This window comes from Callospermophilus lateralis, chromosome 3, assembly GCF_048772815.1.
Source record: "Callospermophilus lateralis isolate mCalLat2 chromosome 3, mCalLat2.hap1, whole genome shotgun sequence".
Classification (NCBI taxonomy): Eukaryota; Metazoa; Chordata; class Mammalia; order Rodentia; family Sciuridae; genus Callospermophilus; species Callospermophilus lateralis.
The window spans coordinates 79,425,198-79,497,286 of record NC_135307.1 but is presented as its reverse complement, the minus strand read 5'-3'; the positions used below and the strand labels follow the sequence as shown (position 1 = coordinate 79,497,286).

The 72,089-nt window shown below is 35.4% G+C and overlaps 2 protein-coding genes and 7 pseudogenes across 2 annotated transcripts; all 9 read right to left on the bottom strand.

Moving 5' to 3' along the window:
* Positions 1–408: 408 nt before the first annotated feature.
* LOC143394702 (olfactory receptor 4K13-like) lies at positions 409–1,867 on the bottom strand. Its single transcript, XM_076849358.2, has 2 exons — positions 958–1,867; positions 409–494 (listed from the first exon to the last, which is right to left on the bottom strand). The coding sequence occupies exons 1-2, from the start codon at positions 1,865–1,867 to the stop codon at positions 409–411; spliced, it is 996 nt and encodes a 331-aa protein (XP_076705473.2).
* Positions 1,868–11,308: 9,441 nt separating this feature from the next.
* Positions 11,309–12,167, bottom strand: LOC143394701 (olfactory receptor 4K3-like; annotated as a pseudogene).
* Positions 12,168–15,298: 3,131 nt separating this feature from the next.
* LOC143394699 (olfactory receptor 4K17-like) lies at positions 15,299–16,347 on the bottom strand (annotated as a pseudogene).
* A 9,098-nt stretch (positions 16,348–25,445) lies between these two features.
* Positions 25,446–26,387, bottom strand: LOC143394698 (olfactory receptor 4K13-like). Its single transcript, XM_076849357.2, has one exon. The coding sequence runs from the start codon at positions 26,385–26,387 to the stop codon at positions 25,446–25,448; it is 942 nt and encodes a 313-aa protein (XP_076705472.2).
* A 6,642-nt stretch (positions 26,388–33,029) lies between these two features.
* Positions 33,030–33,951, bottom strand: LOC143393931 (olfactory receptor 4N5-like; annotated as a pseudogene).
* A 6,073-nt stretch (positions 33,952–40,024) lies between these two features.
* Positions 40,025–41,471, bottom strand: LOC143394697 (aldo-keto reductase family 1 member B10 pseudogene; annotated as a pseudogene).
* A 5,092-nt stretch (positions 41,472–46,563) lies between these two features.
* LOC143393930 (olfactory receptor 4K3-like) lies at positions 46,564–54,420 on the bottom strand (annotated as a pseudogene).
* A 6,297-nt stretch (positions 54,421–60,717) lies between these two features.
* On the bottom strand, positions 60,718–61,646 carry LOC143393929 (olfactory receptor 4L1-like; annotated as a pseudogene).
* A 2,240-nt stretch (positions 61,647–63,886) lies between these two features.
* On the bottom strand, positions 63,887–66,196 carry LOC143641521 (oxysterol-binding protein-related protein 9 pseudogene; annotated as a pseudogene).
* Between the last annotated feature and the right edge of the window lie 5,893 nt (positions 66,197–72,089).

The following is a 72,089-nucleotide window of genomic DNA, read 5'->3' as shown; positions in this document are numbered from 1 at the left end:
ACTATACTTAACTTACAGGTAACTCTGTTAGGTCATTGTCCACAGGGTAAGACCAGAAATATATCATTAACAGTTTATCTATTGCTTAGAAAACAGTGTGGTACATAGTAAATATTTAAAAGCAAAATGTTTCAAAATTGAATTGAATTTTTTAAAAAAAGTCATGTTTTTTGGTAGAACATGAAATGGTAAAGAGACATCATTTTAAATTTTAATTGATATGGATATTCTTAGAGAATTATTTGTGAAATCAAGCAAACTTTTCATTTTTTTTTCCCCTTAGGGCCTCTCTAAATTACTGAATCTTGTTTTGAAATTCCGATTTGCCTACCTCCTGAGCCACTGGGATTACAGGTGTGTTCCCCAACAATGAGCAAACATTTGAAATATTAATTTCTAAATAAGTTCTTATGTTTTATAAGAATGGATAGTTATTGGAACCAGAGAATAAAAAAAAATTTCACTAATTTCAATCCTGAACTTTACCAAATAACCTCCAAAAAGTTAACATAGAGTGATAAAAATCTTTCTAAACATTGCACAAGTTAAAAAAAAAAAACATGATTTAAAAAAAAATAGATGCCAAAAACTGTCTTCTGTGTTATATTAAAAGTGTGCCAGTTTTACATATTAATACATTGAAATATCATACAATTTTAACATAGAGACATTATGTTTATATATTGTAAACATTTTAAGACAAGCAGGTACATGAAAAATACATTCATATCTAGGCATTATGTCTGTATTATGAACATTTCCATTTAAATCTTAAAGAAAAATATCTTAAAAATTCCAGTAATTTGGAGAGAATAATATTGATAATATTTTACACTGTAATTTTAATTATTTGAACAAGTATACAATAATGAAGACCTAAAAATAACAGAAGAAATACATAAAAATTAGAGATCACAAGCAATATTTACCTGTCCAGACAGAAAACACTATTCTGACTGCATAGTCTCTTAATGGCTCCTTTCATTTCCTGATTCCTCAGAGTATAAATCATTGGATTAAGAAAGGGGGTAATTATAGTGTAAAACACAGACAGAAACTTATCTACAGAATAACTATTGAATGGAAAAGAATAGATGAAGATAGCGGGGCCAAAGAAGAGGATCACTACAGTGATGTGAGCAGAGAGTGTGGACACAGCCTTGGAGGAGGCCCTGGAGGAGCGCTGCCAGAGGGTGACGAACATGATGATGTAGGATATGACCAAGAGGATGAAGCACACCAGGGACAAGAGCCCACTGTCTGCAATCACCAGGAGCTCCAGGATATAGGTGTCAGTGCAGGCCAGCTTGATGACCAGAGGGAGGTCACAGAAGATGCTGTCCACAACATTGGGACCACAGAAAGGTAAACCCACCATGAAAACTATTTGGCTTGTGGTATGAATGAATCCAACTGCCCATGACAGCACCAGAAACCCAATGAGCATCCTGCGGTTCATGATGATCTGGTAGTGCAAGGGCTTGCATATGGCCACATACCTGTCAATGGCCATAGCTATCAAGAGAGACATCTCACCACCCCCAAAGAAGTGCATAAAGTACATCTGGACCATGCAGCCCCACAATGAGATGGTTTTGCGTTTTCTGAGGAAGTCTGCAATCACTTTGGGAGTTGCAGCAGAGGAAAAACATAGGTCAAAAAATGATAGATTTGCCAGAAGGAAGTACATGGGTGAGTGAAGATGGTTATCAAATATTACAGAGATTACAATGAGGAGGTTCCCCACTACAATGGCTACATAGACAAGTATGAAGATGCCAAGAAAAAGTAACTGAAGTTCTTGAGAACTGGAAAGTCCCAGCAGAATGAATTCAGAAATACTTGAATTTCTGTTTATGATAGCCATTTATCAATTTTCATGAGTTTCTTAGATGTCATCTGGAAGGTGGAAAAAAACATAAAAAATGACAGGGACTAACAAGACACCAAGCCTAATCTTTACTTAAACATCTTATTTGTTATTTAGGGAGCCAACCCGATTGGTAAGGTGACTACTTTGTAGGTGTTCCTTGGTATTTTGTAGTCTGAGATATTTCACAGGGCAGAAAGTGAGTAGAAAATGTGGTGGATACCAATCCACATATATCAAATTTGTCATTTGGTTAATATGAGGCAAAGTCAGTAGAACATGCTTAAACCTTATCTGTTTTCATGTTCAGTTCCAAGCAGACTGTGAATGAATGCTTAGTATAAAATGATACAGGAGGCGTTTCAGAAGAATCAGAGGAATACATTTTTATATATGAAATCCTAAATGTTGATAGAGTTACAGTAAATTGAAATCAAACCATATTGCTCTGAAAGATTAAGTTCTTAGACTGAAACACTCTGATTCTTAAAAGTAAATTAGCTTATCCCACATATTCCTAGCTCTTTAGTTTGTGTTTCCAGTAAAGTAAGTGTATGTTGTCTGTTCTTCTTATGCAATTGTTGTAAAATTGAATTAAAGACCATTTGTATCTGATATCCCTGTTTAACACGTTTTTCCATGTCGTGTTTGCATAGAAAAAACAAAATCATGGTCATTAAGACTAGAATTTAGTGAAGTTGACTCCAATAGTCCTGTCAACTTTACTCCAACAAGGAAGTTAAAGAGTGAGACAAATCATTAAACTGCTAAATTTAACCAAAACCAGAAATAAAGTATATGATGTGTAGTTTCACCTATGTGATATCTGTTGGTACTTGTCCTTTTTGTACCGAATATTAGCACAATGATTTTATTTTAACTTTCTTAAGATTTTAACATTTTCTGGCTTGGATATAAATAATAAACATTGTGTTACTAACTGAGGAGGACTCAGCTAAGCTAAATGAATTTAAAAAAATATGAACACTTACATTTAAGAGACCAGGTCAATGAACAATCTATATCAGTCCAATTAGTTCAGCGCATTCCTCTTTTGGCCCCTGGTTGCTCTGTTTTCCGAGTCTCATTCTTATTGTTGCTCAGCTGTATACCTTTATTTTGTCAGGGTCTAGACACAAACCTAATGAAATATCATAAAAATTTAATCAAATGCATGTTTGCTTTTAGACATTTTAACCTTTAAAACACAGTTTAGATTTTTAGAGTATCATATTTTTTGCTACTGAAATGAACATTTAACCATGTATATTTTTCCATGATAGTTAATATCATGAGGCAAATATTGTATCATTAAAAATGACCTGCATTCTAACCATTTTTAAACCATGTTTGTGAAACCACCCTTTAAAGTAGCTTGAGAACTTCTAAAGTAATAGAATTTGAAAACAGAAAGCTTTCAATAGTTCTTTCTCACAGCTGAGAATTTTTACTCTGCTTTGTGCTCTCATAGTAAGACAATTGTGTTCTTTGAATTATACCTTCTGCAGTTTTTTTTTTTATAATTAAGTATGCAAGTAAGTTAATTTGCAGGTGCAAATGTATCTGGCAAAGATCAAGTCCTAGACTTGATCTTTCGTCATATTCTTGGCAGCTTAATAGGTTTTTCAAAAATATATTTTTAGTTGTAGGTGGACAAAATATCTTAATTTTTTTAATTTCCTTTTTTGGGTGGGGCTGAGGATCAAACTCTGTCTTACACATGCTAGGCATGTGCTCTACCACTTAGCTACAACCCCAGCCCATTAACAGGGTTTTAAATGTTGGGCATTTTTAGATTGTTGTCATAGGAAAATTAAAGTTCCTCATGTATTCCTCTCTATCATTTTTTTTTAATTTTGAAAAATCTGTGCATTGTAATTACACATAACATTGGGATTCGTTATACCATAGAAATACATATATATAACACAGTTTAATAAATGTAATGATAGCATCAATATTTTATGTATGGTAATATACTATGATTTTTTAAGCTATGGATCAGTCATTGTATCTTTGTGGTTTTATTATTTATCTCTCTTGAAATGACATCATCCCTAAAGACAACAAAGTTATTTTCTCTATATCATATAATTATCCAAAGAATAAAATAATTCAATATAATCAGTATTGCTGAATAAGTCAAACATACATAGATCTCTCATCTCTAAAAGCAAGACTTATTTGGTCTGAATTGATAATTTCTCAATTCGCATACACATTGTTATTATGATTTTCATATTTTACCCTGATTTTAGCAAGATAAAATTCATTTCATTTGAATTTCCTCATTTCATCTCTTCTATAAGTCCTGATTTCAGCATTTTAATCTTTCTTATTTATGGACATATTTAACACTGCACATAGTGTGATAGATGTAGTAAGCAGGTTGAGTCACATAGATGAGGATTTTGTAACTTACCAGTTTGAAGTTGGACTTCAAAGGAGAATCATTATGAAATCCTGGATGCTCAATCTTAATCTTCTTTATTTTCTACTCTGGACTTGCAAAAGGCAACAGTATATAAATGTATCCCTGGATAGAAGGCATGAAGGAGGAATCTCATTTGATTGCTATTAGATTCCTCAGAGAATGGCAGTAAGAAAGCAATGGGGATTTTTAAAATAGACCATTTGACATTACAGAGAATGAGACACCATTTCTCCCCTATCAAATTGGTAATTCACTAAAGGCAAAAATCAATACTCAGGGGGTGTTGGAAAAGTATCACTTGAGGCAAATAATAAGATTTTGTATGGTGGCTATTATTTTCTTTTATTTTTTACAATAAGTATCAATAATTGTTAAACTAATACAAGATAAATGATTTATTCTAGATTATTTTCATTCTAAATTTTATCAAAAGTGAATTTTTCACATTTAATCTAATTTTTCTGAAATTTATAAATAAATAACTTATAAATTAATGAGTTATCTTTTCATTATTTTAATTGATTCCTCTAAATTATGTAATATTTACTTTATAATTTTTTAAATTTACTGATAGACAAGGATCTTCTTTGAGTTTTTCAATTTTCTTCTATTTTTTGGTCTATTTCTTTCTTTCTTTCTTTTCTTTTTTTTTTTTTAAATAAACTACCATGAATTTCATTCTTAGTCATTGTATTTTATAGCAAATGTCAACATCAGGAAACTTTAATGCTCACATATTGATCTAGTCATTTAAATTTTTCTTGTATATCTCAGTATTTCTTAATGAATAAAGTTATTTTTATATGTCATTTCTTAAGATTTTCAATCGTTATAGCATTAGACTTACAATAAGTGAAGGGAAAATGAACAACTAAAAAATTGAGTTTTTTATCCAGAAAACATTTTATTGGTCTATAAATACTTATCTTCTTTATACTTCATAGAAGTTTTATCATTATAGTTTTATCATAAATAAAATTTGGTATATTTATTATTCTGTTGTTATATTTAATGCTATTCCTTAACATAATTTATGTTATCTACAAATGTAATTATTCATATATTTAAGGGTTAAGTAGAAAAATTATAAAAATCTCTCTCTCCTTCTCTGTGGGGTGGGCATGAGTTCTTACTATTTTGCCCTGGATGCTCTCCAACTTCTGAGCTCAAGTGATCCTCTTGCCTATATAGTGACTAGAATTTCAGGCATATGCTACCTACGATGTGACTCAGTCTTGAGCACATTTTGTCCAATGGGTCATTGTGTTTTTAAGTTAAATATCAAGCAATCTACAAATATTAAAATAGCTTTCATTTTATTTTCTCATTGCTTTATTCAATTAACTGGAAGTTTTAGAAAGAAAATTGAATAACTCTGATGATTAATTCTCTATGGCAGAAATTGCTAGTTTTCCAATCATGATTTGTCCTTCTTCCTTGATAATTTAAACCAATTTCTTTGGAATCAATTAACTATATACTTTGGTAGAGTCTCAAACCCTGTCCCCAAAGAGCCAGATATCCAGTTAGACCAATCACAGCACTTCCATTTTCTCACAAGAGACCAGGTTAGCAATGCACATGGACCATGTGTCAGAGTTATACTGCTGAGTGCCTCCTTGCCACTCTCCCCTACTAACAGACATCTGAATTCTTTTAGAACATATTTTACCATCTTCCTTGCAAATAAAAATGGCGGATTACATGAAAGCAATATTTTTGAGTGGCTATTTAGTGAAACTTCAGTATAGGGCCGGGCTTGGTAGAGACTCACAGAGACTTTATCTCCCTCCAGCTCCACAATTCTCTGAGAGCTACTTAGTGAAAGCAAAATCACTGCACATATTTAAAATGAAAAAATCTTGTTACTAAACTGACAAAATGAGGTTATAAAGAGGGTATGTACAGGGTATCCAAATTTACCATCTGATAGCCCCTCCATTTCTAAATTGGAGTGGAAAGAGAAGTAGCTTTACCATAACCTCCTTCTGAAGACATGTGATTACATGTGTACTATTCCAGGATAATTTCCTTAAATCAAAGTTGTAAGTGATTGGGTCAGTTGACATCACCTGCTATGATTATAACAGCCATAGTGGCAGAAAGAGAAGATATGCATAATCCCTACTCACCATGATTTATATTGCTTTTGGCCCAACAAGCATTCAACTGATTACCAGCAAACACCAACCCACACCACCTGTATAGAAGCATTCCTTGAAGAGCCTGACAAGCCACCAAAAAATAAGCAGGTTATATTGGCCCATTGAATTTTAGTTGAGTCAATGATTTATCTTCACAGAAATCAGGGTATGATTTGCTATGTTTCTCTTTCATGTCCATAGTCTTTTTTGTTATAAACAATATCTAAGGGCATATGATAAAGGAGAGTCCTTCTAGTACCACCAAATCAAAGCAGCCTATTTGCAGAAAGGAAATGCAACAATTGGTCAGTTATCATGAATGTACTTTCCTTTCACTTTCTATATAACAGAATATACTGAGTTAACAGCACATGAGAATAGTCATTTATAAACAGAGGTAAAATATCATGTTTTACACAATATCCTATATTGGAATGAAATCATCAAGGACTGGGTGTAGACTCAGTCAGTGATAGTTATATATTACTGTATTCTCAATAAGAAGATTCTTTTGGCTCTGGGAAAAGCCCAGTTATTATCACTCTCTATAATCCATTAATGCTTGATCTATTTGTGCCTCTCTCCTATGGCATATAAATTCTACTTCTCATGCTTTCTCTAGCAGACATAGTAAGTGGTGTATAAACTTCAAATTATTGCTTACAATTAATGTTTTCTATTATATATGTGCATATTTTCACATGCACACACACACACACACACACACACACACACACACACAAGACCACAAAAGAGGAAAAACAGTATTACTCTACTTGAAAGTTAGAGTGCAGGAGTGAAGTAGGGATATGAGAGAGATTCCACAGAGTGGCATGCATGGAGAACTAGCATGGACTTATGAAGAAGGTAATGAAGCACATGGTATCTACCATCCCATTCTTCTCAATTAAGATTAACCATGCTGGGAGCCATCTGTGAACATTTCATGAACCAAATCGGCATAGAAGCCAATGGATGTGAAAGTCTAGTATCTGTGAAGTTCAAGCAGCAATCCTGCTGGTTTGAGACTGCCCACTACATGGGACTGCCTACCCAGCTCTGTCAGGTTCAACACAGTACCTGAAATGGGGTGACCTGCTGGAGCCACACAGCCACATAGCCTCTCAGAGATGGGTGTGGCTTTCAAGATGACAATCAGCCTGTTTGGTGCAAGACCCTTTCCACATGGAGAAACAAGACTTCTCCTGCTGAAACCTTATCCCTGCCTTTGATGTACTCACCCTTAAATAAAGAACCGGAGCCATTTTCTGGTTATTCAGTTCCAGCTCCTATGTGGACTGGAGGATCTATCAGGCACTCTGCTTCCTCTTTGATCTAATTTATGGCTGAGTCTTAATCTTTATTAATTATTTCAAACTCTTTTTAGCAGGTGTCTTACACCTTCTGAGCAAGAAACTACCCTGGCTGGGTGCTGGCTGCCCTGCAATACAACCATAAACGAGAAGGCCATCACATGGCAAGGAAAATATAAGCAAGAGTTCCCCAGCAATTCCCACTATTTCCCTGGACAAATAAAGAATTTACCATGGAAAACGTTGTGACCCTTACAACACTGAGCCCAGTTTTGGAATCTACTGCATTAACCCATGAAAGATCCCAGTTCACATGGTGCCACCCCATCCAGTATTCTGCTACATGGTGCCATCCTGAGACCACACTAACCTGAAGAATTTGCTAAGTAAACCCACCCATCTTTCTCTGCCTCCTATTAAACAGCTGAAGATCTTACCCACCAACTCACATCTTCAGGAAGCATCTGGACAGCCTACCATGAATGGATTGAGCTGCTGAGTATCATGAAGTCTCTGTACAGGCCTCAGACACAGATGGATACTCCACCTGAGTACATTCATGCAGCTCAGTCATTGCATAGCCATCACATACTGACAAGTGCCCCATCCCCACTGTTGGGACCACTGAACTATGTGTACTTGGACGACCTTATCATACGCACCCCCATGCAAACCTTGAAATCTGAGAAATGCATTGCCTCTATTATTATACCAGTTGTTCCTTGTCTGCTGGGGCCTAAGGAAGTGGACATCACACGACATGAACCTGGAAAATTGTTGAGTGTCCCCTACCCACAACCATCTCATACAACACACAGAGAGGAATCCATTTTGTATAAGAAATCCACATCTCTCCCTAGACCAGATGCTCAATGTTATCACCAACATTGATTACAAAAGGAGAACTACATGAAAATCACAGTTCTGTTAACACTTTGAACCAAAGTTTCTATTGCTTCCCAATTGACCTTATAGAATGCATCACCAGCCTAAAGTGTTTTACTACAAAAGTAACTCTATAACTTAGTAAAGGCAAATATCAATATAGATAAACAAGAAGCATGAAAAAGTAAGATAAGGTGATACCTGATAATAGTCTAGTTATAGACCCAAAAGCAAAAGGAATTAGTGAATTGCTTACTACTGGAAAATATTCATTTTAAGAAAAATCAATGAAATACAGGAGAATATGGAGAGATAATTCCAAGAAATTAGAAAAATAATTAATGATTTATAAAAGCTACTGATCATAAAAAAGAACCCCAAACCCTTGGAGCTAAAGAATAAATAAAATAAAATAAAATAAAAAATAGGGTTGGGAACCTTAACAAAAGACTACGTCAAACAGAATAAAGAATTTCTAAGCTTAAAGAGAGGAGTTTTTTTTTTAAAAAAATAATCTAGTTAGATTAAAAAAAAAAACCTAGGAGACAAAAAATTAATTAGAAGAAAGAAAAAGAGAACTAAAATAACAACAAGAAAATATCTTTATTTAACGCTTATTTAAAGAATTTTTAAAAATCTCTTGAACATTCGTAGTGAGTATTATCTTCTTTCAGCAACCTAAAGATGTCACCCCATCTCTGGCTTTCATGTTCCTGTTGTGGATAAAGGAGTCAATTTTGCTGTTGCTTCTTTGTGTTTCCTCATCTAAGTTTTTCCTGATATTTTTCCTTTATTTTTGATTTTTATGTGTCTTACATTAATATGTCTGGATCTCTCTTTTTTGTTGTTTATTATGTTTTTTTGTTTTGCATTTTTTTAAATCTGGGTTGATGGTTTTGCCAATTTGTCAAAATTATTGGTGATTATCTTTTCAGATATTGTTCTTTCTCATACTCCCTTTTACCTATTTATTAGGACTTCAATTACACATAGAATTCAAACATATTGTTTTTCTAGAAATGTTTATTAAATCATAAATATAGTTTATTAAAAATTATTAATTATATGTGCCCCAGTTTATGCTGCACTCCCCAGAAAAGGTTTATTCATCTCACTATGAGATCAATATACTGGAAGTAAATAACCTAATGCTATGTTTCTCATTCAGGAAAATGTTCCCTTTACAGAACATTTGGAGATATGCAGAGATAATTTTTGTTGTTACAGTGATTAAGATACTACAAGTACCTTACAGTAAGTAGACATCAAGGAACTGCAAAAGAATTTACAGATCACATGAAATTATGTGGCGCTAAATGAGAATAGAGTCAAACTGGCAAACTCTGCCTTACTCTAAACAGAGAGGTTTGGTGGTTTAAAGCTGGTATTTAGCCTTCATAAGATTTAGTCTACATTGGATTTATCTATTAAGTTCCAGGATTTATGTCTTTTGGACTTTCAAGGAGCCTGATATTTTCATGATTCATACATGTTGTAGTATACATCAGTATCTGACTATTTATATGCCAAACAACATCTCTTTGTATGGATACATCACATTTTATTTATTCATTCACCAGGTAATAAGTAGTTTGTGCTGTTTTTACTTCCAAGCATTTATGATTAAAGTTTCTATTATTCACAGGCAATTTTGAGTGTGAGCATTGGATTTCATTTGGGGGAGGAATATATAATTGGAAATTTAGGGAAAAATATTTTAGTATGTATATGAAACATTCCTCAAAGACTCTTGTGTTGAAAGCTTGGTCACCAATGCAAAGCTGTTAAAAGTAGGGTTTTTAAGGAAGGTGATTAGATCTTGATGGCGTTTTGGTTGGGTGGTAATGTACTTTAAAAAATTATAAGGTTGATTAAAGGGAAAAAAAAGAATTAACATGCCAAGACATGGTCACTCTCCTCAGGGATATTATATATTAGGATTCTAGGCCAATGGTAAATAATAATTGAAATAATATATATTTAGTCCTTATGATTGAAAGACTGAAAAGATAACAGAATAATTTTTATTTATTAATTTAAAATTTATTATTTAATTTTATTTCACTTGAGCTAATGAAAACCAAACCATAGTAACGTCTAATGTTATAATTGTTATTCAATTTTGTTTCCTTCTTTCTTCATTTTTCTCTGTTCTGTTTTCCCTGGCAGAATATTGCTACAAAAATAATAATAAAGTTACATTTTCACAAAGAGTAAAATGAAAGAATGGCAGGGGAATGTTAAAATACCAGATAAAGTATTTTAATGGAATTAAGACAATACTCAAAAGACAAATTCATTAAAATTATTCATTAGGATGAACGCATGAGTGTTCATATTTTAGGTTCTTCTCACATCATTAACGGAATAAGAAGAATGACAAGCTATTTTTCCCATAATGAAGAATCATTCTTGTTTGGGTTTTAAGGAAATAATTCACAACATTAAGCTTTGTGGTGTGCAAATGTAAAAAAAAGAAAAATCCATGAATCGTCTTAAATGTATACTTGTGTCTAGAGAATGGAACAATTTGTAGTTCTTCACTAAATTATCTCATTTTCAAACTGTACTATAAGGTCAGTGTATTTTCAATTTGAAGTACATGCAATGAGTTTCTACAAAAGTCTTTTCCTTAGAACACATGTAATAGCTCCTGAATCTCTCAGAGCCTTTTCATCTCTTTATTTCTTAGTGTATAAATGGCTGGATTGAGAAGAGGTGTAAAAACAGAATAAAACACAGCAAGAAATTTACTCAACCTGGTGATGTTGAGGGGCCACACGTAGATGAACACACAAGGCACAAAAAAGATCACCACCACTGTGACACGTGGGCACCGCATGTGGACAGGACCTTTGATGCACCAGTTTTAGATCTCTGGCAAACACTGTGAAGAATATATGTTTAGGACACCAGCAAGAGGAAAAAACAGTTACAGCCACAGTCACACATTTAACAATCATTGATATTCCCAAGTCCGGAGAATCCATGCAGGCCAACTAGATCACCAGTGGCATATCACAGAAGAAGCTACCTATTTCCCTGGGGCCACAGAAAGGCTACACAATCACAGCCAGGTACTCACAGCATGCTCAAAGTCAGTATGTAGTCCAGGAAAAAACCACTATTCCAGTGCACCTTTGCAAGTTCATAATGGTGGAGTAGTGGAGTTGTTTACAGATGGCCACCACATAGCGGTCATAGGCCATGGACACCAGGAGCACCATCTGAACTGCTGCAATGAAATGGACGAAGAAGATTGGGCACATTCAACCTGCAAAGGAAATGGTCTTCTTCTCCCTGAGAAAGTTGGTGATTAAATTAGGAGTGGTGATTGAGGACAGCCACATATCAACAAAGAACAGTTTGGCCAAAAAGAAATACATGGGGGGATGAAGATGAGGGTCAGTGCTGATTAAGGTCACAGTTACAATATTTCCAGATACAATGATCAGGTAAAGTAACAAAAATATCATGAAGAGTAAGACCTGCATACTCCATGAGTGGCCAAGTTCCACAAGTATAAATTATGACATTGTGGACTATTTTCCTTCATCCATTTTATTCAGTGTGTTCCCTGAAATAACCTAGAGAAAGTAGATTAGCAGTTAGTGGGAGGAGAAAAAAGACTTAATTTTGAGAATTTAATATTCACATTGAAATTCTGTTCTGTTCTAACACATTCTAATAGAAATTCTATTCTAACATTAAAAGGCGGAATACAAAGAGAAATCTTGGTTATTTATGAATGGCATTATGTTCCCAAAAGAAGCTAATTGACTTTACTGGACATTAGATAGAAATGTTATGCAAATGATTTGCTGAGCAAGTGCTCTGATAAGAAAGGAGTGAGGAAAGCAGAGAAGCAAGGTGAAAGGTTAAACAATGATTATGGTTTCACCAGGAATGTAGGTTATATGCACTAGTAAATGAAAAAAAATCTGAGTGTGAAACTCCTGATCATTCCATTTTATAACAAAAATTAAATAATGTACTTCATATGATGGTGACTGATACTGCAGTGACAGGATCCTATCATTTCTTGGTCCTATGTGTAATAAATCCTTCAAGTCTTGTTGGAACATCTTGTTAAGATATCGTAAAATTAAAGTTTTAATTTATCCCTGTAAAATAAAAATTGAGCCAACCTTCTAATACATTTGCTATGATGCATGCAAAACCAGGAACATAATTTACCATCAATTTCAACATATAAGAGAATGTATTTAATAGAGTAAACAGATTAGTAAGTAATAATAATCAATGTACAGTCACATAGACGTGGATTAACCAAAGTGTATACCAGTTCAAACTTAGATTAAAATACAACGAGCTCTGAAAGTTTCATATAACAAAGTTATATGAAAACATTTGCCTTAAAATTTTTCAGTAGGTGCTGTAAAATACATAGACTTTGAAATATTTGTCTTTTGACTATGAAAGATAAAATCTATCTCTTTATACACACATACATATTATTTGTAAGATTAGAATAAATTACATCAATGTGTAAGTAAAATGTATCTTCAAACAGTTAGTGCTGAGTGAATGTGAAGTTAAACCTTAAGTAGTGAACATCTGTTATTCACCTTTAATTATAAAGATGTTGCTAAGAGCATCTCTGAGGCACTGCAAATTAAAGTGGTGTGCATTGTTGTTAAGACCATAGAAATTTTACTAGGAACAGAATAGGAGGAGAAAATCTGTGGATTCTCAAATTGTCAGAAGCTAATGAAGCCATTCTCATCTCTAGGCATAGGGGCCATCCTTACAATAAAGGCATGAAAATACTTTAAGAATTTTCTTAAAGAAAATCAAATAAATGAGATGATTTACTAAACACACAGTTTCCTCTTAGAGCAGATTCTGTCTTCTTCTGAAGTGTGCTTGTGACAGTGTCTGTGGATGTGCTCTCTCTGAGCATGACCTGTATTCACCACCTGAAGCCTTCCCCCAATTTTTCTATTTTATGCTCAGAACACACACATGGAAACAGTTACCTGGACAACTCTTGAGATCTTCTTTCTAAGAGTGCTACCAAGTATTGCATATACTCTTGAAGTTGGACAAACAAAAATTCATGCAAATCAGCCCAATGTTAAAAATTAGTGAAGTTTTAAATGTTATTCTTCGGATCAATAAGTACTTAGGCAGTATCTTCTGTGATCTTTTTCTGTAACTCTATATACATAGTCATATTTAAACAAAGATTTTATTTCCAATTGCCAGAGAGGTCATATGTGATACATGACCACAAACAAAATGATACAGTGCTCTAACACATATCAAGATTCTCTGAATGAATAGGGAATCTTGGTCAAATGACTACATCTGAGTCAGTTTATTCTATGATTACATGACACACTGAGTGGTGTGTATTTTATGCCAAATTGCTAAAACATTTTTAGGGTATTTTTTAAAACTACATTGACGCAATTTTAAAGTAAATTTATTTTGACCTGCTAGGTTTGAAAATAACTTTATTGTAATAGATTAACATATAATAAATTGCTCATTTTAAATATGTACAATTTTATGAGTGTGGATACATGTATACAGCCATGAAATGTTCACCACAATCTAGATAGTCACATGTGCCTCTACCCCCAAAGCTCCTTTATCCCTCAGAAACTCTTTGCAGTCCTTGTACACATTCTTCCTCCACAGACAACCACCAATTTCTACTCAGATGCTAACTTTGCATATGCCAAAGCTTCAGGCGAATAAAGTGAAGTAGCATGTACTAATTTTAAAATCTGACTTATTTTACTCATCATAATGGTTTTTGATATTCAACATGTTGTTTATATCAACAGAGCATTCCTCTTCATTGCTGGGTAATATTCTATTGTACTTTGTGTTCGTTAAGTAGAGGGAAGTCTTCATGTTTTTTCATGTTTCTTGTTGTCTCAAGTAGATTTCTGTGCATTTATTGGACCACTCAGCACTTTTAGACTTTATAGGGTTATTTCTGTGGGAAAAGATCTTACTCTGTGTGGGTTTGTAAAAGAAATGACTGAAAAGGGTGAAACTGTCCTGACTAGCATGGAATCATTGAAAAGTGGAGCAGGGATCTTTGGTGGCTAACAATTTAGGTGTTTGCCTTGGTGGAAACAGTTGATGTTCTCTGAGATTCTTTGTTTCTTACCTGAGATCTTGAGACTCAGAGAAGCCCTCTTGGCATGGAGTCTTTCCCCATGGAGTATTATGATAGTGGTGGCATGAGGATCTGATAAGTGATGTTCTTGGAAAGCCGTGGAACTGAAGAAAGAAGCATGGGCAGGTGCTGCCTTACTATAGATCTGTTTTCTAAGGTAGCCATGACAGAAAACCAAACGTAGGCCCACAGCAAGTGCCACTTACGCAAACTGTACAGAAAACCATTCAAAGGATTCCCTTTATTTCCCATCCATCTACAGCCATCAGAATACTAGGAAAATATATATATCTACCAATCTTCTCTGAAGAACAAGTAAGTCTTTGACAATTATAATTCAGTCAACATCATATTAAAAAGTAATAGCCATTTATCAATGTTATATAGACCAAAGTATGTTAGAATATCTGACTTTCATAATTTTTCTTCATTTGCTTACTTCTATATGACTCTAGTGACTTTCTTGTAAAGAAACTTTTAAAGATTTGAAAAATACTATTTCTCTTCAATTATATTTTTAATCTGAGTATCTTCTCTGGAGTTTACAAAAGCTCTCCAGAGTTTCCTCATGGCTGTCTTCATTTATTAGTTTCCTAGAGTGCAGATAAGTGGATTCAAGATAAGGGTGATAATGGTATAAAATACAGCAAGGAACTTATCCATGGAGTGGTTGCTAAAGGACCAGACATAGATAAAGATGCATGGACCAAAGAAGAGAATGACCACAGTGATATGAGATGTCATAGTGGAACAGGCTTTGGACTGCCCAGTAGAAGAGCATCTCCTGATGGTTATGAGGGTCACAATAGGAAATAAGCAAAATAAGTAAACAACCCATGGAGAGCATGCCACTGTTGGCAACAATGACTATCTGTACAAAATATGTGTCTGTGCATGTTAGTTTGCTAACTAGAGGGAGATCACAGCAAATGCTGTGCACCACATTGGGACCACAGAAACGCAAGTTTATTGCAAAGACTAACTGAAGTCCTACGTGAATGAGACCTGAGCACCATGACATCACTACAAGCAAATACACAGTTTCTTGTTCATGATGGTCATACAGTGTAGGGGCTTACAAATAGCCACATATCTATTATAGGCCATGGAAATAAATAGTACCATTCAACATTACCCAGCACATGAAGAAGAATTATTTGAGTGAAACAACAGCAAAAGAAAATAATCTTTTTTTTTTTTTTTACCAAGTTCATGATCATTTTAGGGGTGGCAAAGGAAGCAAAGGTCATATCCATAAAAGAGACATTTCCTAGGAAGAAGTACATGGGGGCGTTCAAGTTTGGGGTAAAAAACACTATAACCATTATTAGATTACCTAGTACAATTCCAACATAGATAGCTAAGAAGAATGCAAAGGGAATAATCTCTGCATCCTTGAAGCTGGTCAGTCCCACCAAAATAAATTCTGACACTTGAGACTGATTTAATATTTCCAAGGACTCTGCCATGTTGCCTGCTCTTGGGTGACCTGTGGAGAGAAAGAAGAGATGACTCATACCATGAATGTGGCCAAGCTGTTTCATTCCTTTGGGTTTTTCAACATAATTCAAAAACACAGAGAACAAAAGTAAACTAGACAGATGTGATTTCCTTAGACTAAAGAACTTCTGTACATCAAGGGAAACAATTGACAGAGTGAAGAGATAACCTACTGAACGGGAAAAAGTATTTGCAAACTATAAATCTGATAATGGTTTAATATCCAGAATATATAAGGAACTCCAAACACTCAATAATATAAAAAAACTAACATATTAAAAGACAGACAATAGACTTATCTCACAAGAAGATATGGCCAACATACTTAGAAAAAATGTTCAACATCACTAGCCATCAGGCAAATAAAAATTAAAACCACAATGAGATATCAACTCCCTGTAATAATAATGGCTCCTTAAAAATTAAAAAAAAAACTGAAGATAAAAATGCTGGTGAGGATATAGAGAAAAAGGAACTGCTGTACACATTTTCAAAATGTGAATTAGTCCATTCATTATGAAAACCATATGGGGTTTCATTAAAAAAAATTAGTTGAACTATCACATCCATCAATCTCACTACTGGGTATATATGCAAAGAAAATGATGACAGAGTGGACCAAGTGGAAGTACAGTAATCATAATGATCTTTTATGATAATGAATTAAACACATTAACATACTGATAAAAAAGCAGCCACAAGATCATAAGACATTAAAAATGCAGAAAAGAGATTTTCAACAAATTGTGATAGAAAAAAATGATATGGAAACAAAAAATAAATCTAAAAATTAAAACTTGGCATTTATGGCAGGAGCAGGTTTCAGAGAGTGCTTGGTACTCTAAGGTCAGGACAACCCCTGACCCTGTGCTGCCCTGCAACCTGGGCACCTTGCTTGTTTTCAGAAGTTTGGTCTCACTGGTTGGTACAGGCTTCTACTTCATCTGCTTTTGCCTGCTAAGGAGGCTGGAGAATTACATGAAGGAACATCCACAAATCGAGCTGTTATTAACGATGATGATATGCAGCCTCAAATGTTCAATGCCTGGTCTGATTCATTTGGCAGATAGATAGATGTAATTCCAATTGTCTAATTTTTGCTTTCATTTCATGTCCTTTTAAAGTCAAATTCAAAATAATTTTGCCCAATCCATATAAGTTTTCTTCTATTAGATACATATTTTAAAAGAACCTAGGATAAAAATCACAGGATTATTTCAATAAGTGCAAAAAAAAAGCATTTTCCCCTTTTTAAACATATACTTGAAAAACAATTTACATAATATATTTTAACTAATATTTTTACTTACAATATTTCTGGAATGTTTCCCTTAACATTCAGTTTCACAAATCCTTATATGCCAGATTACAATTCAATTTGTAGTTGTATAAGATATAAAAATTGTGTCTTTATTAGGAATATATAGGCTATCTACTTTTTTATCTATCCCACTCTATTTTATAATAATTAAACCTAAATTTCTATATGTATGTGAAGAATATATTTCTAGAAATGTAATTTGAGAGTTAATATTAGTGTTTGTATAGGTGTGTGCCTGGATAATTTCTGACTTTTACCATTATAATTTATGTACAGTTATGAAAATAAACATTAAATAAACAGCAAAAATTACTTTTAACATGAATAAACATATGAACACAATTAACATTATGATTCATAATATTTCCTTCACCTCATACTATGAACTTGCTTAAAAATGGCTGAGCCTTATGTTTAAGTGCTTGTGCATGTTTTCATATGACATATTAAATTTGTAGAGAGTGTTGCCTAACACTTTATTATGATATAAGAGGTCCAAAGCTTTCCATCTTCCAATATTACTGTCCTTACTACTGTTGAAGGATCACTAGTCACTTACTCACTAGCTGTTTTTGCTTGACTTTTTTGCTACTGAGACTAAAAGACCTGACAAGAAAAATTTGAGAGGAGGAAAAGTTTTTTTGGGGGATCCCAGTTTTAGAGGTCTTAGTCCATAGATGGATGACTCCATTCTTTGGGACCTGAGATGAGGCAAAAGAGTGTGGCAGAAGAAAATGGCTCAGGACATGGCCATCAAGAAGGACAGATAGAGAGAGAGAAAGAGAGAGAGAGAGAAAGAGAGAGAGACTCATTCTTCAGTGACAAATGAATGCATTAATTAGGAAACAGTTTCCATAACCCAGTCATTTTACCTCTAAGCTTTCTTGCATTGTCTCTTACATGAACTTTTGGGGGACATCTAAGATATAAACCATAACACTAGCCTTCCAACCTTTGTTGCTTGACCACAAATCCAATTCCATATGTTTTCATTTTTGTTTTAGTAGCATCCCAATACTGGTACCTATTTCCATTTCAATTTTTATAGCTCTATGCATATTACAATATGACAGCAGCACAAAATAATAATTTTTAAATGGCAATGCCACTTTGGAAAGATAAATTCAGACAAAGAGAGAAAAGATTTGTGGTACAAAACATTTTTGTTGAATTACACTGGCTAAATTCAAAACAGTCCACATGCAAGGGTTGGTGAAAACAAATCTATCCCTTGGTGGGAATAACTTCAAGGAGGAGTGAACACTTTTCTTTTCCAACTCATTCCTACTAGATAGGGTGTATTCTTGATTCCTTCTAAGAGATTTATTACAAAAAAAATTCTCATTGAGTTATTCTATTTTTAAAAAGTTGTCTATGATTTTCTTTTGAGTGGCAGTTTCTGCTGTTAGAACTGAATATCATAGACCTGAAAAATCTATGAAGAAACAAGGACCAATTCAGCTTTTGTTTTTGAAGGCTGAGGTATTCAAGATTGGGTGGCAGCACCTAGTGAGGTCCTTCTTCCTGCTGTGGACTCTGTGGAGTCCCAAGGTGATGCTGGTCACTGCACTGTCTCTCTATTATCAAAAAGTCACCCCTACAGTCATAGGGGCTCCACCCTAACAAATTCATTTAATTATCTCCCCAAAGTTCCATTGCAAAACACCAGAAACATCCAACTTTGGGGATGACATTTTGACATGAATTAAAGAGAGTACAACACCCACAGCATAGCTGAGTTTTCCCTACTATAAAGTTATTGGATTTTGTTTCTTTTTTCTCTATAAACCTTGAAGGTTTATTTATTAGCTTTTTTCTTCTCCTGTGACTAAAAGATCTAGCAAAAACAATTGTAGAGGAGGACAAGCTTATTTGGAGAATTACAATTTTAGAGGTCACAATCCATTGACAACAGACTCCATTCCACAGGGCTCAAGGTGAGACAGAACATCATGGTGGAAGAGTGTGGCAGAGGAAAACAGCTCACTTCATCATCAGAAAGCAGAGAGACAGGTCTCTACTTACCAGCTACAAATATATACTCCAAAGCCACGCCCACAATTTCTTCATCCCCCAGCCACATCCAACCACTTCAGTTACCAGTTAATCCCTATTAGGGGGTTAATTCAGGTTAAGAGTCTCACAACCCTACCATTTCTCCTCTGAACCTTCTTTCATTGTCTCATGTGTAAGCTTTTGGGTGATACCTCACATCCAAACTGGAACAAAGTTTTTGTTTCAGTGTCACTTCCCTTTTCAAAAGATAGTTAAGTGTTTTCTAGAGCAATACATAAGGGACCAACTATCTTGCCTCCCAATGAGAATGAAACAAAATACAAACTGTAGAGACTGTATCTCTCTGAATGCTGTTAATAAAAATTCCTTTCTCTGGGATTTTTTTTGTAATTTATATGTTTCATATTTTTTATTTTAAGAAAATGAACTATTTTAGTGTGTAATTTAAGAAACTATTTCCAATTTTTATACATAAATTATTTCCATTTTTATAAAAAGTATAACAGTGTGTTTTATTCAAAATAGCTAACAAGACATAAATAAGTGGCGTATAGACCCTAATATTTTAGATAAACCAGAGAGCTCTGTATTCTGTAAAACTATTTGTTTTATACCAGGCCAAAGTCTTTTTCCAGAGAATTTTCTCTAACTAAAGTTTTTGAAATATTGTGTGGCTAAATAAGTAAAATTTTAGGTATTCTAGGAGTTAGAGATGTGATATTATGGTAATAAGACATAAGGTAGAAAATAGAATCCATAATATTATTCATATATATAATATCTATACCTTTACTTCCTTCATTTTTTCCTGTTTTCATATCTTTTTAGGTAGATGTTTGATCATATGAAAAAATCTATTCTTTCATCATTTCTGGGTAAAAAGAACTCTATTCAAGATCTAAGAATTATACTTAAAACCAGTCTTTAAGTTTTTAAAATAAAAGTCACCCAAGTACTTGTTAGGTCCATAGGCCAAAGTAACTCAGTTTTGATAATCAGCACCTGTCCACCCAGGCAGGACCATCCCGTTAGAGCCAACCTGAAAGAGTCCCTAACTACCAAAACCACAGCCAAGAAATCAAGTAACAATCACAAAATCAAACAGGTTATTTTTTTAGGTACTTTCAAATAGCTTTATTGAGGATAATTCACATGCACAAAATTCACCTATTTGATAAATGTGTGCATTTCAATGGCTTTAATATATTCACAGATTTGTACAAATTTTACCACAAGTTTTAGAACATTTTCATTAAGATAGAAAAGCACCCCGCATCTCATAGCCAGCCCTTGGATACCAACAATTTCTGTTTCTTTTTTTTTAAATTTTTATTGTTGGTTGTTCAAAACATTACATAGTTCTTGATATATTATATTTCACACTTTGATTCAAGTGGGTTATGAACTCCCATTTTTACCCCGTATACAGATTGCAGAATCACATTGGTTACACATCCATTGATTTACATATTGCCATACTAGTGTCTGTTGTATTCTGCTGCCTTTCCTATCCTCTACTATCCCCCTCCCCCCCTCCCCTTCCCTCTTCTCTCTCTACCCCCTCTACTGTAATTCATTTCTCCACCTTGTATTTTTTTCCCTTTCCCCTCACTTCCTCTTGTATGTAATTTTGTATACCCCTGAGGGTCTCCTTCCATTTCCATGCAATTTCCCTTCTCTCTCCCTTTCCCTCCCACCTCTCATCCCTGTTTAATGTTAATCTTCTTCTCATGCTCTTTGTCCCTACTCTGTTCTTAGTTACTCTCCTTATATCATATAGCATTTGTTTTTAAGGGATTGGCTAGCTTCACTTAGCATAATCTGCTCTAATGCCATCCATTTCCCTGCAAATTCTATGATTTTGTCATTTTTTAATGCAGAGTAATACTCCATTGTGTATAAATGCCACATTTTTTTTATCCATTCGTCTATTGAAGGGCATCTAGGTTGGTTCCACAGTCTTGCTATTGTGAATTGTGCTTCTATGAACATCGATGTAGCAGTGTCCCTGTAGTATGCTCTTTTTAGGTCTTTAGGGAATAGACCGAGAAGGGGAATAGCTGGGTCAAATGGTGGTTTCATTCCCAGCTTTCCAAGGAATCTCCATACTGCTTTCCAAATTGGTCGCACCAATTTGCAGTCCCACCAGCAATGTGCAAGTGTACCCTTTTCCCCACATCCTCGCCAGCACTTGTTGTTGTTTGACTTCATAATGGCTGCCAATCTTACTGGAGTGAGATGGTATCTTAGGGTGATTTTGATTTGCATTTCTCTGACTGCTAGAGATGGTGAGCATTTTTTCATGTACTTGTTGATTGATTGTATGTCCTCCTCTGAGAAGTGTCTATTCAGGTCCTTGGCCCATTTGTTGATTGGGTTATTTGTTATCATATTGTCTAATTTTTTGAGTTCTTTGTATACTCTGGATATTAGGGCTCTGTCTGAAGTGTGAGGAGTAAAGATTTGTTCCCAGGATGTAGGCTTACTATTTACCTCTCTTATTGTTTCTTTTGCTGAGAAAAAGCTTTTTAGTTTGAGTAAGTCCCATTTGTTGATTCTAGTTATTAACTCTTGTGCTATGGGTGTCCTATTGAGGAATTTGGAGCCCGACCCCACAGTATGTAGATCGTAGCCTACTTTTTCTTCTATCAGACGCAGAGTCTCTGGATTGATATCAAGCTCCATGATCCATTTTGAGTTAACTTATGTGCATGGCGAGAGAAAGGGATTCAGTTTCATTTTGTTGCATATGGATTTCCAGTTTTCCCAGCACCATTTGTTGAAGATGCTATCCTTCCTCCATTGCATGCTTTTAGCCCCTTTATCAAATACAAGGTAGTTGTAGTTTTGTGGATTGGTTTCTGTGTCCTCTATTCTGTACCATTGGTCCAGCCGCCTGTTTTGGTACCAGTACCATGCTGTTTTTGTTACTATTGCTCTGCAGTATAGTTTGAAGTCTGGTATTGCTATACCGCCTGATTCACACTTCCTGCTTAGCATTGTTTTTGCTATTCTAGGTCTTTTATTTTTCCATATGAATTTCATGATTGCTTTCTCTATTTCTACAAGAAATGTCGTTGGGATTTTGATTGGCATTGCATTAAACCTATAGAGAACTTTAAACATGTTATTTTTTAACTACTCCATTGTATTGGAATATCTAGTTCGACAGGCTGCTTCTTATTGCAAAAGGGCAGTCTGGAAGATATTCTCAGTCAATGAACGTTTGCTTGAACTCAGAGATGTGACTCTGATGGATATTTGTGCCAGCTACCCTAACAGTACTAAAGAAGGAAGCAGATGATTGTAGGACAAAATTCAGTCTAAAAGAAACAGTCATGTCTTTCCCCAGTCCACATTGGATCATAAGTGAAAACACTTCTTAGTTGAACATTAACGTATCTTTAGATAAATTGAATCTATGATCCATCTTCTGTTTTATTCATTCATTCATCTTTGTTCATTCACAAAGAAATTGTAGAATTCCACTCTCCTGAGCTGCTGAACACATCAACTTCTTTCTAGAAGGAGGACTATAGTTTAATCAAGTAACAGGAAAGGTCTTCTTCCTTTGATGACTCAGTTTCTTAGTTTGGGAGAAAATTTGATATACATACACAGAAAAGTCATATGTTTTAAGCTGTTGTCTAAATCATAATGAACGGTCAATTATTAAAATCTTAGTTCCATTAAAGAAAAAGTTTACAGAAAAAATAACTTATTGGTGTATTGAAATTTATTTTGTTGCAAAAATAGCGAATTAGAAAACACAATCAAAACACATTAGTGATTTAAATTTAATGCATAAGACAAACCTACAGTCCAATTACAAATTAAGGCAAAGAGGAGAATGAAACAAAATACAAATAAATAACAAGATATCCCTTAAGCTCAGCAAACAAGAATTTCTTTCCCCTTTACCTGCTTTGACTTTGGGGAATATAATTAGCCACTGGCTATCAGAATGCAGAGTTGGCTAGAAATTACCTAAGGGGAGATTTTAAACAAGAGGTGTATGATAATGAAAAAGACACTGATTTTTGATAACTAATAGGGCATCTGCCATGTGCCAATTTTTGTTGTTGTTGTTATTGCCTATATATTGATAAGATCTACCCTGAACACTATTTTAAACCAGTACATTCTTTTGGCTTTGCTATTCTTTTTCTTACCAATTGACTTTTCATTCCTATTATATGAGAATTGATTTGCAGATACTAAAGTTCAAACTTTTAAATGATAAGATGGAAATTTTTCCCCTCATAAATGTACCTAAAATTATCACATTTATCAACTATCAACTATTTTTCTCAAAGTTAAAAGTTTCATTTATATACTTTTCAATCAGTATCACTAGACATAATAACTATTCTTATATCTATGATCAAGTATTAGTTATTAAATAAAGATAAACAATTTAAAAGACATGGTCTAGGGTCAAATTGAAGTAGGAAACAATAAAGGGGTAAAAAGGGAAGATATGTAAGCTTGATTTCCAGATGTAGAACATCACCCTGGAAATGTTCTGTTAGATTTTTTTTTTTTGCATAACTTTAGATTTTTATTTACCTTTAGAAGGCTTCATTGTACAGTTTCAATAAATTTACTATCATTTAACAGACTCAGTATAAGAAGAGCCAGCTCACCTCCCTTTTTCACTTATCCACTTAAGAAGACAGAGCTGTATTAAAATCAAAGGTTACTATCTCTAATCCCTCTCATTTAAATTCCTTTATTTATAATTTTTATTAAACAAGAGGATTTACCACTTACATATTCTGGAGTCTTCACCTGTATTCAATCTCTGTATTAAACTTGCCACCTTTAATTCATAGGACTTCTTCATAAAGGTCTATCTTCAGTAGACACAGTTCTTTTTGACTCCACAATAACTATATAGACTGACACTTCTGTCTGAAAATCTCTTTCTCTCTCTAATGTGCTATTATGCAATTTTCTTAATGTTTATATCCTTGGTTTAAATATCTCATTCTCACAATGGTTTTCTGAGAGCACTATGAGTAACAGAGCTCTTTCACCCAAATTCAACCCTGTAATCCTCTCTGGGACAGGAACTAGACATGTATCACTAACAATGTATTATATTGCTTGAAAAAGAGTCTGGTTCTTAGTAACTATAAAAAAGGTTTCTTTGCAAACACTTAAATTAATATAAAGAAACATTGAACAATGCTTTTTATTTAGTATAAAATATATTTACATAGAAAAAGTTTTAGTTATTATTACTGCCATTGATTTTGAATTTTAGGAAATGAATTCAGAATATAAAGAAATATTTGAAAATATTTTCCTAATTTTTTATACCATTAGTATAATTACACTGTTGAGGCCATAGAATTGAAGAAAGTTTTTATAAATTCTAATTTAATACCACTGAGAAACCTTCATAATATTTCTATATAATGGAAGACATTTTTAAAACATTAAGTTAAAGAACACAACTGTAGAAGTAAAAAATTATCACCATTTTTGATATTTTTACTAAAAGTAAATAGTTTGCAATTTCATTCACCAAAATATTACAAAGATTTTATAAGGACACAAAGTGTTTACATATTTTTGATATCTTAAGTCTCCTGTTATAAAATGTTTGTTTTTCCAGGAACTGTATCTCTGTTATCAACATTTTAAATCAAAACTTTAAAGTACCTTAATATACAGAATATGGCAGGAATTTAACTGACATCATTTAGTATTTTTATTTCAGCCACTTGATTAAATACTTAAGACTCGAGTCTCTAAAATAGTAGAAGGCAGACAAAAAAGCAAGAACACAAACAAAATCTACGAGAAAACACAGGAACCAATCTGTTGACTGCTCAGTCTCTTAATGGCTGCCTTCATCTCCTGATTCCTCAAAGTATAAATAATTGGATTAAGGAAGGGGGTGATTATAGAGTAAAACACAGACAGAAACTTATCTACAGAATAACTATTGAACGGAAAAGCATAGATGAAGATAGCGGGGCCAAAGAAGAGGGTCACTACAGTGATGTGAGCAGAGAGTGTGGACACAGCCTTGGAGGAGGCCCTGGAGGAGTGCTGCCAGAGGGTGACGAACATGATGATGTAGGATATGACCAAGAGGATGAAGCACACCAGGGACAAGAGCCCACTGTCCGCAATCACCAGGAGCTCCAGGACATAGGTGTCAGTGCAAGCCAGCTCAATGACCAGAGAGAGGTCACAGAAGATGCTGTCCACAACATTGGGACCACAGAAAGGTAAACCCACCGTGAAAACCATTTGGCTTGTGGTATGAATGAATCCAACTGCCCATGACAGCATCAGAAACCCAATGAGCATCCTGCGGTTCATGATGATCTGGTAGTGCAAGGGCTTGCATATGGCCACATACCTGTCAATGGCCATAGATATCAAGAGAGACATCTCACCACCCCCAAAGAAGTGCATAAAGTACATCTGGACCATGCAGCCCCACAATAAGATGGTTTTGCGTTTTCTAAAGAAGTCTGCAATCACTTTGGGAGTTGCAACAGAGGAAAGACATAGGTCAAAAAATGATAGATTTGCCAGAAGGAAGTGCATTGGTGAGTGAAGATGGTTATCAAATATCACAGAGATTACAATGAGGAGGTTCCCCACTACAATGGCTACATAGACAAGAAAGAAGATAACAAAAAAGAATATTTGAATTTCTTGGGAATGAGAAAGTCCAAGCAGGATAAACTCAGAAATACTTGTGTTTTTACTTAGGATATCCATGTATCTACTTTTGTGAATCTGTCAGAAGTTGTCTAAAAGAGAAGAAAGCACAGAAAATCACAGAGAAAAATAAGGCAATGTTCCTATTCAATACTTCTGCATTTCAGTTTATTATTTATTCAGAGAATCAACTCTTAAGTCTGTCTTCATGTTTGGCTCCAGATCAGACAGTGGTTGAATTCTTAGTTTATTATGAACATAAAGAAGGACTTTGAAAATCAATAATGAAGTACATTTTTATGTTTGAGTTTTGCAGAAGTTCATTGACTGAAACATTCAATCCTATCTTCAATATGCACTAAAAAGTTTTATCACTGTCACATTAAAAAGCAGTGTTCAAACAAAATATGCATTGTATATTACTGAAAGGAAGTATAAGAGAGAATACTCGTATCATTAATGTAATGTTTAATGTTAATACAGTTATATTGTTAATTGAAATTAAAGCCAGTATGTCAGGGGAGACAGAGGTTTTAGATTGGAATGATTCCTATTGCCTCTATAGACATTAATGCTATTCAGTTTATTTAGCCAACAAAATAATTGCTTGCAAGTGCTTTACAAAACTGGATTCAAAATCTGAATGTGATATTTCTATTTAGTGCATAAGTCTTCATACATCAACCATACACAGAACTTCCAAAATCACCTCCTTAAGACTAGGATGTACCAAAGTTCACCATTATTGTTACTCAATTATTCTCAAAAAGTTTGAGAAAAAAAAATAATAGATATGAACCATTAATTTTTGTTTATTAAAAGAAAAACAAACAATAACACAAAAATATAGATGCACTGTTTGTACAGTGCCATGAAAGTTATTTTCCCCTTTGGATCGTTGTTTCTTCTAAATTATTTTCACAAAGGCTTATTTGAACTTAAGATTTTTGAGGATGAATTAAATCAAAGACATTGTGCCAATGACTGAGGCGGACTCAGCTAAGTGAATTAAAAAAAAAAAAAGACTTACATTTAATTAGGTCAGGAGTTGATCTACTTTAAGCCATAAAGTACAAAGCCTCCCCTTTCCCTTGATGTAGGTCTGCAGTGAAATTCCTATTAGAGGCCTGTGAATTATTTCTAGAACTTTTCTTGTGTGTATCATGACCTTATAACCAGAGCCAATAATGATTATTAAGAAAGAAAATTAGATACATGGGATTTTTTTTTTTTGGTAAATTTTAACCTGTAAGTCACACGATTTAAATGTAAAAATACAGTGTGTCTCTAGCTAACCACACAAAGCATGCAATTACATACCCTTCCCTTGCATAGTTAGCGTTAAGAGAAGTATCTTATCAGAAGTGTTCCATATATCAACCATTATATTTCACTCCATCTTCCAGAGTTATGTAAAAATTAAATGAGCAGAATTTGAAAGTGGAAATGTCTGATTATTCTCACTGGCCACCAGGACTTTTTGATTGTGCTTGCACTCTTGCAGTAAGACTATCAGGTGCAGTTATTTCCTCTGGACAGTCAATATTTCTAGGAAGTATTAAATAATATACTTGCAGGAGCACATGAACCTCCAAACTATTGGTTGTTTTCCAGTTGAATTAGTGTTTAAATATTTACCCATTTTAGACTGTTTCTTAGAGATGTTAGATTTTCTCTTATGTCATTCCTCTTAAATTCTAATGAATATAACAATAGTATCATTTGTGGTAACATGTTGTGACTTTCTAAGCTATGGATCAAGCATTTTATGCTGGCAGTCTTGTTATATATCCACTTTAAAAAATTATTGCATGCCTTAAAGAGAGTAGGTAAGGATTCTTATATCATGTGATAATGTAAAACCATTCAATCTGATCAACATGGGCAAACAATTTAAAAACAACATCTCTTTTTTAAAGATGACTTATTTAGCTAGGAGTATTGAATTAATTTCTTAGCACCCAATATAAGATGTATTTTTAATATTTTTTCAATTTGAAACAAAGTCAAATTTATTTCCATTTACTTAGCTCTTTTCAAAACCCTCATTCTTTTAGAAATTTGGCATTTGTATTTATTATTTAGGTACACATTCAATTTGTAACTTCAAATTAGTGTCACATATATAGTTTAAAGGAAGGGTAATGTGTAAGGGTCAGGACACCTACCAGGTTGCACTTGGACTTTGGAAGTAACAACTTTATGAAATCCTGAAATGCTTAGTCTTCATCATCCAGTGAACTTGTCTGCTCTGGATTGAAAAGAGTACAGTATTTAAAAGTATCCATTGGTAAGGGACATAGAGGAGAAAACAAATTTGATAGTTATTAGATCCCTCAGAGACTAGTGGTAAAAATACACTGGGGGTTTTTAAAATATCCTTTTGCCATTACAGAAAATGTGATTATTTTTGTGGTGAGAACACTTTAAATACAGTCAGTAAGAAAATTTTAAGATGATAATATAAATTTTAAACTATGGTCTCCTTATGTATAATAAACTTTTTAAATTTATTCCTCGTTTATAACAAAATTTTGTGCTCTTTAATTAATCTTCATCTCAGCCTCTGGTAACCACCTTTCTACTCTGTATTTCTATTTGGTTGACTTTTTGGTTCCACATATAAGTAAGATCACATGATATTTGTCTTGGTGTGCCTGACTTACCACATTTAACATGATGACTTCCAGGTTCATCCATGTTGTAACAAATGACAAGATTTCACCCATTTAAATTCTAAATATTATTTCACTGTGCATATATACCCACATTTCTTTATTCATTTGTTGATAGACACTTATGTTGATTCTGTATCTTGGTTATTGTGAATAGTGCCAAATAAGTAAGGGAGGGCAGAAAAATCTTCAGATATTGTTCTTTGGATACATAGTCAGTAGATAGGTAACTGGACTATGTGTAGCTCTATTTTGAATTTTTAGAAAACCCCCATATTTTTTTCCCATTTAGGTTTACTAATTTACATTCCCTCAGTATTTTCCATTAATAGTGAATAAGAGTCCCCTTTACTCCATGTTACTCACATCTTTTTGATAGCAGCCTTTGTAACAGGTGTGAGGAGACATCTCATTTGAGTGTATCCTGATGACTAATGATAAATCAGAATTTTCATATACATTGGCTATTATTTTTATCCTTCTTTTGAGAAATTTCTACTCAGATATATTGCCAATTTTTGAACTATTTTTTTCTTAACATTGAGTTGTTTGAGATTTTTAGATATTTTATCAGATGTGTATGTGTTGCCAATATTTTCTCAGACTCTGGAATGTTTTCTTACTTGAAATCTTTGCTTTGCAGAATCTTTCAATTTGGCTCAATCCTTTCTATTTCTGTTTTTTTTTTTCTGTTTGTTTTCCTGTGGTCATATTCAAAAAAATATTGGACAGAATGATATCATAGCATTTTCTTTATTTTTGTGTTCTAGAAGTTTTAAAGGTTCAGATATTGCCTCTGATTTTGTGTATCTCTGAAAAACATATTGTACAAAAAAGAACATAGACTTACAGAAGTTCATGAGACTGTAAAGACAGTGCCTCACTATTTAAATATTTCTTGATTAATGAGTGTTTAACTACTTACCCATTTTTTGACTGTTTTCATAGGAAGATTAAATTTTCTCATCTGTAGCTCCTCTTAAGTTCTAATGATTGTAATGAGATCATCAATATTTTATAGTGGTAACATTCTGTGATTTTCTGAAGTATTTTATCCTTATAGTCTTATTATTTATCTATCTTTAAAAAAAATGGTAGCCTAAAAGAAACATTTATATGTATTATATAACATTACAATTAATTTTTAATGTTTATTAATAAATGACAATAATTTAGGAAATAATGCAACATATCTTTCTACACATCTCGGGTCTCAAAATTTTCATCAAACAATCAATACATTATTTTTTTATCTTGCTTCTTTAAAAAAAAAAAAGACTTCTGTTTTAAAATGACCTCACTGCCACCAGCATCACTCCTGCTTGAACGAAGCTTAACTAACACAAGCATTGGTCCCTAAGGCATATCACAGACTCCTTGTATTTTGAAACATTCTTAGCACTCTGATGGGGGCCCTTTACACAGCACAATCACCAACAATAACTGTAAATACATGGAAAACAGTGTGGTGAACAGACTGTGAAAAGGACACTTGTTACAGGAAAAGAGCTGAAAGAAAACTCAGAGTCACTTTGTGCCACCTTAGCTGGGAGTGCACACACAGGGTGATTCAAGGATTTTTGTTTTGTTTCTGCTGTTCTCTGCATGTCCTCAAATCAGTCCAAAAGCATAACAGATGTTGACTTGGGGTTTCAGATAAATTTCCTGAGTAGGCAAATAAACAAATATGGAACCCATGAACAACAAAAAACAACTGTATTCATTTTATTTCAAACTTTCCTTTTATTTCAACTTTTTTCTACCTATTTTTTAAGTATGTGAAAGCATTCATGCTTGAAGTTTAGCAATTCCAGATTTTAAATGAAGCTTTTAATGTTTATTTTTTGTAGTATATTTACTTTTCTATCTGTTTTTTCTTATTTCAGACACTTTCTTTCTTCTTTCTAGCTGTTTTCAGGCAAAACAATCCTTTTTCAAAACTTGTCCTGAATTTTACAGTTAGAAGACTTCTTATTAGTATTTTACAGGATTTCATAAAGATTAAACATATATCCAGGGATTCTACTTGAAGTATTATTTTGACCAAATATTTTAATATATTAGAATCATAGAACACTTAAATTCCTTGTTTATTGTTTCTTTCATTGTTCATGACTCTTGTCATGTGTACATACAGACACACAATATGTATAATATGTATATATTACATATATGCTATATGTATGTACTGTACATATGTATATAAAACCTTTAAAATACACTACTGTTTGTACTGTCAATAGTCAGTCTATACTTACTTACGTGTATCAACTTGACAATTAACATATGCTTTATTCTTTCATTTAATTTATTGTTTCCTTTCAGGATTAGGGTCTCTTTACTGAAGAACTACTCCTAATACTGATTTAGTACAAATTTTCAGAAAACAGTTTTTCTGTCCAAAAAATGTCTTTCTCTTAACTTAAACAGTTTTCTTTATCTAATAACAATTATATGACTTGTTTTGTCGTCTTTCAGCAATTTCAAGGTATCATTGTACTCTGATTTCCATGTTTGTTTTTTGGGGGAAAGCTGTCCTTACTGTTCATCCTTTCAAGTCAATATGTGCTTCCTTCTATCAGCGGCTTCTAAGAGTCTCTGTATCATTGACTTTTATCTGCTTTACATTCATGTGTTTGGGTCTTCTTTCTCAAAACTTTATTCTGCTTATGGACCAAAGACTTGTGGTCCATGTGGTCCATGGTGATGCCCTTTATCACTTTGTAGAAGTTCTCTATAAATATTGCATCTTTCCCATTTTCTCTTTTCCCCACACTACTTGGATGTCAACTATACATTGTAGGATATTTCCATTATATCTTACATATTTCTAATACCCTTTCCTTACTTTCCTTTTTATCCAATTTGAATTTCATTTGAAATTTTTTATTCACTTTATTTCTAGCTAACTTTTTTGTAGTTTCCTGTGTTTAATCAATTTTAAAGTCGTGATGAAAACACACACACACACACACACACACACACACACACACACACATATATATATATATATATATATATATAAAACTTGATTCCAAGTTCATAGGCTGCTTTTACCACCCATTCAACTATGTCAAATATAGGATACCTGGTATTTCCCTCATCCAAGCAAACAAATAAACAAAGAAATTGAAGTGGTTTAGTCATCTATAACTAAATAAAGATCAACACACCAAATAGCCAACATAATTACATTCAGGATGAAATCATTTCAAGGGAACTCAAATTCCTCTCCAAGATTAACAACAACAGTGAGGGAAATCACAACACTTTTCAAATTTAGGAAAAAAATAACTAATTAAGGCTCTAATAAAATTACTTACCAGTATGATTTTTTTCTACTTAATGAAATTTTATTTCCCATATTCCTCCAGAGTCTTGAGGCTTTTTCCTTAAGGCAAGTAGAAAATATTAATACTCTCCAGTTTAATGCCTTTTATGACCTCATTTGAGGTTTAAATGGCGTGAACTTCTTTCCATTGCTTGAAATACTTCAGGAGAATTTTACCTGCCAAACTCTTTTCTTTTCCATTCTTGCCACTTTCAAATGCTTCAACTACACTAAGCTACATTGTTCTTGTGGTCTTCAAATGTACCAAACAGATAAAATTGTGGATCCTTTTATTAGTCATCCTTTCTGCCTAGAATATCTCAGGTAATTGTGTGGTTACTTTTCCAGATCATCTTATATCAGCTGAAACCCAAGAACCAGCTGGTTTGTGTCAGAATACCTTACTGACAATCAAAAGCAAGGTATTTAGCACCTCCCCAGTCAATCTAGAGTGTAGCACTGCTGTTGACATTTTTTTTCTGATTTAAAAGTTTCACCTGTATTTATTCACTTGAATATATCCTAGGACACCTGGATGTTGTTTATCTCCTTCATATGCCACACAGCCTGAAAACTGAAAGTGATTGGTAACAGTATGCTTACCTAATGACTCATTTGTTCAGTGCATAAAGAAATAATTTATTTCATTTTGATTGGACTTTCTCTGCTGTTGATTTACTCATGTTTCTACTCTATTTAGAACACTCTGTTCTGACATAACAGCTTTATCATGGAGGCTTTCACTTCCTGGTTGCGAAGAGTATACATTACAGGGTTCAGCAAAGGAAAAATGACTGTATGAAAGAGAGCAACCACTTTGTCAGCTGGGAAAGCCCTGAAGGGGCGGGTGTAGATAAAAATGGCAGGTCCAAACATGAGGAACAAAATGATGATGTGGGTGGTGCAAGTGGAGATAGCCTTGCTCTTCCCTTGTGAGGAGTGTCCCTTTACTCTGCAGAGGATGACAGCATAGGAGGCCAGAAGGCCCAGGAAGCACAGCAGGGTGAGCAGGCCACTGTTGGAGACCATCAGGAGCTCCACCACAAAGGTGTCAGTGCAGGCCAGCTTGATGACCTGTGGCACATCACAGAAGAAGTTGTCCAGCTGGTTTGGGCCACAGAAGGGCAAGTGCAGGATAAGGGCCACTTTCACAGTGGAGTGAGCAAAACCACTACAGAGCCAACAGCAATGCATAGCAGACCCTGGGGTTCATGACTGTTGCATAGTGTAGAGGCCGACATATGGTGATGTAGTGGTCAAAGGCCATGACAACAAGGAGGAACATCTCCCCTACACCAAGGAAGTGCAAGAAAAACAGCTGGGTGATGCAGCCTCTGTAGGAGATCACCTTCTTCTCAGAGAGGAAGTCCACCAGCATCCTGGGAGACACAATGAAGGAGTAGGAGGCATCCAGGAAGGCCAAGTTGCCCAGGAAGAAGTAGAGGGGGGCTGCCAGTCCAGGATCTGATTTTATGGTCAAAATTATAAGAAAATTTCCAGGGAGAATTACAACGTAGAAAAGTGAGACTAGCACAAAGAGCAGGATTTGAGAATCTTGAGATTGGGTCAAACCATGGAGGATGAATTCTGTCACCACTGTGCTGTTTCCAGTGTCCATGACTTCCTAATCTGGAGAATCACAAAAAGCAAATTGTTACCTGCTGCAGTCTGGCTGGGCAAAAATAACCGGGGGGGGGGGGTGACAAGCAACTTGTGAAGGTTGAAACAGCAGGAGCCTCTTTCTTATGGGACAGCAGAGGTATATACACTTAACTAATTACACACAGCTTAACTTAATTAACATCATCTAGATACAACAGTCAGTTTTTAAGGAATCCTCATCATCTTAATGACTCCATGGCATTGCTTCACAAATCACTGCTCCTGGCAAAGTGCCGGTAGCATCTTGACTTGGTTGTGGTCCTCAACAGTTACCTGTTATGATCAACCTTTTTCTGCTCAATAGATCCTCTCCTAGTAAAAAAAAAAAATATTTGCTGCATCCCAAATTAGCATAGCTGAAAGCAACTTATGCCCCATAATTCCTGTGAACCCTGAGTTTACCCTTCTTTCATTCTACTCATTCCTTACCAGACTCAGGTCTTCTAACTACACTTTCATTCCTATTTAACCACGTGTTTCTATATAACTGTGCTTCTGTAGGACTCAAAGCTACTTTGCTTACAATGTCTTAGGAATTTACTCACTAACACACAACATAAATTTTAGCAAGATTCTCTGTTTTGGGTTATTGATGACTAATCATTGTTGTTAATGGTAATTCACTATTTCTAATTGTCAGAATATGGGCAAAGTGTGGGTCCCTTCTCCTTATTGACCCATAACAAAATGTTTTTTTCAAGTCCTACAGAAGCCCAAGTCCTTGCTTGTTAACTTTCTGTTTGTTTTCTGAATTGCAATGATAATTCTGATGTCATGCTCTGCATAGATAGCCTTATGAATTCTCAATCTAAACTGGTCATCAGGCTCTTAAAACAAGATCTGTACCTTTGACCTGACTTAGAAGTATTACCCTGGTTATATACATGACCAGGTGCCGATCCTGTTTAGGCACTATATCCTGTTCTTAAATTCTAATTAGTAGCCCTTTATTCACTTACCATATACCTAAAATCTGGTTCTCCGAATGTCAGAATGGTAGCCAAATGATATTCTTCTCACAGATATTTTTAATAATACAAAAAGTAATTTCACTATCCTAAGTAATATAATTAAAGCAGAGTGCATTGGTATTGGCCATATACAACATATAATATACTCATTTAAGAGATAATTAAATTAAAGTTAATTGCAGTTAATTTGCAATGTATTGCCTTCTTTGGTCTCATTAGCAAGTGATTAAATGAGTGTGTATACCTCTGTCAAAACTGATTAGGACAGTATTGGTGTTTCATTAACTGACACTATTTCATCAAGGCATTAAATGATAAATCATGTCTTTGTTTGACTTAATAATTCCCATTTTAGACAGGTGAGGTGGTGCATTCCTGTAATCCTAATAGCTCAGAAGACTGAGACAGGACAATTGTGAGTTCACAGCCATCTAGACATTGTGAGGCACTAAGCAACTCAGTGAGACCCTGTCTCTAACTAATACACAAAATAGTGCTGGGGATGTCAATCAGTGGTTGAGTGCCCCTAAGTTCAATTCCAGTACCAAAAAAGAAGTCACCTTTTCTGTCTAAAGCTTTGTCTAAACAACAGTTAAAATCATGTTGGAGAAATTGAGAAATAATATTTAGTCTGTATACTAGTCTCTAAAGTAGGAACTATTCATTCTGGGTTGGACGTTCACAAGGTAATCTTTTGGAGTGCTGAAATCAGTGGAATTTCTCTCTTTTACTACAGATGTTTTTAAAAATCATGTATTTGTGTTAGTCTAATATAAAAACATTTAACAAATACATAATTAATACTTTGAGACTACATAGTTCACAGTTGTAGTGGATTATATGGAAGAGAAATGACTACTGATTAGAACAAATTACTGCAATGTGAAATATACAGATGTTGGTTTGATTTTTAGTTACATGTAATACTTTTTAAAAGTGCTATGAAATACACAAATACAATTTGTCCCCCAAAAAAAAAAGAAAAGAAAAGAAGAACAGTAAACTGTTGATTGATACATGATACAATAGGAAGGAACCTGAATAAGACTATTCTGTATGAAAGAAGAAGACAACACAAAACAGTTGTGTAAAATATCCAGACAAGGAAACTGTTAGAGGCTGAAAGGTAGAGTGGAAATTTACATAATGTACATGAGGATATATTTATCCTGATGAAAAGGTTTTAGAGTCATATCATGATAATTTCTGCACAGTAGCTGTGCAAGAATGTTATAATATTATAGAATAAGTAGTAAAAATACAGGAGCACATATTTGATGAACACACAAACACATAGTCCCACATGCATTAGCAAACATACTGAGTCTAAGAGATCTGAAATATAACAAAATGTCTTTGATGTCCTTAGAAGTATGGTATATTTCTACACGTACATAACATACTGTGGTAAATTTCACTTCCTAGTACCTGTCCTTTCCCTGTACTCATCCCTCTGATCATCTTCTTCTCTACTAGTCTGTCTTATTTTGTTGTGATACCTTTATCTCTTTGTTTTTTCTCTCCAGTATCCACATATGAGAGATAATATTTGACCCTTAATCTTGAGTCTGCATTATTTCACTCAACATTATACTCTCTAGTTCCATCCATTTTCCTTTAAATGACATAATTTTGTTCTTCTTTATAACTGAATAAAACTCTATGGTGTATATACACCATATTTTCTTCATCTGTTCATATGTTGATGGATATCTAGGCTGGTTCCATAACTTGGCTATTTTGATTGTGCTGCTACAAGGATAGGATTACATGTATCTGTGTAATATTTGACAATTTGTTATCAGCAGTGATAATAGAATGTCAGATGTTAATCAGGCATAATGAAAGCAGTAAGCCTAGACAGGTTATTTTAGATATGTAACTCATATCTGGGATAAGAAGTCATAGATCTTATCTAGGAAGTTAATTAGTGGTCCTGAATCAATAATAAATATCATAGTATCTGCATATTTTTGGTGCAAAAGAGTAAGATGAAGAGAATACATTAGGTTTCTAATGAATTGTCAGAAATAACTAATTATGCTTATCTAAAGATCTTCATGGTGTCTTGGAGACCAATTCCTTTAGGTCTTTGTCCTCTCAAAAGGATAATCTATTGCACCTTTTGTATTGACAGTTATACTTTTTTTTCTAAAAATGTGCTTTGTTACATTCCATTTCTCAATTAAAAAAATTAAATAGAAGAAAATGTTTAATCACTCAAAATTATGCCTAGTTTTTCTTTTGTTTTAAATTCATTTTTTAGTTGTAGTTGGACACAGTGTCTTTATTTTAAATTTTTTTAAATGTGGTCCTGAGGATGGAACCCAGGGCCTCAACATGCTAGGTGAGCACTCTACTGCTGAGCTACAATTCCAGCCCTTCCTAGTTTTTCTTATACATGAAAAAGAACCATGGCATTATTCTGAACAACATTAAAACTAAAATAAGGAACTTTAATTTTACAAAGTAAATACAATATTCAGTCAAGTATTCTTTCATTCAAATGTTTGTCAAGTTCAGACAGAAAGGCAATAGGAGATGATGAAAAGTGAATAAAAGAGGTAAAGGAAGGAAGGTAATGTTTGTCGGGGCTTCTTTCCTATTAGAGTCAATGCTGCTAATAACTTTGAATATACATAAGTAATCTTGCATGAAAAATATATCTGTAGAGTAGATCCTCAGGAGTAAAAAAAGGTTAAATATATCAGTATCTGGAAAGAAAGCACAGAAAAATCAAATAAACAAAAATACATATGAAAATACAGGGCTATAGATGAAAAGAAAGTGTGATAATGCCCAAAGAGATGGGTGAACTCAGAAAGTCGTGGACAGACAGAGAGGAAGGGGCTGGAAATGAGAGGGAGGGGGAGCAGGGGAGTATCCTTGGAAAGACAAAGTCTTAATTTTGGATTTTTGTGGAGTTTTTATTTCCTTTTTTTATATAATTACAGACTTTCTTTGGCTGCCATTTCTCAGTGTATAACATAGTACATTAGAATTAGTTAAAAGTAGTATCTTAGAGCTTTACTAGTCCAAAATAATCTCTACCTCTGAGAAACTTTTTCATGTTAGGGAATTTTATAACATTATAAAGATATACTTTAGTGTGCATTCATGTGTAAGTTTTTAAAAATTACTTTTTAGAATTACTAATACTAATGATACACATTAGTGATACTTATTGTGGTATTTCTATACATGAATATACATTGACTATTGATCATGTCCATCTGCTTTTCTACCCTCTCCCCTCATCCTTCTGCTTTCTTCCCTTTGCCTCCTTATCAATCAATAATAATTTCTCTACTGTTTTCAGCTTTTTCTGCTCATGTTTTTACATGTGAGAGAAAGTATGCTCTACTTGTCTGTGTGCCTTGTTTTGTTTGTCATGCTGCTCACTTGTTCCCATTCATTTTACTACAAATGATAGGATGTCATTCTGCCTTATGGTGAATCACAATGCCTGGCATAAAGACCACATTGCCTTTATCCATTCAGCTGTTGATGGGCCCATAGAATGATTGCATGTCTTAACTATCATAAATAGTTTGTGAACAGTATTGATATAAATGTGGGTCTGCCAGTATCTCTTACTACATTTCTTAAGGATATATATACTAAGGATTTGAATAAATGGATCATATGGAAGTTCCATTTTTAGATTTTTGATAAAGCTCTATACTCACACACACACACATACATACACACACACGCTTTGTTACATTCCATTTCTCAATTAAGAAATTAAATAGAAGAAAATATTTAATCATTCAAAATTCTGCCTGGTTTAAATTCATTTTTTATTTGTAGTTGGACATGGTAACTTATTTTAAATATTTTTTAAATGTGGTGCTGAGGATCGAACCCAGGGCCTCACACATGCTATGTGAGCACTCTATATAATTTGTACCAGGGATTGAACTCAGGGTCACTTGATCACTTAATCATATTGCCAGCCCTATTTTGTATTGGATTTAGAGACAAGGCCTCACTGAGTTGCTTAGCATCTCGCTTTTGCTCAGGCTGGATTTGAACTCCTGATCCTCCTGCCTCAGGATCCTGAGCCTCAGGGATTTCAGGTGTGCACCACTGTACAAGGATTTTTTTCATATAATTATTTACTGGCTGTTTTTATTTCTTTTGGGAAGTGACTATGCATGTCATTTGCCTATTTTTAATTGAAATGCTGATTTTATTGATGTTTGTGTTCTTAATATGTTGTAGAAATTAATTCTCTGTCAGATACATTCTTGCCAAAGATTTACCCCCATCATTAAGTAGTCTCTTCAGTCTATTAATTATTCTCTTCATTGTGCTTCAGAAGCTTTTAAATTTGATGTAATCCCACTTGTCAATTAACCAGTACATAAAAATATAATATTGTACATATGAATGGAACACCAAGTAACATTTGATAGATGTATATGTTCTATAATGATTACATCAGGTGAAACATTTACCTCCTCAAACCTCATCTTTTCTGTGTGGAGAAAACTCAAAATCTTTTAGATGGGAGCTTTTTGCTGACTTTGCTCTTACGTCCACTTTGAGTGAAAACATTTAACCTTGACCTTTTGAATTTGGTTTATTTCTTTTTTTTTACCTTCATTATTTTTTTAATTCTTTTTATTTTTGCATCCTCAATGGTAGCAGAGACCCTGTTGTTTAACAAACATTTGTTCAGATCAAATAAGTGGAAGAAATAGGCATTTGCTCATCTGAGTCATACTTCCCTGTGATAAGTCTTTTCCTGGTTCAACATATGGATCTAAATAAAACCTTGCTTAGGGGAAGGGAGGAGGACTAGGAAAGAAGGTTCTGGGAAGGAGATTGAGCAACTAATGTTGCATGCATGGACGATTAGAGCATTCAAAAAATCCCATTATGTGCAATTATAATACACTAATAACTTTTAAAAAAAATTTGCCTAGATTCTGACAAGATCAAGCACAATATAATTTCATATAAATTTAGCTAAAATGGGCCTCAGGGAGAGCAAATTCCACTTCAGTGAAGAGAAAAAATCCATCAGGTGTCTCATCAGGAGATTCAGCTTCAGTAATCGGCAGTGAAGGGGTAGTCCTGCAAATTAGCCTGGTCAGCCAGGACACAGATCCTCAGGTTTCTGTTGAAGCTGAGTAAGGTCTCCATCTCCTCATCACTCAATCGGAAGTCAAAAACCTGAAAGTACTCGAGAATAAGTTCTGGGGTCACAGACTTGGGATTCACCACGCATTCCTCTGGATATGGAACCGGATCAGAACCTGGGCTGGGGATTTTTTATGCCTTGCAGGAATCTCCTTGATCTTAGGGTCCTCCAGTAGTGAAGGGTCTGCTGCTTTGGCCCCAGGTCTATCTGGAAAGCCCAGGGGGCTGTAGGCTGTGACCATGATGCCCTTAGAGTGGCAGTATTGGATCAGTTTCTCCTTGGTGAGGTATGGGTGACACTCCACCTGGTTAGTTACTGGTTCATATTTGAGTCCAGGCTTATTCAAGGTCTTTCCAATCTGGAAGTGGTTGAAGTTGGAAACACCAGGAGCTTTCACCAACCCCTCATCCACCAGCTCCTCCATGACCTCCCAGGCATCCAAGAATGTTTCTTTACTGATGAGGTTGTTGCCTTTATCATCTTTGGAGAATAAGTCCTTACCAGCCTGAAATCCCTGGGGCCAATGAATAAGGTAGACATCCAGATAGTCCAGTTTCAGATCTTTGAGGGTCTTCTGACAGGCTTCCTTCACAAGCTTCCTCTCAAAGAAGGTGCACCACAACTTTCTCACAATGAAGAGGTCCTCCCGCTTCACCACCTTCTCTTGGATCTTCTGAGTGGCCACTGAGGTTTCAGAGAGGTTTGTTATCTGGACAGAGAGAGCCAGGCATGGGTGAGTTCAAGGCATGGGCAAGAATCCAAACAAGTTTAGAAATCTTAGGAATTTATAGTAAAACAGAAATTAATTTTTCATGACTTTGTGATGAGATGGTTCCCAATCTTAAGATTGAATTAGGCTGGGTTCCTTATAAAACAAAATGTGTACATGTGTGTGTGTGAAGAACAAATGATCAGAACTATAAGTTGAAGGTCAGCATTAGTGTGGACACCTGCCTGTACATCTTATTTTTTTCTGAAATTTATCAGGTTTTAATTTATGTAAAATAAATGAACTATTCCTATGAATATAGTAAAACTGTAACAGGGGTTCACTTGATGATTTGACTCTATCCCTTGTTGCTTTGAAAGTTACATACTTTTTTTCTTTTTCCCAACCTTCTTCTCTCCTATCTTCTCCTGAGGAATGATGTCTTATTTGGCTCACGGTTCTGAAGTTGAGATGTTCAAGATCAGGCAGCTGCCTCTAGTGAGGTCCTTCTTGCTCTGTGGACTGTCTCCATGTGAGATAGAACAGGCTTTCTACCTTGGGTCTCTCTCCCTGTTATTACAATGCAGTCATGGAGGCCAAATCTCATGACCTGGTCTACCTACCTCCAAAAAGCCCCACTGCATAATACTATATAGCTTTGACAATTAATATCAGCCTGAGTTAAGGAGACTACAAATAAGCAGACCATCACTGACAGTTTCCCTAAATACGAAATCCTTGGGTCTGGTGTTATCCTCTAAAATTTGTCAAAGTGTTGCTTGAGTAACACTTCCATTTTATTTCTTTTTTTAAGAAATTTTATTAATTTTTTAGGTGTAGATGGACACAGCATAATGCCTTTATTTTTATGTGGTACTGAGGATCGAACCCGGGTCCCACCTGTGCTAGGCGAGCGCTCTAACACTGAGCCACAATCCCAGCCCGAACTTCCATTTTCAAAATGATAGATAATCATCTTCTGGAGCAATACATGGCTGACCAACTATATGCCTACCCAATTAAAACAGTAGAGCTTTCAAGTCTAATGAAGAACTTCTTTATTAGGGGCGATTATTTTGTAATTTATATATTTCACATTTTTAATTTTAGTAAAATGAGTTATTTTAGTTTGTAATTTAAGAAGTAATAGCTGCAGTTAATTTTAATAAATAAATCATTTCCATCTTTTCCAGATATATAGCAAACAGACTCTTTTACTCAGGAGAGAAAATGAGGCATAAATGGGACAAGTTGAATAGAATATTTTTGAAAAGTCAGAGAGTTTTTGATAGTGTAACAGAATGTGTGACTCAAAATCTTGTTTTGTGTAATAATAAATTACTAATGTTGAAAGGAGTTGATACCCAGGAGTTTGAAGAGGATGTAAGTGTGGGAAGCCATCTGTGATTTACATGAGGGTCTTCTCCAGGAATGGTGGCCAGGGAGATTTGGGTTTGGTATTGTGAACTATCCAACTACCCGTGGCCCTCCCAATAGATTGCCCAACGCACGTGACTTCTATCTCTGCTCCGCTAGGAAGTTCCTCCATAGTAGCTCAGGAGATGGGTGTAACCTGTTGGGAACTGGACAGCCTAACTTTAACCTTTTTTGATGAAGAACATTCTATGGAAGGCCTTTGCTGTTTCCTAATATAAATAAAGCAGGCCCGGGCTTCATTTTGTCATAATATAGAAGCTCCATCTGTATGATTGTGTTGCCCATCCTGCCCCCTCTTTTGAAATTACTTTCTGTGTTCTGTGATATTTTGCTGTTTTATTTCTCTTAGCTTTTATTTCTCACCCAGCCCATTCCACCAAGGGGAACCCAGTTTCCACCACCTGAGCTGGAAGAGGGCGAGATATAAATAGCAAAGAAACCCAGAAAGCCTAAATTCACATTGGTAAAGCTGAGGCAGACGCTGTAGGTTCAGCTGTGAATTTGGTGTTGGCTGGCTGAAGCAGAGGCAGCAATGAACATCAAAGCTCAGCTAGGAGGTTCTGTTCTACCTGTCTCTCCCACGCACCCGCCTTCTCTGAGCCCCACTATAGCATGTCCTCCAGTTCAAGTTAGCTCTATGCTTTCTGAAACTTTCTTTCTGCTTTAGTTCTTAAATTCTCATGTGATTTTGAAGTTAGCCATACTTCATTGTTTTACAATTATCCTTTGTTTGTTTTAAGATTCATAACATTATTTAGATATGTATTACCTATACTTCCTTCATTTTTTCTGTATTTATTTATTTTAGGTGGATGTTTGATCCTATGAAAAAGTGTATTGTTTTATCATTTCCCATTAAAGAAAACTATTCAAGATCTAAGAATTATAACTCAAAACCAGTCTTTAAGTTCTAAAATTTAAAGTCACCTTAGTACTGAAGAAGGAACCAGATAGATGATTGTAGGAGACATTTGAATCTGAAAGAAGTAGCCATGTCTACCGCCTTTCCACATTGGATCATGAGGTGCAACCTCTATTTTTAATGTAAAATCAGTACATCTTTAGATAAATTGAAACTCTGGTCTTGCTTTTGTTACCCATTCATCTTTGTTTATTTACAATGAAATTGTAATTATGTGTTTTAAACTATAATGAATTTGGTCTAAATCAAAATGAATGGTAATTGATTCAAGCCTTTGTGCCAGTAAAGACAAAGATTACATAAAAAATTAATTTATTGGTGCAATGAAATTAAGTTTGTTGCAAAGAAATAGCAAATTATTAAGTGAAATTAGCCAATCCCCCCACAAAAAAACAAATGCCAAATGTTTTCTCTGATATAAGGAAGCTGGAAGCTGACTCAGAGTGGGATAGGGTGGGGGCGCATGGGAGGAATAGATGAATTCTAGGTAGGGAAAAGGGGTGGGAGGGAAAGGGAGGAGGCCGGGAATTAGCAAGGATGGTGGAATGTGATGGTCACATTATTCAAAGTACATGTATGAAGACATGAATTTGGTGTCAACCTACTTTATATACAGAGATATGAAAAATTGTGGTATATATGTGTAATAAGAATTGTAATGCAAAAACAAAACAAAACAAAGTACATGTAAAAAGACATGAATTGAAGTGAACACACTTTATATTCAAAGATATGAAAAATTGTGCTCTATATGTGTAATAAGAATTGTAATGCATTCCGCTGTCCTGTATTTAAAAAAAAATAAAGAAATTAAATAAAAAAAGAAATTAAGAACGAGGGGATGTGACTTGGTGTAGAATAGAGTGTTTACCTGGCAAGCCTGAATCCCTAGGTTTAATGCCCAGCACGGGGCCGGGAGTGGGAGGGGAGGGGCAAATGAGGGAAATAAGGATGTTTATAATAATTTGATTGCAAGAGTGTGCTTTACTCCATTGTTTATTAGTTAACTAGATTAGGAAACATAACTACAATGAATTTTTCTCAACCATTAAAAATAATATGGAGAATATTTTAAAAAAAGAAAGAGAAATAGCAAATTAGAAAACACTATTAATTAAAATACATATGTGGTTTAAATTTAACACATAAGACACAGTTACATACAAATTACAAGTTAAGACAAAGGATGAAAATGAAAAACTACAAATAAATAACAAGATGTTCCCTAAGCCCAGCAAACCAGAATTCCATTCCCCTTTGCCTGCTTTGACCTTGGAGAATATAATGAGTCATTGACTATCATAATACAGAGTTGGCTAGAAAGTACCTCAGGGGAGATTTTTCAAAAGAGGTTATGATAATGAAATAAAAACACTGCTTTTTAATAATTAGTACTATATCTACCATGTGCCAATTTTTTTTGGCCTGTATATTGAAAAGATCTACCCTGAACATTTTAAACTATTTTAAACCAGTACTTTTTTTTTGTTTTGACATTCATATTTCCTGTTACTATATGAGAATTAATTTGCAGATATTAAGGTGCAAACTCTTACATGAAAAGATTAAATTTTTCCCTCATAAATGTACTTGAAATTATCACATTTATCAACTACCAAATATTTTTTCTCAAAGTTAAAAGTTTCCTTAATCCACTTTGCAGTTAGTATCACTGGAAAGAATGACTATTCTTATTTCTATCATTAAATATTTGTTTCTCTATTTTTGAATTCCTGTTAAATAAAACTTTGACAGAATTTACTCTTGTTTTAAATGTCTCCTTATCAACATAAATAATGTTCTAGACATATCTCTATACTGTTCGTGTATCAATTCTGTTTTTCTTGCTGTTTTCCCTGTGTGAGTATACTGGAATCCATCTTTGTGTCTGCCTCTCGGATTAGCCAAGCTTACACAACTAGGAACAAGAATAGCTTGGGAAAGTAAATGGTAAATGTGGATTTGTGGCTGAGTCACTGAGCAACTTGGTGGACAAGTAAGAATCAGTCGCAGGGAATATATGAAATCCCAGTTCTGGAAGAAGATTCCTGAATGTTAAAAGATTTCACTGATGGTCCTGGGGGAAAAATATTTTTGATCTTTGTTTTTAGTCTTGTTTATAAATTTAGTTTCTTTCCAGTTGCCCAGTCTGGCCTTGAAACCACAATCCTCCTGCCTTAGCCTGCCACCAAGCCTCACTGGAAAAAAATATTCATTTGGAAAGGAATACCCCTGCAGGGAAGTGATTCAGGTGTTCAAAGATTAGTAATAGCTACTGCATTCCTGTAGGGGAGTTGTTTCCTCATTGCTAAACTGTAGGACTCCCTTCAGAGGAATAGTGAAGAGAAGGCTACAAACAAGTACTTAAAGGTCCAGTGTAAGGGCCTGAAGAAATATTTGGTAGGAAAAAACCACAGAAGCTTATTTCCTGTGGTGAAGGGATAGTACTGACCTACATTTAACATCTAATGCAATAACACAGCTCCAGAAATGTATAAGCACTTAGTCCAGATATGGGTGTTAAGCTCAGATGAGGGCCCTGGCAGAGAAAACCTAGAAGTCCAAAGTGTGGGAACAACTGGATGTTGCTCATGAAAGATTTACCCCAGCAGTCTCCCTACCTTAGAAGAGCCAGAACCTCACACTGCTCAAAGAAGCTTCAGGCAACAGAAGATCCTTTTGTTTGCACCTGACTTCCTCTCCAAGAGGATTACTGAAGTCCCAGTGACACCCCTGGGCCATGCTAGGCCTGACAAAGGAGGAAAAAGCCTGCACACTGAATAAATTAAAAGACATAGCTTTCATGTTTTGATAGGTTCCATGGGTGTACTCCTGGAATTGGATTTTTTAAGAGCAGTCTTGTTGAGATAGAATTATCATACCATAAAACTCCCTTATATATGTGTATAAGTTGAAAGTGGTATATTCACACAGCTATGAACAAACATGAGAATCTTATTTTAGAATGCTTTCATGTCCCACCAAGAAAAATCCACACCATTTTAGCAGACATGCCTAATGTGGTTCACACACAATGAGGTTTTATTTGGTGTCCTGTACTGATGCATGTTACATTACAGATGAACACTAAAGTCACTACGCTTGCTTGCAGGTTCTTTTTCATATTATTAGAGGTATAAAAAGACTGAAAAGATGATTTTTCCATAATGAAGGATTGTTCTTTGATGGATTTTAGGGAAATAATTCACAACATTGGCTGATTAGTAAAATTTAAGATCTCTGCATTGCCTCAAATCTACAGATGTATCTGGAAACTGGAACTATTTACAGCTATAAACTATATTCCTTGAAGTTTAAACTATATTATAAGGTCAGCATATTGTCAATTTAAAGTACATGCAATGAATTTCTGGGCATTAAGCCTTTTCCTGGGAACCTACATAATAACTCCTGAGTCTTTTCAAATCCTTTTTTATCTCTTTATTTCTTAATGTATAAATGGCTGGATTGAGGAGAGGTGTAAAAACAGAATAAAATACAACAAGAGATTTGTCCAACCAGGTGATGTTGAGTGGCCACACATAAATGAAGATACAGGGCACAAAAAAGATCACCAGAATTGTGATGCTGTGATGTGGGCACTGGAGGTGGACAGGGCTTTAGATGCACCACTTTTAGATCTCTGGCAAATGTTGCTCCCTGTGACAAGTGTACGTGGGAGATAGGCAGGACCAGCCTGTCATCTCCGAGGGGCTGAACAAGAGGGTAAGTGTCAGGGTCTGCCACAGTCTGGCTGGGCACAAAATCATGAGCCACTCAAGCAGGAACAAACTTTTTTTTTTGAAACTGCCACCAATGCCCCGTACACATCCGGGAAGATTGCCGATCGACCCCCCCAGCATTCTCCGGGATCCCCAAGAGGAAGTTCCCCCTCCGGAATTCCCTTCTACCACACTTCCCCAACCAATGGGAACTCTCCAGGAGTCCCATAGCAGGCTGAGGTGGACAGCAGGAGTCCAATATCCATATGAATGCAAATCTTAACATAATCATATCATCTCAATGGCTAGCTGGTGTCACCTTTCAACCAAAAATGCCATGTATCATATTACTTGGCTGTGGCTCTTAGCATCTCCCCCCTTCTGTTTAATTAAGCAACAAGCAATGTGGCTAGGGACCCTGCCTGTTAGGTTTGTCCAATTCAACATATGGTTCTTACCCGTCATTGGAAAACTGATCTCTAGGCATCAGCCTCCTGTCGTAGGTTGATACTACTTCAATTGGATCATACCCGTCACTGACTACCGGTCCAACATATAGCCATACTTGTGGATAAGCCTATGCACCAGTGGGGGGGGGGGTGAGGTTCTTTGCCTCACCTCTGTTGGCCCCCAAAATTAGACCATCACTATTAGAAGGGAGGAGGATACAGAAATGCCACGACACCAAGTCAATTGACGGCTCCTTAGGAAAAATCGCATCACTGGGAAAAAGCAATAATAAAATAGATATTGAAAAAAGCATCCTGGTTAATCACTGTTGCAGATGTAAGAATAGCCAAGCTGGAGTTCTGTATATCAGCTGTTATGGATTTGAGTCAAATCATCTCCTTTTTGTCTGTAGAAATTGTTTTGGTTAATCTCTCTGGAATCCAAATCGGCTGCTGTTCTCCCTGTGGAAACACACAAACAGAGCCCCGACTCCAGACAATCACTGGGTCAGGACCTTTCCATTGTCCTGTTAGAATGTCCTTCCAAAGTACCTTAGGCTTATGTACATTTTTTGGATACAAATGTCTTTCCGCAGCACTAAGCCCTGATGAATCCAAATTTAAAAAGTTTAGAGTAAAAAGGGTTATTTTAAGTTTATCTTTGGGGGATATATACCCCTTTCCAATTCCCTCCTTTTGTTTTAATAAGTATATTTTAATAGTTTGATGAACTCTTTCAACTATGCCTTGTCCCTGTGGATTGTATGGAATTCCTGTTATGTGAGTAATGCCAAATGATGAGCAAAATTGTTTAAAAGAGGTAGAAGCATAACCAGGACCATTATCTGTTTTTAACTGTTTTGGAACGCGCACAGTGGCAAAATTTTGTAAGAATGAGCTATAACATCTTTACTTTTTTCTCCAGCATTAAGGGAGCCCATCAAAAATCCAGAAGAAGTATCAACTGTAACATGCAAATATTTTAATTTTCCAAATTCTGGCAAGTGTGTGACGTCCATCTGCCAAATATGGTTAGGTATCAGTCCTCTAGGATTGACTCCAAGATTAACTTGTGGTAAATATGTCACACAATTTTGACATTGTTTTATTATATGTCTGGCTTGTTCTTCAGTTATTTTAAAATGCTTTTGTAAAGTATTAGCATTGACATGGAACCTTTTATGAATATTTATAGCTTCTTCTATTGTGGAGAAAATATGTGTGTCATGTGTAGATTTATCTGCTAATTCATTGCCCAAACTAAAGGCTCCAGGCAATCCTGTATGTGCCCTGATATGTCCTATAAAGAATGGATCTTTTCTGTCCCAGATTAGACTTTGTATAGTGGAAAACAAAGAGAAAACAGTAGAAGAAGGGGAAATCCTACCAGCATCTTCAAGGGATACTATAGCATTAACTACATACTGACTATCAGAAAATAAATTAAATACAGAATCTTTAAACATCATAAAAGCTTGTAATACTGCATTAAGCTCTACCTTTTGAGCTGATTGTTTGGGTACTAAAAATGTAAAAGTTTGATCAGGGGTAACTGCTGCTGCTGTACCATTATTTGACCCATCGGTGAATATATTTGGAGCATTTATGATAGGGGTTTTTCTTGTCATTTTTGGAAAAACTACAGGATGCTTAGACCAAAAAGACAACAAAGGATTAGATGGTAAGTGATTATCAAATAAAACATTAGATTTACACATGATTATTGCCCAAGTATTTAACTCATTAGCTAACTTATCAATTTGATCCACAGTATATGGAGTAATAATTTTATTGGGAGAAATCCCAAATACTCCCTTTGTTGCTTTTATTCCTTTGAGTATTAATTGTCCTACAGCCTCAGGATATCTAGTAAGAATAGTGTTAGGAGAATAAGATAAATGTATCCACAATAATGGACCTTCTTGCCAAAATACTCCTGTAGGAATATTTTTTGTTGGTAGTACAATAAATAATAAAGGCAAACTTATATCAATTCTATCCAAATGCATATTTTCCATATATGTTTCAATGATTTTTAATACCTTTCTTGCTTCAGGCGTTAACATGCAGGGTGAATTTGGATCTGATGGACCTTTTAGGATATCAAATAAAGGTTCTAGCTCTCCTGTTGGTATGCCTAGATAAGGCCTTATCCAATTTATGTCTCCCAATAACTTTTGAAGTCATTAAGTGATTTGAGTTGATCTACTCATATTTGAATTTTTGGTGGACGGACCATGGTTGAGGATAGTAGAACTCCTAAATAATTAATTGGAAGATTTAATTGTACTTTATCTATTGCTATCTCTAGATTATATTTTTTTTATAAATTTGTAAGTGTGGCATAACATTCTAGCAATGTGTTTTTATCTTTATGTGCCAATTACACATCATCCATATAGTGAAATATTTGTAGTTCAGGATTTTGATTTCTAAGTGGCTGGATTGCTTTGTTAACATAAATTTGACACATAGTTGGACTATTAGCCATCCCCTGAGGGAGTACTTTCCATTCATATCTCTGATCAGGACCTTCATGATTCAGTGCAGGGATAGTAAATGCAAAATGTGGACTATCCTCAGGATGAATTGGAATGAAAAAAAACAATGTTTAATATCTATAGCTAAAACATACCATGTTTTTGGTAAAGCAGACAATTGGGGAATCCCTGATTGAGCAGGTCCCATAATAACCATCTCATTATTAATGGCTCTTAAATCTTGAAATAATCTCCATTTACCAGATTTCTTTTTAATGACAAAAATGGGAGTATTATGGGGAGATATGGAAGGTTGTATATGTCCCTCCGCTAATTGTTGTTTGACCAGGTCATGGGCTACTTGTATCTTTTCTTTACTCAGAGGCCACTGAGTAACCCACACTGGTCTTTCTGATTTCCAAGTAATTTTGATTGTCTCAGTGGCCCTTTCTGAAAATCCAATCCATGTCTATTTATTCCTTGATCTATTTGAATTGGTGCTGCTATACCTTGTTCTTGTTCTCTTAATCTTTTTTCTTTCCTAAAGCCTTGTTTAGCCCTAGTAGTGGGCACGTTAGGACTGATGTTATTTGTTAATGTCAAACCTAATTGATCTAGGACATCTCATCCCCATAAATTTATAGGAAGATGATCCAATAAAAAGGCTGTATAGTTCCTTCACATCCTTCAGGATCCTTTCAATCTAATACCATTGCACTTCTATGGGGATTAGTCGCCACTCCTAGGCCTCGAAGCATTTGAGTGGCTTGCTGTAATGGCCAATGTTTTGGCCATTCTTGACGAGATATGATGCTAAGGTCAGCACCTGTGTCCAGTAGCCCATTAAATTCATGTCCTTGAATATTTAGTTTTAGCATGGGGTGAGAATCTAAATTTAAAGACAGCATAGCCCAATATATACCTGTGGAGCCTAATCCCCTGGAACCTCTTTCTACACAAAGACTGGAAAATTTATCATGCAGGCTGGGTATTATTAATAACTGTGCTATTCTATCTCCTGGTGAAATTACTGATATACCTTTTGGAGAACTAGCTATAATTTTTATTTCACCCTCATAATCGAGATCAATTACCCCAGGACTTGTCCTTTTAGTGTAGAAGAACTGCATCCCAATAATAAGCCTACTGTTCCTTGGGGAAGAGGTCCTTTTACTCCTGTGGGAATGATTTGAACTCCCATCTCTGGAGTTAGTACTGCTCTGGCAGAGGCACAGATGTCCAAACCTGCGCTCCCTCTAGTTTGTCTGATGAGGGATTTAATGGATAATGTGTCCTGGGCATTACCCTGATGGTGTTGCTGGGTTCCTCCATTGCCCCGTATATTTGTGGTTTTGGGCCCCGGAGCATTGGGACTCCAGTCCGTTTTTTGGCAATGGAGCCTGATGCCTTTCTCCACGATATCGTGGGTAAACACTTGGTAACGGAGTACCTTCTATGGTGGTTTGAGAACAGCATTCATTAGCCCAATGTCTCCCTCTACGGCATCGTGGGCAAATACCCGGTATTCTATTTCTTTGATACCTAGCTTTGTTAAACCCTCCTCCTATGGGGCAACTCCTTTTAAAATGTCCTGTTTGATCACAATTATAGCATGTTTTTGGCCTGGCATCTAAAGCCTGTTGTACTGCTGCCAAGACTTGCCCTTGTTCATTAATGTCTCTACATAATTTAATATATATGTTTAAATCTTCATGTCTCCATGGTCTAATGACCTCTCTGCAACAATGATTTGCTTGGTCATAAGCCAGTTGTTTTATAAATGGCATTGCCTGTTCTGTATCCCGAAATATTCTAGAAGCTGTTTGAATAAGCCTATCTACAAATTCAGCGTAAGGTTCATTAGTTCCTTGTATTACCTTAGATAATTGTCCTTATAAATCTCCATGCCCCTGTAAAGTCTTTCATGCCCTAACCACATGTACAGCAATTTGTGCATATACACCAGGATCATATTCAATTTATTGCCATTGACCCTCATAAGGTCCTTTTCCTAACAACATTTCTAGATTTCTTTGAGGGTAACCGGCTGCTGCATTTCGCCTAGCTGTCTCCGTGCAAAATTCCTCATTGGCAACCTTCCATAATAAATATTGTCCTCCATTTAGCACAGATCGACACATGTCAGCCCAATCTGCTGGTGTCATGTCCAAGTTGGTAATAGATTCGACCATACTTATGGTCAAGGGTGCTTGCGGACCATAGGTTGTTACAGCCTCCTTTAATTGCTTCACTGTTTTAAAATCTAAAGCACAGTGAATTCGTTGCCCTCCTGCCTGCTCAAGTACAGGGCATGCTAATCTTTGAGGTCCTGCCTCAGGATTCCGTCCATCAACTACGGGAGTTGAGGGCCGCTCAGCTGTAGATGGAGCTGTGGGTTGAATTGCGCCCTCTGGTGATAGAACGGAGTTAGTAGCAGCCTCCTGTTGTAATTCCCCGCCTGGTGGTTGTTTTTCCTCTAAGCTTTCTTCCTTCAAATTTTCCTCTGTCTGACTAGCTCAAGAGACCTTCTCTTTTACTTGACCTAATATGTTTTCTACCATAGTCTGGACCTCTAACAATTTACTTAACAGTCTTTCGGTTTGCTTTTTACTAGTTTCTAATCTACTATAAAGGTAACGCAACCCAATAAGATAGCATAAAACCAAACCGAAACAGAATGAAACAAAAACGGAACAAAAAATAGTTGTATCAATTTTCTCTTTCTCAGGGCTGAACAACTTTAAACCTTGAGCCAACCATTTTTCCCAGTTTGCCTGAGAAAATTCTAGGGATAGGCAGCTTGAAACAAAAACAAAATAAATCAAAACAAGAACACATTGTTTTTTGAAATGGTCACCCATTCTCTCGCCTTCCCTCAGGGACGAGCCATTTTACTCACCTCCAAGCTTCAGGAGTTCCCCGTACGGGCCACCAATTGCCGCAGTCTGGCTGGGCACAAAATCACGAGCCACTCAAGCAGGAACAAACTTTGTTTTTTGAAACTGCCGCCAATGCCCCGTACATGCCCGGGAAGATTGCCGATCAACGCACGTGGTGTTCTCCCGGATCCCCAAGAGGAAGTTCCTCCTCCGGAATTCCCTCCTACCGCACTTCCCCAACTAATGGGAACTCTCTAGGAGTCCCATAGCAGGCTGAGGTGGACAGCAGGAGTCCAATATCCATATGAATGCAGATCTTAACATAATCATATCATCTCAATGACTAGCTGGCGTCAACTTTCAACCAAAAATACCATGCATCATATTACTTGGCTGTGGCTCTTAGCAACGGCCCAGTCCCCACCAAAGATTGGGAACAAACCACACTGAGCCAGGAGTTGTGTCAGCCTTGAAGGCGCAGCAAATCTCAATCTTTATTGCCTCTGAGATGATTTTTATAGCAGAGTAAAGAGGAAGTAGAGCAGAGGAAGTAGTGGGAGCCTATAGGGAACAAGCACCTCCCTGTTACCCCAGGGACATATTCTAATTTAATCCTGTTATGCATGTGGAAGCCATACCCAGCTTTCGTGTGGTCACGTATACAGAAGCCTTACCCAGAGATACCATGAGACCACTTTTCTTAACGCCCAATAATGACTACAGCTCCAAAGAAGGCACAGACAAGTCCCAACAGGCAAACATTGAGAAGAATATATGTGTAGGATATCAGCAAGAGGATAAAGCAGGTTACAGCCACAAACCCACAGTCAACATTCATTAAAATGTCTAAATTATAGGAATCCATGCAGGCCAGCTTGATCACCAGAGGCATATCACAGAAGAAGCTGTCTTTTTCCCTGGGGCCACAGAAAGGCAACTGCACTATCACAGCCAGGTGACTCATGGCATGCACAAAGCCAGTAGTCCAGGAAGAAACCACCAGCCCAGTGCACCTTTGCAGGCTCATAATGGTGGAGTAATGAAGTGGTTTGCAGATGGCCACATAGCGGTCATAGGCCATGGACACCAGAAGCACCATTTCACTTGCTGCAATGAAATGGGCAAAAAAGATTTGGCACATGCAACCTGCAAAGGAAATGGTTTTGTTCTCTCTGAGAAAATCTGTGATCATCTTAGGAGTGGTGACTGAGGAAAGCCATATATCAACATGCCACAGTCCGGCTATAGCTAAATAACCTACCGGGGGGTGACGAACAACTTGTGTACATTGATACAGCAGGAGTGGGAGCCCTTTATTGTAGGACAGGAGGGGTATATATACATTACACACAGCTTATCTTAATTAACATAAACTAGATACAGCAGTCAACCAATAAGGAATCTCCACACTTAATGGCTCCCTGGCATTACTTCACAAACCACTCCCTCTGGCAAAATGCCAGGCACCATCTTGACTTGTTAACAGACCCTAACATCAACAAAGGACAGGTTGGCCAAAAAGAAGTACATGGGGGAATGGAGATGAGGGTCAGTGATGATTAAGGTCACAATGACAATATTTCCAGATACAATGATCACATAAAGCAACAAAAATATCACGAAGAGTAAGACCTGCATGCTCCATGAGTGGCCAAGTCCCAGAAGCACAAATTCTGACACTGTGGACTGATTTCCTCCAAACATTTTATTGAGTATGCCCTCTAAAATAACCTGGAGAAAGTAGATTAGCAGTTAGTGGTAGCAGAAAGGAGACTAAATGTTAAGAATTTGATATTCACATTGAAATTCTTCATATCTAACATTAAAAAGTATGATTGCAAGGAGAAATCTTGGTTAAATATGAATAGCATCGTATCTCCAAAAGAATATAACTGTGAGCCTGACTTCTCTGCATGTTAGTTGGAATTTTTATCCAAATGATTTGCCTAGAAAGCTCTCTCACAAGAAAGGAATGTGGAAAGCAGAGAAGCAAGGTGAATTGCTAAACAATGATTGTGGTTTCACCCGGTATTGTGGATATGTACACTACTAAGTGAAAAAAAACCTGAGCCTGAAACTCACAATCATCACATTTTATATAAAAAAATTAAATCATGCTGGGGAAGATAATGGAGAACTGATATTGCAATCCAGTACAAATGATTTGACATACTCATACTGTTTCTATGTCCTATGTTTAATGATTTCAAGTCCTGATAAAATGTCCTCTTAAAAGATAATAAAAATTAAAATTTTACTTATCTTTCTAAAACAAGTCTTGAGCCAACCTTCATGGGAGAAGCTGAATTGATGGTCACATAATAAAAATTTGGCATATGATTTGGATGCAAAACTAGGCATAAAATTTACCAGCATTTAAAATCTATCAGAAGATAAAATGTATTTTGTAAGGTGAGCAGGTTCGGGAAATAATATGTTCATTATAGAGTTACATAAGTGAATGAACCAAAGTGGATGGGAACTCAAACTTAGATTCAAATATAATGAGCTCTGAATTTTCCAGATATCTTAAGGTTAGCAAAAAAGTTCATTTGCCTTAAGTTGTATCAGTGGATGCTAGAAAATCATAGACTTTGAAACATTAATTTCTTGACCATCAAAAATAAAATCTCTCACTCTCTCTTCTGTTTTTTCTCTCTCTCCCTCTTTTTAGGTATCCATCTCTCTATATATGTATATATACATACATTTATATGTTTACATATACATATAATAGTTACAAAAGTTTTATTGCTTTCTACAGAAATATATATACATATATGTATGCATGTATATGTGTGTATATATGTGTGTGTGAATATATATGTATATATATCTGTATATATATATATAAATTGGAAATAAATTGCATTTGCATACATGTGTAAATAAATTGCACCTTTGGAATGTTAGTACTGAATGAATGTAAAATTAAACCTTCAAGAATAAACACCAATATTGCTTAGCTTGATCTCTTAGCAAATGACAATACTTCTCAAGCTGGACAATACTTCTCAAGCTCTTAGCAAATGACAATAATTCCCACGGGGGAAATAAACCATTTTATGCTCAAGCTGGATGGTGGGACCATAATTTCCCTCCACCATGAGTATTTCTTGGCATTGGTTTTCTCATCTTTTTCTAGCCTTTAAAATGTCAAGTTTGGACCAAGGAGAGCAGGTGAGTAACAAAATCCATTACCTTAGTGTGACTACTTTTCCTTCCAATTACTGAGGACTCAGAAGTACAAATTAAAAAGAGAAAAATTGCTGAATCAAACAAAAATTTGCTAGGGAAAAGGAAATATATGATAATAGTCTCATAAGTTGCAAATAGACGTTATATTCTGTCATAGAGATTTACCAAATTTCTAAGGAAAATAAATCAATATTAAAACTAATTGATTCATGCCCATTGTAAAATTTGAACAAATTGAACATTTAAACAAAATTTAGTTTCTTTTTACAGAATATTTTCTGGCCTAAAGTTTCAAAAGACATTTCTATACCACCTGGAATAAATTACGAAGACAGTACTGTCACAAATACTACTGCAAATATGTTTGAGATAGAAATTTACTAAAAGATAACTATGCATATTCGAGAGAAACAACTGACCCATGAAAACTCATATAGCTACTTAAAAATAAGTTTTGTAACTATTATTTTTGAAAATGTTGATGAATAATTACACACAACAGATTTATTGATTAATATTTGCATTTTGCATGCATATATAGGACTTAGATGATTTAATTAATTCTGTGATAACTACAGGTGAAATATGTAGTTATATTCTATAGTTCGTAATTATACTCTTTATTCTTAGGCTGTTAGTTTTAACATATTTTGTAATAACCAGGTTTATAACGTTTCTGTGTGTTTTCTTTTTTCTTTATGCTAAGAGCTATCATCATATACTCTGCATTCTTTGATAATAAAAATAATTTTATCCTCTTAAGAGTCAGGGACTACATGAAAAAGTTTTACTAGAACCTGTTCATGTTGATTCATGGGGAAATGACTATGGTCTTCCTACCTGGATCTGAGAGCATCGCTGAGGAAAGGCATATTACAGTTGTGTTTACTCTTGTTAACTCCATAGAAATTCTACTAGGAACAGGTAGGAGGAGAAAATTTGTGGATTCTCTTTTGAAATTTTCAAAAGCTAATGAAGCCATTCTTTCCACCAGGTAGAGCACGGATCTTTAAAATAAAGGCATGAAAATATTTTAAGAATTATCTTAAAGAAAATCAAAGAAATGAGATGACTTACTAAACACACTTTTCTCTTAGAGCAGATTCTGTCTTCTGAAGTGTGCTTGTGTTACATCCATTTATGGGTGGAGATAGTGTCTGCAGAGGTGCTCTCCCTCAGCATGTCCTATATTCACCACCTGAAGCCATCCCTTGGGGGAAATTAACCCATTTTATGCTCAGAACACAAGTATGGAAATAATTACCTGGATAACACTTCAGGTCTTCTTTATAAGAGTGATACCAAGTGTTGCATCCTCTTGAAGTCAGAAAAGGGAGATAAGTAAAAAATCAGGCAAATCAGCCCAATGTTAAAAATCAGTGAGTATTTGAAACTTTATTCACTGGGACAATAAGCACAATAAGTTTCACATTATATTCAAATTTTATTTCCAAATTGCCAGAGAGGTCATACTCTGAAAGGTGTGATAGTCAGTGCCGTAACACATGTCAAGATTGTCTGAATTGATATAGAATCTTGGTCAAATGACCTGATGTAACGTTTATTCTATGATTACATGAGATACTGACTGTTACATATTGTATGTCAAGTTATTAAGCTGTTTTCAGTTTTTTAAAAAGGACTTTGATATGAGTTCTAAATATATTTATATTACTACTTGAATTTAAAACCAAATTTATTATAGTACATTGATATATGAGACAGGGCTCATATTTAAGATGTACAATTTGATGAGTGTGGATAAATGCATACAGCTGTAAAAAGACCACCACCCTCTAAATAGTGACATGTGCCTTAGCCCCCAAAGCTCAGTTGTTCTTACATAATCTCTTTCCAGACCTTCCATATATCCTCCCTCACAGGCAACCATCAGTCTACAATCTATCATATGTTCGGGTTTCATGTAAAAAAACTGGAGTAGCATGCACTCTTTTTAAAAATTTTCTTGCTTGGGTGCTGTGACACATGCCTATAATCTCAGTGGCTCAGGAAGCTAATACAGGAGGATTGTGAGTTCAAAGCTAGTCTCAGCAAAATCGAGGCCCTAAACAACTCAGTGAGACCCTGTCTCTAAATAAAATACAAAATAGGACTGGGGATGTTGCTCAGCGGTTGAGTGCCCTGGATTCAATCCTTGGTAAACCCCCCCAATTTTTTCTTTTATTAATCATAATTACTTTTGTATTCATCATGCTATTTATATCAATAGAACATTCCTTTTCATTGCCAAATATTTCATTGTACTTAAAAGCCATAACTGTTTTCACATTCATGTCCTGAGGCACATTTGTGTTGTTTCCAGTTTCAGATTATTACAAATAAACCTTCTTTGCTTATCTGTGTACAACTCTGAGTGACTTGAATACTTTCAAAGTTAATGAGACTTGTTTTATGGCCAAGAATATTATCTAACTTGGCAAGTGTTTGTGCATTTCAAAATAGTGTATTCTGAAAAAGCAGCACTCTTAGGTGGGACTGCAAATTAGAACAACCACCTTGGAAAACAGTATGGAAATTCCTCTAAAGACTACAAATGAAACCACCACATGACCCAGTTGTTCCAGTCCTCAATATTTATCCCACACCTAAAATCAGCATACTATAGTGATATAGATTCATCCATGTTTACAGTAGTAAAAGTCCCACTAACCAAGTCATGGAAACAGTCCAGGTGCCTGTCCAATACAATAAATGGATTTCAAAATGGGGTGTATATATATATATATATATATATATATATATATATATATATATATATATATACATACATACACATACACACACACAATGGAGATTTATTTAATTATACAGAATAATAAAATTATGCAATTTGCATGTAAATGAATATCAGTGAAGAATATTATGCTAAGTAAAATAAGCAAGACTCAGAAAATCAAGGAATCACTGAGAAGGATACATCTTGGGGGGTTCTACTGCCACAAGTGAATAATCTGAATCTACTCATTATAAAATATTACATATGTCATATAAAATATTATGAACATTATGAAACATTATATAAAACCTTAGAAAACATTATCTGAACTCTGACAGACTCTACAAATTTTATTATTTATCACCATAAAAATATCAAGGAAAAATTGAGGAATTGTTGTAGATTAATACATAATAAAGAGACATGGTGATGCAGTACAATTTGTGGTTCCAGAGGTTTTACCTTGATTAAAAGACACTATTTAGTTTGTGTTTAATAAAGTTGAATGAGTCTATTGATTAGCTATTCATAAAATAGCACTGTGAATTTCCTGATTTGGAAATTATGCTGTCTTAGGAAATGCACAGAATTAGTCAGTAGTAAAATAGCATTAAGTCTTTACTCTCAAGTTTGCAAACAAATATTGTATGTGTCTACTTATAAAATACATGTATTACATATGAGATTATGTGTATGCATATATAAATATGCATATATGTGTATCAGTCAGTATTCTATGGAGAAAGAGCACAAAAATGATGTTGAGTGTCTATCTTTTAGAATACTGACTGGTGGAAAATCTGGCTCAGCAGTTGAAAGTAGGTAATAATCTGTAGCTGTTAATGAAATTAATTATTTTCTTCCCTGGGTGTTTATACTACAGAAATTTTTACACAGGTTTACATGCAGAGAGGGTATAAAGATATTAATCATGAAAATGCTTGTATTATTAGGAAATTGAAGGTACCTTAGTTATTAATTAAGGCACAGTTGGTTAAATTGAGTTTGATTTATATGATCAAAAAATAACAACACTTTGATCAATTAATTCTCTCTAGAATTACCATATTGATGGGTTTGAGAAGAAAGAAAACTGAATGGCACTTATGCAATTTAAATCACTACATTGGTAAGCATTATTTGAGGGACAATAGTAAACAATTTTCGAGTAAATGATAATATAAACATAAGAAAGAATTAATTTAGGAAAAAAAAGTAAAATATCAAATTCTAGTGCATTTAACTGAGGGTCAATTATAATCTTAGCCTTTTATATACATGTTCAAGAGGTCATGGATGGTCTATTTATTCCAAATTTAGGGTTCCTGTAGGCAATTATATCAGCTTTCCTAATCTTGTTTTTTCGTGGTATAAATGCCAGGAATCCATGGGGGCTACTTTAGTTTTTCTTTGTTCAGGGGACAAACACTAAAGTAATGATCCTACTTGTTTTTAGAAAGGTGCATGATGTAAATCTGTACACAAACATGAATGAAAGATAAGACAAAAGGTGCAATGTCATTCTTGTTAGCTGTAATTTCTGTTAAGGAAAAAATGCATTCTTATATGGATTGATATCATAAAAACAACTTGTTTGCTCTGTTACAAAATAATCTTTGACTTGTTAGGATCCCCCAAAATGTAAATGTATATGTCCACGTCTGTGGACTCAGAAGAACTCACATGAACTTGACTCTCTTTACTCATCTATAGAATTGAGCTGAAAGATCCTTGATTTAAAGTATAGAAATTCAGTTTTTCTCTCTTTTCAGTATCTACTAACTTTCTAAATATAGTTAATGAGCCAAATTTTCAATCACAATACTTATTATATTAAAAAATCAATTTACTAATGCATATCTGAAATCGATTTCAATGAAAATAATTTTTCTCTCAATAAAACTGTATATATCATAGAAATACAACATTGGGACATTTTGTAAAACTTTAAATGCATGATATAAAAATATTTAAAAAGCTACAAGGAACCTCCATTTCGGACCAACCTATTCTGACATGTAATTGATGTGGGTTTTCCACAAACCCTTCATCTCCATGACTATTGTTTAGAAGGTGTGTATGGAGCTCATGTGTTGGTTCCTCAGTCTGTTTATGGCTGATTTCATCTCCTGATTCCTCAGTGTGTAATTAATGGGTGTAATGACTGAAAAAAACACAGAAAGAAATTTATCCACTGAAAGACTACTGAACAGCCAAGTGTAAATGAAGATGCAGGGCCCAAAGAACAGACTGACCACAGTGATGTGAGCAGACAGTGTGGACAGAGCTCTGAAGAGCCCACTGGAGGATCCATGTCTCACAGTTACCAGAATGATAGAGTAGGAAATAAGCAAGAGTATGAAGCAGATGAAGGACAGGAGGCCACTGTCAGCAGCTACCAGCAACTCCAGAACATAGGCCGAAGTGCAGGCAAGCTTTATTACCAGGGGAAGGTCACAAAATATGTTGTCCACTATATTGGGGCCGAAGAAGGGCAGGGTGACAGTGAAGACCATCTGGCTCATGGTGTGCATCAAGCCAACAGCCCAGGACAGCAGCACAGAGCCCACCAGCACCCTGCGGCTCATGATGGCTGTGTAGTGAAGAGGCTTGCAGATGGCAATGTACCGATCAACCGCCATAACTATGAGAAGAGTCATCTCACTGCCACCCAAGAAATGGAGGAAGAACATCTGAGCCATACAGCCCCACAAGGAAGTAGTTTTCTTCTCCCTGAGGAAATCTGCCACCATTTTAGGGGTCGTGATGGTGGAAAGAGACATGTCGAGAAAGGAGAGGTTTCCAAGGAGGAAGTACATTGGTGTGGAATGAAGGTGAGAGTCACAGGTCACAGTGATCACAATGAGAAGGTTTCCTGCCATGATTGCTGCATAGGCCAGCAAAAATATGCAAAAGAGACAATTTCCAGTTCCAGAGTGCTGGTGAGCCCTAACAAAACAAACTCAGATATCGTAGAGATGTTCTTCTTATTCATGCAGAAATTTTCAGAAAGCCTCTTAGATGAAAATTATCTGGAAAAAAACTGATATTTTAATCAGGGATAGTTTTCAGGATATGCACATTTAAGCAGTAAACTTTGGTTTCTATAGGAAGAGAGAAAAATGGATATTTACAAATAAATAATTTTAATTAATAAAAGTGCCATTAACATTATTGCATGTTGTTCAGCCAGAGAGGCACAGAATATGAGAAATCTATTTTAAAATTTCATACATCTTGTTTGCATACATAGATTGTATCTAGATACATTTGTTGTTTCTATTATGAGTTCATGCATTTATGCTCTTGTGTCCAATGTGTTTTATGAGGAAAAGGAGTTAAATGGCTAATGGTCAAATAAGTGATTTCAAGTGGGTTAGAGCATAATCATTGAGCTTTTTGAAACCTAAGTGTTCACTTTTTCCCTCTGTCTAATATATTCAGATGGGTACATGTGAATTGAATTACATACCCAACTCAGCAAATCAGTTCAATGTACTTTCTTCTATTGGTGATGCTATATTCCCTCCTCTGTCTTTCATTCTACAAATATAGACCAATAATTTCACTTATTTCTGTAGACTTAAACTGAGATATCTGTCATATGCACTTTCTCCTCTCTAAATAATTATACTCCCATCCTAGAAAGTTTCTGCATAGTAAAGTTAGTGTTTTTCAGTATTCAGGTCTGTTTTTGTTATCTTATGAAGCAGGGTGTGATTACTACTTTGTTGTGAGCAAAACTCCTGACCTCTCCTTCCAGTTCTCTTGCTTATTTTCATGAATCTGTTGTACTTGACTTCTGGCTGGGATTGTTACTTTTTCGTCCCTTTGTATTCTCTGTGCAGACAATCTCATGACTACCACCAAGCATTTTCCAAGTAGTGTTTGCTTCTTTCCCTCCTAAACGCTGAACTTCTCTGCAGCCAGTACGTACTGTCCCCTGGTGTTTCATACCTGAGCACACTGACTCTAGAGTAATACACTGACTGTTTAATCCTGACAGGTAAAAATCCAGAGACAACACACAAAAATAACTGTTTAATTTACTATGTAAAAATGGAAAGTCAAGAAAAGAAAACAGTACCCATTACTCTAGGTTTTTAAAACTTTTAATAATCATATTTGCATATTTTGCAAGCAAAAACTTTATAAATATTTAAGAAGTATGTTTTAAAAGCATATTTAAAAATCTTCAGATCTCATATTCACCTGTCTATAAATAGATGGACTGAAATCCTTAATTATTCATCATGTAAATTTGGGCATATTATCAGAGATGAGATATTTTCAAAAGTATAAGAATTTTTCATTCATAGATAAAGTTAAAATAGAAAAAAAGACTTTCCTAACTAAAGCCACTGCTAAACCTAAAATGGAAAATTTAAAGTTTTGAGTAGTATGTGTTATACAAACATGAGTAAACTAAAAAGGTGTGAAATGCATAAAATTGGGTCAGAAAATGTTTGGCTTTGCTCTGGCAGAAACTACATCTGAGAATGGGGTAAATGACCTATTATGGTGGGACTGGAGGGAGAGGCTCATTCAATGCCTTTCACATGGGTAAAAAATGAACAATTGCCTCACTGTTTTCAAGTATAATCTCCTTCTTACAAAACAAAAACTATGGGGTCTCCAGTGCTGTTTGCCTGTGTTCAGTAGCTAATACGTTTCCACAGAAGCAGTTATGTAGAACAATTAGTGTATATGGAAATGTTGTAAAATACAGTTTTTTTATTAGAATATGTATTATAAGTTTTATATTGATCATGTGGTTTCACTATGTTACCTTTTCATTAAATTGTTAAATTATAAACAAATAAGATAATACAAAGGTAATATTCATTTAATACTAATAAAAGTTTGGGAAAGTGAAAAGTCAAATATACTTGGAAATGATCACTATGAGTATTTTTCCTTATTAAAATAATACACTTGTATACTTAATAAAAGAGGCTCCATATTATTAGTGCAAAAAAACTTCATTTTCAAATATTGATAGAGTTAATAAAGCAAGAAAATAAATGTTTTTTTTCCAGCTTTAGATACAATTTAATAATAGTTCATTTCCAAAATAAAAGTTATCATAAGTGAAACCATGAAATTTCCTAACACTTGATTTTAGTACATTGCACTAATATTCTAAAACAACTCTGAGGAACCAATATTTACAATAGATGGAAGATTATGAAAAATCTGCCGTGAGGTATATTTTTGTGTGTATATATTTGTATATATAGAACCCAAGAGATTACATGAACGAAGAAATAAGAGTCTGTATGTCATGTCTTAACAGCAGAACAAGAGTGCAGAGTGTGAAACTTTTCAAAGCATGGGGTCTGGAACAGGAGCAGACATCTTGTTTTCTCAGGACTGAAGTCAAAATCTTAACTGCCATAGAGAAAGGGAAGCTTTTCCAGCTTTAATTGTTCATCTATGTCAGAAAGTCCAGTATCCCTGAGATAGGAACCACTGCAATAAGAAGGGAGTGATAGGTTCTCCCAAAGGAAGATTGTTGCTTAATTTGGACAACTTGCCCTGGTCATCGGGTGTAAACTTTTGTTTCCCAGCCTAATGCTTCACAGCACCAAGACGTTTCAGTAATGGTTCATCATAAACCCAGCATTCTCCATCTTCATGGAATAACCTTGTCTCCCACTGAATTTCCTTCTCCTTTCTTTCTCGGGCTTCTGCTCTTTGTCTTTCTTCAAGTCTGTGCTTTGCTTCAGTTGCTGCATCAATGTCTCTGATTTTTAAATTGAAAGTGACATCCTTCCAAAGGCAGCGGGACTCATATTCATTCTGATCTTCTAACTTCCTCACTTTTTTCTTGCTTATAGGCGACTTCTTGGTATCTACAAAGACCGTATTTTCCCCTGTTGCATATTTTGCATACATTACACCATTCCATTCCCCTTCAATTGAGCAAAAAGACTTCTTGTCATTTGGAGAAAAAAATCTCAGCAGTAATTCTGTGTTTCTTGCCTCCATAGAAAGGTTTAGTGTGGAAGACGATATTTGCACTATAACCAGTTTTGGAACAATTAATATTGCATTTTCCTCCTAGTTCCACCCAGGGCACTGTGAGGATAGACCTTCCATAACCATTGGGGAATGTGAGAATGTAATGCTCATCATAGTCTAGACATGAGACACAGCCTTGCCCTATGTTGTGCACCCCAATTGACATCCCAAGGAATTTTGATTTAGTCCAGATATGAGCATTGAATTGGATTTTCTTGTTAAAGCATTCAGCATAAAAGGCTGAAATGGGTGGATGATGGGAAACCTGCTCAGCCACGAATGTTACACTGTTTTTGGAAACCCAGGGAACTGGTCCTTCTGAAACTAGCTCTGTGTTCTCTTCAGTGTCATTTGGTAACGTCCAATGACACTGAAAGATCTCACCCAAAATGGGATTGTATGGCTTTTTGGCAACCGATCCTTTCCTTCCTGCATGAAAGGCTGAGAGGTACCATTTCACAACCTGAACCATTCGATCCCTGGGATCTTTCTGGTCACTAATGCTCACAAACAGGTCCGGATGTGCAAAAAAGTCTGCATACATTTCTAAAAGAGATCTTCTTTCAAGAATAAATGTTGGAAGAACTACCTTAGTAAGATCCATTCCGAGCCTAACCTGTGACAAGAGGTGCATGATAACACTCTTGTGCTCCTCCACTGACCCTGCCTCTCCGTCATCGTCTCTATCGTCATGTGAATCAAAAAGGTCAGCATCACTTGTACCGTTGGACATGGAAGAAGTCAGTGATTCTGTGGTATCTGGGCGTTTTAGGCTATTTCCCGAACTGCTGTGTGTCAAGTCTGAGGCAGAACCAGAAGAATCTATTAAGCGCTTTGGGGATGAGCCACTCTGATGGAATTCATCAGCATCATAGAATTCATCTTCACTGCTAGAGTAAGAAAACTCTGGGACTGTATTTGGAGACAAGTTGACATGACTTGGAGAAGTTAGACTGCTACTTGGTGGTGAATGCCCACTGCCTGTACTATTTGGTGTTGGAGTCTGATGGTGTCCCAAGGTAGCTAATACAGGTCCAACGGGTAAGGAAGACGGACGCTGCTCTGACTTACACAACTGAGCTGGTTCTGGAGGTAAGACAGTCTGGGAAGGCATTGTGCTGATTACAGATTCCAAGGGACTGGGTTGATATATTGCATCTACAGGATTAATAGTACTTATAATTCCATCTGCGTGCTTCTCCGCATTACTCTGGTCTTTAGCAATCTGCAGCAACACAATGCAGTGTTTAATAGATTCTACCATGCTATTTGTTGTTTCTTTGAGAGTTTCAATTTTCTTTCTCTGTTCATCATCTTTACAGTTTTGAAGCTTGTCATCAAAAAGCTTTAGTTGTTCTATCAAGATTTGTCGGTAAGCATCTGCCTCTGTTAGTTTCTTGTCAAAGTCTTGGACACTAGGAACAAATCCTGAATCCAAACCCCCAAAGGGCGGCGAGAAGGAGGCTGGGGAAGCACGACACTGGCGCCTCCGGCCTTTGCCAGGGCAGGCAGCAGGGACCCTAGGGACTCATGGGTGGGGACCAGCCCCTCTCCCAGACCCTCGGGGTCTACTCACTCCTCAAGCGGCCAGCAAGAAAGCGGTTCGCTGAGGCCCCCGCCCTCGGTGCCTCCTGGGGCAGGAGCGGGGGCTGCTCCTGAGCACCCCTCTTCTACTCTCTCGATCAGATCCCCGGGGAACGTCGCAGACCGCCCAGCCAGCGGTTCAGCCCGTCCCCCCGAAAATAAATGTTTTAAAATGCATATATTCGCAGTAGAATTAGACATTTGTATCTATGAAAATATTATATGACCAATCAAGAAAAGAGGTGTAGACTTGAGAAAATTTTTAAAAAATTGATTTAAATTAATTACCTCACATGTATCTATAACTGTTTTTGCAATTAAAATAAATAATGAAGGAAACTAATAACACAGATAAGTAAATTACTAATAGAGCAAAATGAGTCAACAATTCTCAACTTTCTTGAGATATTATTAGATAAAATGTTAGATTTATTATAGATGGTAACTAAGCCAAGAAAGAACTTAATTTACCATTATTTTAGCATGTTGTAAATTATTTTCTCCTTTTGTCTCCTGTAGAGTAAACTAATGCAAGTTTATATTATGAAAATTAAAACTAAGACTATAAAAATGATACCAAGGATTGGGAGGCTATTACTCAGAGAGAGTGTAGAAGCTTTTAAATTTCTGTTGCAACCAGATATATTCATCCAGATACTAGTGGATCTAACTTGCCTTTTACTCTTTCCCTCATGATCAGAATAATATGGTTTTCATTCAGTTGCAAGCTCTAGGTAAAATATCTCCTCTTTTACTAAAGCCCATAATTCTGAGGTGTTTTCAGCACTGCTATTAAACCTACCAATTATTCTGAGGAGTCACTCCTTCAAAGACATGTAGACACAAAGAAATTCTGAAGAAAAATTGGCTATCTTGTTTTTAACTCCAAGAAAATACATGGCAATTGTTTGCAGTTTTTAAGAAGGAGACAGAAAAGATGTACATAAAAAGGCAGACTGGTGACCCACCCCCTGGGGAAAATATGAAAATAAACATGTTGGTTTTCCCTTGAGTTCAGCAAGAACTTCTTTCTTATTATTTAAGTGGATCATGAAGTCACCAAGTTTATGAATCATGTGAACTTTCTCTAGAAAGTGCTTTCTCTGGAAAACACCAATTGAAGTTGTTTGATTAATGTACCTTTGGCACATTCACAGAAAATAAACCTGTCATAGATGAGGGACTTGAGGAAATATAATTATCTTAATTTTATTTCATAAATATGAAGGGTAATAATCAGTATAATAATTGAGTGTTTTATCCAAGTAAAATTTAAAAATATGCCATCTACACTGATTAAGGCTTATAAAAAACTCACAAAAATTGACCATTTTTTAAAATATTTTTTTTAGTTGTAGATGGACATAACTTTAATTACTTATTTATTTTTATGTGATGCTGAGGATCAAATCCAGTGCCTCACGCATTCTAGGCAAGCGCTCTAGCACTGAGCCACACCCCCAGCTCTAACCATTTTTTTAACATAGAGAAAAATCTCCTTTTACCATGCAAGATAATTGAGGATGGGCAGAAGTTCATAATCCTAAATAACTTTTATTGACTGACCTTTATTAATTAGTGATAATCAATAAATTAATAGATGTCAACAGTGAATCATTCCAAAAATTTATAACTTTCATAAGTTCTTAACAATTAGGCCAAATTTCATAATGCCTTAACAACATTAGAAGTATATCATGGAAGTGATTGTAGTATAAATTTATCATACAACTAAGTAATTAACAGATAAAATTCAAGAGGCTAACAATACATGCTATAAGATGATTTCATTTGTTAAATAAATTTTTCTGTTTATTTTTATATGTAATCCCACTGTGATTCTCCAATAATTATAGTTTTCTGGAAATAATAGAAAGAAATTAAGGTGGAAAACATATTTACAAAAATGCATTCCACACTCAATTTTAAAACTCAGAGCAGACTCTGCTAACAAATTTTCAATTTGGTGAAGCTTCATATTTTTATTGATAATTATTTGATACACAAAATTGTATTTATTTATGGGACATCATGCATGTATTAATACATATATACATTGTGTATTGTTCAAATCAGGTTAACATATTTATTCTCCTGGAAAACTTAACATTTACTTATGATGAAAACGTTAAAAATCTTTTATTATAGCTTTTAGAAATTTATTCTACATTTTTGCTATGCCTACTCACTCTAGTATACAATAGCATACCAGAACATATGTTTCTTATTTAACTGTAACTTTGTACCAGTTGGCCAACCTTTCCCCATTTCTCCATTCCTGTAATTTCCCCAGACCTTGTTAAGCAACATTCTAAACTCCACTTCTATGAGATCGACAATTTTTTAACTAATATATGAATGAGATCATTCAGTGTTTTCCCTTGACTGGCATATTTCACTTAACCTAATATCTTCCAGTTCTATCCCTGTTATGGCAGATCAGAGATTACATTATTTTTATGGCTGATTAGTATTCCATTTTGTATCTATTCCACCTTCTTTTTAGTCATCCTTCCATTAATGAACACATAATTTGATTCCATGTCTTTGGTACTGTAAATAGTGCTTTAATGAGCATGGGAGCACAGTTGTCTTGTAATATATTTGTTTCATTTCCTTTGGATATATACCAGCTAGGGGGATCCCTGGATCATATAACAGGTTAATTTTTTTAATATTTTGAGGAAACTCCACATTGTTTTCCTCATGGATATGCCCATGAACAATGTGGAAATGTTCCCAGTTCTCCTCATCTTTACCAGGACCTATTATCTTTTGCCTTTTTGATAATAGCCATTCTTATTGAAGTGAATGGGTATCTCACTTGACTTGAACTATCTCTATATTGAAAACTATATAATTTCAATAAAAAATTAGAGAAGACATACAAAATGGAAAGACATCCTGTGTTCATGAATTGGAAGAATCAATATTGTTAAAATGTCCATATTATTTTAAGCAATCTACAGGTTCATTGGAATTCTTTATCAAAGTATCAATGAAATCCTTCACAAAACTAGAAAAATGGTCCTAAAATGCATATGGAACCCCAACAATTCTAAATAGACAAAGCAATGTTTAGAAAAATGACAAATTCTAGACATCACAGTAATTGACTTTAAAATATAGTAATTCAAAATACCATGATTTGGACATATAAATAGATACATAAACCAATGGTTCAAAATTAAGAAAATAAAGTAAGCCCATACACTCACATTCATCTGGTCTTTGACAAAGGTTCAAAACACATTGATAAAAGGACAGTCTCTTCAATTAATGATGGTGTGAAGACTTTATATCCCTTTGCTGAAGAATAAAACTAGACTCTGTCTTTAAACATTATATAAGTAAAAATTGGTTAAATCATTAAATGTAGGACCTAAATCTAAGAAGGTAAATGAGGAAGAAAAAAATGCGAAATGCTTCAGGACATTGAATTGAACAAAATATTTTGAATAATATCTCCAAAGTACAAGAAAAAAAGCAAAAGTACATTCATGAACCAGCCTAATTCATTTTAAGATTGGGAGCCATCTTATCTTGAAGTCATGAGAAGTTAATTTCTGTTTTACTATAAATTACTGAGATTTCTAAACTTGTTTGGAATTCTTGCCCATGCTCTGAACTCACTCATGCCTGGGATTCCCTGACCAGGTAACAACTCTCTCTGAAACCTCAGTGGTGCCTCATAAATTCTGATGTTGGTATCTGAATTTACTCCCTACCTTAAAATATTATGCCATGTAGATTACTAACCTACTATCTGCCTTTGTATTATTCTTGTCAAAATCCTGTTAAATGTAAGTTATCAATACAATCCCTTTTTGCAACTTTTTGTGCTTTAAAAACTTTTCCTGGAGCTCTGGGGGGCTATTCTCTGACCGTGTTTTGGGAGATGTTAGGGTCTGTAAACAAGTCAAGATGGCGCCTGGCATTTTGCTAGAGGGAGTGGTTTGTGAAATAATGCCAGGGAGCCATTAAGTGTGGAGATACCTTATTGACTGACTTCTGTATCTAGTTTATGTTAATTAAGATAAGCTGTATGGAATGTATATATACCCCTCCTGTCCTACAATAAACTGCCACCACTCCTGCTGTATCAATGTACACAAGTTGCTTGTCACCCCCGGTTAGCTTGCCCAGCCAGCAGGGCTGCAGCAGATGGTAGCCCATACGAGGAGCCCTGGGACACTCAGGGGTAAGTGACTAAAAAAAGCTGCCCGTCCATAGTCCATAGATAGGACAGGAGCTAATCTGCTTGTCCCTAGGCAGATAGGGCGAGAGGAAAAATGGACATTTTGAGAAAATGGAGAAGATTGATACAATATGTTTGTGTCTTGTTTTGTCTTGAAATGTTGTATTGTCTTTATGATGAAAACATGGAAGGGGTGAGAAGTAAATTGATAAGGGAAGAAGACACCCCAATGGAACCAAGAACAGTTAGGGCATGTGTTGATAAGAGCCCAGGAACTCTAGTCAGAAAGAAGAAAGTTCAGAGGAGGAAGGATTGTCAGGAAAGTTGCAGCAAAAGGCTATTACTGAATACTTTTCACTACTGGAGGGTGCATGAATCAGCGTGGCGGCTGCCACGTGTGCGAGCCGGTCATGGCACAGCAAGGACTTTCCAAGTGGCAGCAGCAGGCTCTTCCACGCCCCCTGCCCAGGAAGCGGGATGCCACTGCCAGAGCCCAAATCTAGACCTGACCCGGAGGCACAGTCTCACAGGCTCTTGCTCCCTGTGCCCAGTGGCAGTTTGAGTCCTGAACATTCCCCAGACTCTTCCCAGGGTCATCTGGGGCTGCCCGGATGCTGCAGGCAAAAGACAGCCCTCCTCCCTGAAGTTTGATCATTTCCAAGGCCAATAACTACAATGGTTCTCCTACACCTGGAAGCTAATGAGTAATAGCACTATTAAGGCTTATTTCAAATGTAAAACACTTTGAGATAATGTACTAAATTGTTCAAAAGATTGTTTTCTTAGTGGAATGCTACAGGATTTTCATTAGACAGCATTGCCAGAGTTCCTGCCTTCCTCCCAGTGCCTGTGAGGACGAGGGTGGAAGAATTTCCAGTGTTGCTAAGAACCAGATGAGACTTTGGATCAAGCTAGCTGCCTACAGAACTTACCTGGACTGTGATTTAAGCTAGCTGCCTGCAGAACTTACCTGGACTGTGATTTACATAGACTGTGAGTTAATCTATTGAGACACTGCTTTACCTGGACTGAGACAACAAACTGTAATCTACAACAAATTGTAACTCCATATCTTTGCTAATGGTGTCATTGCTGGTATAATTTTTCCAAGGGCTTCTTGCATGGAGCCATCAATTGGCTTGGTATTGTGGCATTTTGTATCCTCCCCTTCTGCTTGCAGCAGATTATTTATGGTGTTTGTGTAAAAACCACTATGGTCCTTATTTAAATTAAACAAAAGGGGGAAATGTTAGGGTCTGTTAACAAGTCATTTTGCCAGAGGGAGTGGTTTGTGAAGTAATGCCAGGGAGCCATTAAGTGTGGAGATTCCTTATTGGTTGACTGCTGTATCTAGTTTATGTTAATTAAGATAAGCTGTGTGTAATGTATATACCCCTCCTGTCCTACAATAAAGGGCTCCCACACCTGCTGTATCAATGTACCCAAGTTGTTCATCACACCCCGGTTATTTTGCTGCAGCCGGACTGCTGCAGGGAGAGACAGTCGCAGGCCAGCATTTGTGTATACAATATAAGGTTGCTGTTTGATTTAAAACTGAATCAGTGGTCTTTTCTTGCATTGTGATTCAACATAGACAATGGGATTACAGCTAACTGAAAGTATTTTGCATAG

Bases quoted from the DNA above. Each gene is read 5' to 3' on its own strand.
- LOC143394698 (XM_076849357.2), bottom strand. From the start codon at position 26,387: ATGGATATCCTAAGTAAAAACACAAGTATTTCTGAGTTTATCCTGCTT.
- LOC143394702 (XM_076849358.2), bottom strand. From the start codon at position 1,867: ATGGCTATCATAAACAGAAATTCAAGTATTTCTGAATTCATTCTGCTG. The intron at 495-957 runs GTCAGAATAGTG...AACTTTTTGGAG, and splicing joins AGCCATTAAGAGACTATGCA to GTTATTTGGTAAAGTTCAGG.